Here is a 72,089-nt window from a genome sequence, read left to right as displayed (position 1 = left end):
CTTCTGGATTTTTCCGACTACGGGTTCGTGAGAAAACCGGAAAATACTGAAATAGGGCGTTGCCCTCGCTACCATTAAACGAAGCCGCCCCACAACGTGCTATACACTTAAACAAAAAAAACACTTTTAAGTGCTTCAAACGTTAGGTCTCACCGAGATCTATCTATTGATACCCTAACTGGATTTTTCCCATCACCTGCGGCGAAGTTATTCCCGAAAAACACCAAACCGTGTGGCACGAGGTCGGGGATCCAGCAGGAATAGCTCAACGTGCGATACGTCGGTGGATAGGCCTCAAGACGCCAAACAAGCTGCCGTTTCGAGCATTCAAATCGGACGCCGCCACGTGAAGCTAGGCCGTCGGGAATATCTGCTACGGCCAGTCTAGTAAAAGACTATCTTGGTAAAGACCGGTATTCCAGGACCCCTGCAGCTGCACAAGTGAGAAGGCGGAAAAAGGAACATACCATATCACCCTACATAGAGTAATTTTTTGAAAATTTTCTTATAGCTATTATAAACTTTGTATCAGTTACCAAGTTAACCTTTACCGTTAGTAACAGCAAAATTAAGTTGGTAACTTCTTCCAACCCCTAATTCTGCCTGTTTTTCAAAAAATTAAAATAAGTCCCTTCTGGACAATACTCTTATTATATATAATCGCTTTTTAAAATTTCAAAATCCTTAGTCAATTGCTCAAAATTTAACTTCTCAATTCAAAATTTTATAAATTAGGAAGGGTTAACTTGGTACACCCTCGGGCCCGAACCCCAATAAATTATTAAACTATTATTACAAAAAAACAATATTTAAGCTTTCATCTTTTATAAGACACTAATTTCATAATTTTAAGTTAACCGCAGTTACTATAAATAAGGCTCCAAACATAAGTAAAATGTTTTCGGAATGTTACCAATAATTTGTGAAACTTTGTGAATTTAGAAGATTCCCCTCAAAAGCGGCTAAGGGTGACACGATTTAGTAAATAAAATAATATTAAATTTTAAATAATTTTAGACATTACCTTCACACATACAGACTGACAAAAAATAGAAAAATCAGGATAACTTTGGAGTCCCTACAGTTAGACCCCCCGAGCTTGGGCTTGAACTGTTTCACTCCTCAAGGGGAACAGATCGGCATCGGCAGAATCAACCTCCAACCCCCCCCCCCCCCCTCCCCTAAAATCCCAATAAACCCTTAAAACACTTCCATAGGCCGCCTCCCGAAACCTTCCCCCCCCCACAAATTTTCGACCTCACCCCCTCAGGGCCTAACTTTTGTCCCCTTCATCCTATACCCCCCGAGTTTGGGCTCAAACTGTCTGTCCTTTCAAAAGGAACAGTTTGGCCCCGACAAATTTCCCCTCAGACCTCCCCCTCCCCTAAAATCCCAAAAAAATCCTTAACTTTCGTCCCCCTTATCCTAGACCCCCCGAGTTTGGGCTCAAACTGTCTGTACTCTCACGAGGAACAGTTTGGCCGCAACAGACTTCCCCTCCCACCTCCCCCTCCCCCAAAAAAACTTCAAAAAATCCCTAAAACCACCTCCAAAGGTTACCTGATTAATTAGGAATAGATACATACTAAATAATTTAATATATATTCTCATATTTTTATTGCAAATCAACTCTAATTTTGCTGCCGTTTCACCAGCACAACTATGTCGTCAATGAGCAGACCAACACGAACGCTCCGAAACACTGATCGGGAAGCTATCTCCGCGGCGACAGCGAGGCGGCCATCCTCGGAGCCCGGAAGGGTCAAAGTAGTACCTTGTCGCCGAATTGAGGCGGAGGAGGGTTCTTCCATCTCCGGGAGCGAGTCTGGGGCGGGATCGGGTTCTCGGCTAACAGAAAGTAGCACCCTGGCGCAGGCGCTCCAAAGAGAAGCGGATGCGGCTTTCCGTACTCCGCCATCCGAGGTGCGTTGTGGTAGAATCGGGGGACCTGAGAGCCCGACCGCGACCCTGTTGAAGACTGCTAACGGAGTGTACCAGCGAGCGAAGGGGGAACTGGAGAGATCTGGTAATTTGAAAGGCTCCATAAGGGCGACAGTGTTGGATGGCCTCAATTATCTGTACGAGGCCACCCTCCAAGTAAATAGCGCGCGACGTGACGTCCTACTGCAGGTCGAGCACTTACAGCGACAACACGCAGAGGACGTCGCAAGAAGGGAGTCCAAACATTCGGAGCAAATTGTGCTTCTAACGCAGCGGCTGGAGAAAGCCGATGTTGGGGGACAGACGGCGGAGTTGCGTAAGGAGTTGGAGGCACTCCGCCGGGTAGTCGAATTTGATGTTATCGCGGAAATGGGTAAGATCAAGCTCCCCCCTCCACCCGCTGCAAAAATGGGCCCCCTTCTTGAAGAACTAAAAGGCATGCACAAGGAAGCTGTCAAGATGCTAGATGAGGTGCGCAACCTAGGAGCGAAAACGTCCAAGCTCCTAGAGGAGCCCGCACGGACTCAAGCGCCGCCTTCCTACGCAGCGATGGCTGCTAAGGCACCGGTCAAGTCCGGCCATTCCATTGTGGTGACCAGTGAGTCACCAGAAGACACGAGCGATAATGTGGTCACCAAAATCAGAAAGGCCGTTGACGCAACAAAGACCGGCGCCAAAGTAGACAGCGTACGCATGGTACGGAATAGGAAGGTGGTGCTAACATGCGGCACAAAGGGTGAGGTGGAGGCCGTGAAAAACGCGGCTCGGGGCTGCTTCGGGCCTCAAGTTCCAAGAGGCGAGAGGGAAAAACCCGATGATTATCATCAGGGACGTCCTCTCTTGCCTCAAGGATGAGGAGGTCATAGTGGCCCTAAGAGCTCAGAACAAGGAGCTCTTCACTGGCCTCCATAAAGACCACCAAACGGCGGAGGCATGCTTCCGTCGAAGGTGCCGCAACCCGCACCTCATGCATCTCGTCTTGCGGGTGGCCCCTCCGCTGTGGCGCCGCATGGTCGACGGGGGGTCCGTCCACCTCGATCTAAAACGGTCAACGGTGGAGGATTTCTCGCCGCTCATCCAGTGTTCGAAGTGTTTAGCCTTCGGACACGGGCGGCGCCACTGCAAAGAGTCTTCGGACCTTTGCAGCCACTGCGGGGGGCCACACGTGAGAGCAGAATGCCCCGATTATGTCACGGGAGAGCCGCCCAGCTGTGTCAACTGTCGACACGCTAAGCTGGAGGCTGGTCCGGTGAGGCGGAAATGGGATGCCATTGCCCGCCTCGGCGTGAGTTACTGCTGAGGGCACCGCGGTCATAAATTCAGGTGGTCGCGGGACCAGGGATGCTGCTTCGAGGCACATGATACAGGTAAACCTGCAGCGGAAGCGATTGGCAACCGATGAACTGATGGCGGAAGCTGTCAGTCAGAAGGTGAGCCTGGCACTGCTGCAGGAAGCCTACACAGGTAATCAAGGTGCCTTGAAGCGGTATCCGGGGGTCCGCGTCTTTCAGATGGACCAGGGGATTAGTAAGATCAATTCCGCAAAGGCCGCAATAGCGGTCTTTGATAAAGACCTCCAGGTTAGGTGTGACCCGAGCCTCCAGTCGGAGAACATAGTAGCAATTACCATAGAGTTCTCTGACTGGACACTTGGAATAGTGTCCGCCTACCTGGAAGGGGATAAGCCCCTGGATCCATACCTGGAACGTCTGTCCAGCGTCCGATCCAAGTTGGGAACTTTAAGTGTTGTGATCGGAGGTGAATTCAATGCGTGGAGCCCATGGTGGGGAAGCGCAGACGAGGACCACCGGGGAGCCGAATTGGCAGGATACTTCGACGACAACCAGCTGCACATCCTCAACACCGGTACCGAGCCAACATTCCAAGTGGTTCGGGGAGGTCGGCTCTGTACAAGCAGAGTCGACATCACGGTGTGCAGCCGAAGTATCTTGTCAAGGATGGAGTCCTGGAGGGTGGACCCCGACATGGTCAGTTCCGATCACAACGCTCTAAGAATAGGACTCCGCGCTGGCCGTGCAAAAGCACCCGGCCCAGCACCAACCACTCGGATATATAATACACGCAAGGCAGACTGGGATAAGTTCCGAAAGGAACTAATCTTACAGCTCCAAAAGCGCCAGATCCGAGTGGAAAGAGTGTCGGCCGTAACCGCCCCCGAGGACATCGAAAACGTTGTCCTCGAGTATCAGGAGGCGGTTCGCCAAGCGTGTGAGACCGCAATCCCAAAGCTGAAGCGAGTACTGAAATATGAACCTCCGTGGATGACCTCCGAACTTCGGGCCCTGAAGCGCGATGCGGTTACTAAGAAGAATCGCATCCGCTGCGCGGCCCCAATTAGGAGGGAATTCGTCGTCCGCCAGTATCTCGACGCCCGGGAAAAGTATGAGTCTGCCGCAGAAGCGGCACAGACCCATAGCTGGAAGGAGTACTGCACCGCGCAAACAGGCGAAAGCCTGTGGGACGGCATCTACAGAGTCCTCCGTCAAACCTCGAAAAAGCAATAAGATTAACTTCTTGTGAGGGACGGAGTGACTCTTGATCCCAAGCAAAGTGCAGAACTCCTTGCAGCTACGTTCTTCCCGGACGATAGAGTGGAGGACGACTCTCCCGTACATTCCGTAATAAGGAGAGAGGCGGACCGCCCTCTGTGCGAGATTTCCTGTACAGAGGACGATCCGCCCTTCACCCTTGCGGAACTCAGGGAGGCGGTTCACGATTTCAGCGCTCGTAAAGCGCCTGGATCGGACGCGTTCACAGCTGACATCAGTGCCAAGAGCATTGAGGCAGATGAGCGGCTCTTCCTAGAGATAGCCAACAGGTGCCTCGCTGTGGGATACTTCCCGAAGCCGTGGAAGCGTGCGGCAGTCGTGACACTTCCCAAACCGGGAAAATCCGACTACCATCATCCAAAGTCTTACCGTCCGATTGGACTTTTGTCAGTCCACGGTAAGACTTTGGAAAAGATGATGGTACGTCGGATTAAGTGGCACGTACTGCCGACGCTAAATCCGGCCCAATTCGGATTTGTGCCACAGCGAAGCACTGAAGATGCCCTCTTTGCCTTGGTCGAGCACATTAGAGCTGAGGTCAGGGCAAAGAGGGTAGTTTTGATGGTGTCTCTAGACATAGAGGGGGCATTCGACAGCGCCTGGTGGCCAGCTATTAAACACCAGCTGGCCGCCAGGAAGTGCCCGGGGAACCTATACTCCACCGTATGCAGCTACCTCAACGACCGGGTCATTATTCGATACGCGGGCGCCGAATGCGTAAGGCCCACGACCAAAGGGTGCGTTCAGGGATCGATTGGGGGGCCCATATTCTGGAACCTCCTGATTGATCCGTTGCTGGGCGCCCTCGAGGAAGAGGGCCTGCGCGTGCAAGCCTTCGCCGACGACGTAGTGCTCGTCTTCTCGGGCTCCTCTCCGGAGACTATCGCGCGGACCGCTAACTCCGTCCTCCGGCGGGTCTACGACTGGGGCTTGGACAACAAGCTGCGATTTGCTCCACACAAAACCAACGCCATGGTGATCACCAAAAAACTGAAACTAACACCAATTCAGATCACCATGGGCGGCGAAAGCATAAAGATGGTCACTGAAACCAAGATCCTGGGTCTTATAATTGACCACAGGTTGTCTTTTAAGCCGCACGTCATTGACGTTTGCCGAAAGGCAACGGCCATCTATGGCCAATTGTCAAGGGCGGCTAAGACAACCTGGGGTCTGAACCCAGAGGTGGTCAGGACCATCTACATCGCCGCTGTGGAGCCAATCGTACTATACGCTTCAAGCGTCTGGGTCCCAGCCGTAGATCAAGTCGGAGTGCGGAAGTTTTTGGCTTGCTTGGCCCTCCTCTCCACCGATGCCTCAGTCTCTGTAGCCGAGTCTTGGCCGGAATTGCTCGACCGTTTATAAAAGGACCGTTTGCGGCCAACACCATATTCCGAGCAGCTGGACTCGTTTAAACTATCCGTGTCCATTGTTGCAGGTTTACAAGCTACAGGCAACAATGGAAACAGATAAACACACGGGAAAAAAAATTAAGACATAACTTACTAACTATCAATATATACTAATTAATAAATAAACTATATCTAAACACTAAACCTACTATAGAGTATCTAAGCACACAGTTCTTATTAACTACTTATATCTAAGTGTTACCACTACGCTAGTGTCCTCTAATTCAGCACACTGTCAGCGTCGCTGCTCGGCGCCACAGAGAGAAACGCGAGCCGCGATCGCCGCGCTCGTCGCGGGTCTCGCGGGAATGCGACACTAGCGACACCGCGACGCTCTGCGGAGCGTCACCCACAACTCGGAACAAAGGAAATGACTATTTCCCTTTGTATGGGTCCGATATTAACAAACGATATATCGTTGGATTCGTCTTGAAACGGCGATCTCAACGATATATAGCACTTAACTGATTAATTTACACACAGTGAAGTAAAAACATATAATATTTACTTCAAATTAAAAATTCTCACGGCCGTATATGTGGTCCGATTTTGAATTTAAAAACACTCACGTGTCTACCAGAGCCTGGTGCACCTCACAAACACTAAAAACAGGGGGGTTACCGCGACTCCCAGCGAGTAAACCACACCCAAACAATGTGTCACTATCACTTCAGATGTCGAGGTCGATAAATAATTTACCGAACGCTCGATAGTAATTACATCGCTGTATTCGTCGTAAAAAGGCGCGTCTTTTGATATATAGCAAGTATATATACACAAGCTATATACACACCAAAAGCCGTCGTGAACGCGGAGCGAAGTGAAAACGATGTTGTCACTACGACCGCACAACGACTTCAACCTAACCTAACCTTTTTTTTTTTTTTTTTTTTTTAACGAGGAGGAAATACATTTACGTACTACCCCTGTGCACTATGTGGCACAGGGAGTGTGGGACTCAACCACTTAGACCATCTTCTACGTAGCTAGAAGTTGGCCAAGTTTGGTAATACCCACTAAAACCTCCTCGAAAGCAGAGAGTTCCCCTTTTTGAGAGGTTCTCCGGGATCTTTGCAGGGCATTTCACCGGAGAACCTCGGGGAAAACCTAACCTAACCTAACCTAACCCTGAAATGACAAAAATGAAACAAGATATGGAAAATATGGTTCAAGAAGATAGCCAGGCTGAAACCACCCCCAAAAATCTGGATCATCTACTAGAAGGTATTAAGGCCCTTAATGTCAAGAGCGACAAGCTGCAAGAAGATATTGAACGCATCTCCTCACAAACAACGCGGTTTCTCGAGACACCGCCGCAAATTGCTGTATCGCCGACCTATGCGGACGTTGTAGCACGAGCTCCGGCCACATCCGGTCACGCAATAATCATAGGGAGCACGTCTCAAGACGACTCGAGCGAGAGCGTGCTCAAAAAGATTAGGGTGGCCGTCGATCCAATTAAAACTGGGGCCCGAGACGATAGTGTCCGCAGGGTACGAAACCAGCGCGTCGTGATCACATGCGGATCGAGGGAAGAGGTGGAAGTTGTGACAGGCCGACTCAAAGAGAGCCCGACACTCACTTACCAGCAAGTAAAGGGGAAGAATCCTCTCATAATTATTAAGGATGTCCTGTCAGACCTTAAGGACGAAGACGTTCTTTTGGCCCTGACAGCACAAAACAAGTGGTTAATTTCTGGGCTCTCAGAAGAGGAGCAAACAATGGAGATCCGATTTCGAAGACGGTGCCGCAACCCTCACGTAAACCATATCGTTATGCGCGTAGCTCCAAAGCTGTGGCAGCGGGTGACGGCGGAAGGTTCAGTCCACATTGACCTCAAGCGGTCAACGGTGGAGGACTTCTCGCCGGTCATCCAATGTACCCGCTGTCTTGGATTTGGACACGGTCGACGAAACTGCAAAGAAGCTGCTAGCCTATGTAGTCACTGTGGTGGCCCTCACCTACGACACGATTGCCCTCATTATATTGTGGGAGAACAACCATGCTGCCTAAATTGCCGGAGCGCCGGTCTGGAGAAAGCAGACCATGGGGCTTTTAGTGTCGAGTGTCCGGTCAAGCGAAAGTGGGACTCCATAGCCCGCCTGAGCGTGACGTATTGCTGAGGGACCCGCAGTACTCGGTCTTAAACATGATATTTACAATCTGTTAAAAAATTATATTACGAGAATCCTTATTCAAAATTATTTTCTACATTATTGAACTTTTTGAGATATTACTACTAAAAAGAAAAAAAAAAATAGTTATCAAGTAAACTTTTATTCTTACACTACTAAACTAATTGAAATATAAATAATTGTCTATCGAATATCAGTTGTAATATAATAGTTTTTTTTTATGTGTAAGCTTTAAAGGTTTCTATAGCAGTATTCAGTTATGATTTGTTATTGACTTTTATAATATATAAAAATAAATTGAAAAGCTTTCAGGCTTATTATGCTCTTTATAACCGTTTAGGCTACAACATAAGTATCAACTTTGTTTTTAAAGATTTATAGAATATCTGTACATTTGTCATTAAAACTATATACTTAAATCATTAATGAATAAGGAACATAGCCTTCTATTATGAAAATTAATAAGAAAATGAAATAGTAATAACAATACATATAAATAATAGTATGCAAATTATTAAAAATGCAATGACAACATGTATATATTTTTATTTTTATTTTCAATATTAAGTCAATTATTACAACATTAATTATATTATTTTGATTTTTAGTTAATTTACACTTTTCTGGGTGACTATAACAATGTATATATATTTTTATATAGCACTGTAAAGTTATCATGCAGCTATGATTATTATTGAGTAAATATTAAAAACAATTTGGAATCCCTTTCATTTCATTATATCAGCTCTTTATGACTAAGCTAAAATACTCTTATTATTATCGATATGAAGATTATATGTTTAAAAAATTGTGCCTTAATTGTTAAAACTATGTATATAAGTAACTTTAAGTGTTTAGCTATTTGAAACAAATACAAGCAATATATTTAGTTGAATATTATAGCGTATGAGAACAAAGAATTTTGTAAAAGTGAAAGTTAGTTTAGTTTTTTTTTTATGTCTTGGCTTTTAAAAGTTTCTATAGCACTGTAAATTATGTAACCATTATTTGTGATAAATTTTTGAAAACTTGTCAGGCTTACTACTCACATAAGGTACAGGTAAAATACTCGTTTCTATATCGGTTAAGAATACTTAAATGTTAAAAATGTAATTAAAAGTCGGAAGAAATTTAAAACAATGTATTTTATGTTATATATATAGTAATTATTTTATCATAATTATTTTATGAAATAGAAAATACACAAAGTGTTGGTAAGAAGAGATTGTCTGATGTCTGTCTATATGGTAATAGATGGACCAGGCATCTCTAATTAGTAATATTTTTTATTGTATTGATTGCGAAGTAGCATTTTATGTTAACTTTTTTATTATTGTAAAGAGCTGCCAGAAAAAAAATATATATAAAAGAAAAAAAAAAATTATATATATATAACTAAAAAAATTAAAAAATATAAAAAAAAAATATTAAAAAAAAAAACAAAAACAAAAAAAAAACACAAAAAAAATATTAATAAAAAAAAAAACCGGCAGTCTATCTGAGAACTGAGAAATGTACTAATATACACAACAATGTTGAACTACGATACTACGAATAAGATCTAGCAAATATGATCAACTCACTTTCAGCAAATATTGTAAGATATGCCTGTAAAATAGGATCACAACCCCGACCGTTTGATGGTTGGGAATAACTTGGAGCGAAATAAATAAAAAAAAAAAAAAAAAAAAAACCTAACCTAACCTAACCTAACCTAACCTAACCCAGTCTTGACCAAACTACCGTGTCGACAACGTATTGCTCCTTGTTAAAAAATAAAATCAGTGGTAAAAAGTGATCGTATCGTTGTGAAAATTGCTACAGTGTCTCATTAGTGCTCAATACACCAGGATTAGTGTTGGTGAAAGTTTTGTGCAGCGCGCTCCGAAGATACGGGCCCTGGACTTTGTGTCAACTGCCCCGAGTTGTTGCTGCAGCAATCAAGAAACGCTACACTAATTCCTGTAGCGCTGATCGAGATCTGCCTACCGCTCCAAGTTTGGTAAAAATCGGACGTCGGATTGCGGAGATATTGAGGGATAAAGGTGCATTCCATAACCTCAACGACGTTGTATGGGAGAAGGAAGCACGCGACACCACGCGGTCTGGAAAATTTTAGACAGCCCGTGCAACATTGACATCTGACAGCCGTCACCCTGAAATACTCTGCACCACTGATACACCAACCAGTGAAAATATAGATCCGACAAACGGAACAAGGCAGTCGTCTAAATACACCGCGACAAACACCTGAGGCCTGAGGTATACCCTATAACGTATAATCCTGCACCCTTACTTACCATTAACGCCCTGGTTATCTCTATGTACGAACCCACTTAATCTCCCCCCCCCCACCCCTTTTTTTTTCTAACAGAACTAATTACACCTAAACATCACCCCATAAAACTTCCCCCCCCCACACTTCACCCCCCTTGGTCCTATCTTTGGAACCAAGGCAGATAGGATAGGCGAGTTTGGGTTCGCCTGAACCGCAAAATCAAGATCTATTGATTGGCCCCTCCAGAATTCTAAAATTAATAATATTTTGTAAGTTATATGGATTTTTATGTTTAGATTTTTATTTTGTTTGTAGATACGTTAAATATAGGTACAACGTAACAGTGTTTGGGCTCATTAGAATCCTTACATTACATTAAGCTCTATTTACCTTACTTTCAATTTAATTTCTAAATTTACCTTATTTAAAAAAAAAATGTAATTACTTTCTTATTCATTTTGTATATTCAGTTGTCATTCAATTAAGGCTGTTAGCGTGTTAGTTCCTATTTACTTGCTGCCGTTCCGGAAATGTCTTCTTCCGCAGCATCATCTCGCCCTACTACCAGAGCTGGCGATAAGGGGTTGGTAGCCACAGCTATGGCCACTAAACGACCATCATCTGACCCCGGGAGGCTTAAGCCATCGACAAGCCGAAAACTCGACGCGGGGGAGGGTTCCTTCACCGGAAGTGATTTCGGTGCGGGCTCGGGCAGTAAGCCCGGCAGCGCTGAACTGGCGCAAGCGCTCCAATGGGAGGCGGATTACCACACTCCGCCATCGGGAGGACGTCCCACCTGCGCTGGGGAGCCCGTGAGCCCAACCGCAACCCTCCTAAAAGATGCGAACCGCGTGTACCAGTGGGCGAAGGAAGAGCTGGAGAAATCCGGAAATCTTAAGGGCTCTATTAAAGCAACCGTAGTGGAGGGCCTCAATTTTTTATATGAGGCTACACTTCACGTTAATAGTGTACGGTGCGACCTCCAATTAAAGGTCGCTAACATGAAGAGACGCCACGCAGAGGACATCTCGAGGAGGGAGTCCAGCCACACGGAGCAGGTCATGCTCCTTACGCAGCGGCTGGAGAGGGCGGACGTGAGTGGACAGACTGCGGAGTTGCGAAAGGAGCTGGAGGCACTTCGCAAAATAGTCGAATTTGACCTTATCCAGCAGGTCAAACTGTTCCCCTCTCCACCCGCAGCGGACCTGGGCTCCCTGCTGGGAGAATTAAAATCAATGCGTGAGGAGGCAACTTACATGCTTGCTGAGGTGCGAGCTCTGGGGGCTAAAACAACGAAGCTCCGGGAGGAGCCTACACAGGCTCAAGTGCCACCTTCATATGCGGCAATGGCCGCCAAGGCACCGGCAAAGTCCGGCCACTCAATAGTGGTGACAAGTAAGTCGCCCGAGGATTCGAGCGACAACGTTGTCGCCAAAATAAGAGTGGCCGTTGACGCTACTAAAACTAGCGCCAAGGTGGATAGCGTCCGCAAAGTGCGCAATAAGAAGGTGGTGCTCACTTGCGGCACCAAAAGTGAGGTGGAGGCTGTAAAGACCCGGCTCGGGGCCAACTCTGGCCTCCAAGTCCAAGAGGCGAAGGGTAAGAACCCGATGGTAATCATCAGGAACGTACTCGCTTGCCTCAAGGATGAGGAGGTCATCGAAGCCCTAAGAGCACAGAATCGGGAGCTCTTTACAGGCCTCCAAAAAGACCACATAACGGTAGAAACATGTTTTCGCCGTAGGTGCCGCAATCCGCACCTCACTCATGTTGTCCTGCGTGTGGCCCCTCCGCTCTGGCGCCGCCTGACGGACGAGGGATCTGTCCACCTGGACCTTAAGCGGTCTAAAGTGGAAGACTTCTCGCCCGTCATACAGTGTTCGAAATGCTTAGCATTCGGACACGGTCGGCGTCACTGCAAGGAGTCTTCGGACCTTTGCAGTCACTGCGGGGGGCCACACGTAAGGTCCGAATGCCCCGATTATGTCACGGGGGAGCCGCCCAGCTGCGTAAACTGCAGACACGCAAAGCTGGATAAGACCGACCACGGTGCGCTTAGCAGTGACTGTCCGGTGAGGCGGAAATGGGATGCCATTGCCCGCCTTGGCGTGTGTTATTGCTAAGGGTACCGCGGTTGTGTTTCCAGGCGGTCGTAGGCTCGGGGATGCTGCTTCAAGGCACATGATACAGGTAAACCTGCAGCGGAAGCGATTGGCAACCGATGAGCTGATGGCTGAAGCTGTCAGCCAGAAGGTGAGCCTGGCAATGCTGCAGGAACCCTACACAAGTAATCAAGGTGCCTTGAAGCGGTATCCGGGGGTCCGCGTCTATCAGATGGACCAGGGGACAAGTAGAATCAATCCCGCAAAGGCCGCAATAGCGGTCTTTGATAAAGACCTCCAGGTTAGGTGTGACCCGAGCCTCCAGTCGGAGAACATAGTGGCAATCACCATTGAGTTCTCCGACTGGACACTTGGGATAGTATCCGCCTACCTGGAAGGGGATAAGCCCCTGGACCCATACCTGGAACGTCTATCCAGCGTCCGATCCAAATTGGGAACCTTGAGTGTTGTGATCGGAGGTGACTTTAATGCGTGGAGCCCCTGGTGGGGTAGCACGCTCGAGGACCACCGGGGAACCGAATTGGCAGGGTACTTTGATGACAACGAGCTGCACATCCTAAACACTGGGACCGAACCCACATTTCAGGTTGTTCGGGAAGGTCGGCTCTGCACAAGCAGAGTCGACAACACGGTGTGCAGCCAAAGTATCCTGTCAAGGATGGAGTCCTGGAGGTTGGACCCAGACATGTCAGTTCCGATCACAATGCCCTAAGGATAGGCCTTCGCACAGGTCGTGCGAAAGCATCTGGCCCAGCACCAACCACTCGGGCTTACAACACTAGAAAGGTAAACTGGGATAAGTTCCGAAAGGAACTAACAGCGGGTTAGCTTCCTGGATGCTCCCCATCCAGCCCTCGCTCCTGAGGTAGAATTCTGTTGCCTCGAGGAGACACAGGCCGAAACCGCCGTGGTAGAAGTGCAGGATGACCAAGGAGAAGGAGAGGGTTATCTGCAGGTCTACACCGACGGCAGCAAGATACAGGGCAGGGTTGGAGCCGGAATTTCATACAGGCGGCGAGGCCTGGAAATCAGAGCAAGGAAACTCAAATTAGAGGATTATTGCTCCGTCTTTCAGGCCAAAATGTGCGCAATTTCGAAGGCTATCGAGGACATCTTGAAGATGCCCGACATGAGGGTCGAGATTCTTAGTGACTCCAGGTCGTCGCTGGAGCTGCTAAGGGATCGATCCTCATTCAACCCGATAGCCTTCGAAATCAAAACCCTGATTCGGCGGGCCCGAGATATGGGTAAAACCATTCGGTTCCGCTGGGTCAGAGCGCATGTAGGTATTGAGGGGAACGAGAGGGCTGACCACTTGGCGAAGGATGCGGCGCTCCACTCGAAACAGAGGGCTGCGTACGACGGAGTGCCGGTTTCGACTCTTCGCCGTGGAATAAGAGCCAGGACCCTCGGCGTCTGGCAGGAGCGTTACACTGCGGGTCAAACCGCAAGTGTCACAAAGGCGTTCTTGCCAGACGTCGCGACGGCTTATAAGCTGGTGCGGGAGGCACCCTTCTCCGCTCTGATGGCCCAAGTCATCACGGGTCATGGTGGCTTCTCGGCGTATCTCCACCGGTTCGGACTGAAGGATAGCCCAGTGTGCATTTGTGACGGTCAAACGGACGAAAGCGCAATGCACCTGGTGCTCGAATGCCCTAGGTTCGGTCGGTGGAGATACGATCTTGAGGTCCAGAGTGGAGTGGCCGTACTGGAGGCCAACCTCCCCATATTTTTGTCTGGCCACAGAAGACTTTTTGAGGCATTTTGCCTCAAAATCTTGGTAGATGTGCTGCCAAAGAACGGCAGCAATATAAATTTTAAGAATGTAAAAATGTAATTGTGTTTGTAAGCAAAATAGATTTAATTGTATATATAGAATAAATAACACTAGGCTTAAATAATGTAATTTAAAATATAGCAAGGCATTTTTAAAGCCTGGTTCCCTATGATTCAGCATAGGGACCTTTTTACAAACCTTAGCCTCTAAGATTGATTGTGTGTGTGCCTAGAGTAAGATAGGATTAAGTCATTGTAATATAGTAAGACAAATAATAGTCAAATTGAATTGTAATATAAATACATAGTAGTAGCCTAAGAACTGAAAAAAAAATGTATTTAATTAAGTAGATAATAAGTTTGTAATAAATGTAGATGTAAATAAAATACTCCCACCTTCATCCCCTACAGCTCAATGGTAGGGAGAAAGCTGTTAACTAGTAGCTCCTCGGCCCTGGAGCGAAAGCTGCCAGGGAGGTAGGCCTAGTAGTCAAAAAAAAAAAAAAAACTAACCTAACCTAACCTAACCAGTTTCGCAACTCACGCCGTGCTGAGTGCATACAAATTTTTTGCTCAGTTAAATAAAAATCGTAGTGTTGGAAATAATAAGTTAAGTTAAGTAAATGTTCTTTATATGTGTGTTGTCAAGCAAATAAGTGCATTTCGACAAGAAAACAGCTTCAGAAAGCTTCTGAATAATTCAGTTTACGAAATTGTTTAATGTGTTGTGTTGTCGTAATCAACTGATGTTATTCCTAACTATTAAATTGGTAAATAAATTAACATTTATGTGTAAATATTACATTGACTGCTAGCTCAATCATACATTTCAAAACATTCTCCATTAGCTTATAAAATAACAAGAACTTTTAGTGACTTTTAATTAAATTTTCGTAGAAAGTGGAGGAATAAGGAATTTAAATTGAATGAAAAAATTAAATTAATATTATTTAATTGTAATTGTGAAAAACGAAGTCATAAGGCGTGTAAGTACTAAACTTAAAAAATAAAAAATCTATCAATTGACACTACCGCCGCCATTTCCTTGTTTGTCCGTCGTCAAACCACAGAGTAGTTAACCAAAGGGAGGTGCCATTGACACAGAGTATATACCAGAAAACAATTACTAGTACTGATGGCGTTATAGTTGATACGGGAAATAGAAAAAGATTTGGTATTACATCAATATATTACATACATATATCAGTTAGAAAATATTTGAATATTAAAATGTCGTCTGATAAAATGCCGCTTAGTTCGCCAAAAACGCCAACGGAAAAATTGGGAGAATCTTCGCGTCCTGTATGGAAATGGTCACCAAGTGATGCACGAAAGTCATAGAACGCCGTAATTGAAAAGTTAGATGTATCTTGGAATATTCCGTCCTCAACTAAAAAGATCATCAAAGATGCCTTGGACCTGTTTTATGACTTAATTAGAGATGTAAACAGCGAAAACTTAGCTTTAAAGAGGGAAATGACAAAAATGAAACAAGATATGGAAAATATGGTTCAAGATGATAGCCAGGCTGGAACCACCCCCAAAAATCTGGATCACCTACTAGAAGGTGTTAAGGCCCTTAATGTCAAGAGCGACAAGTTGCAACAAGATATTGAACGCATCGCCTCACAAACAACGCGGTTTCTCGAGACACCGCCGCAAATCGCTGTATCGCCGACCTATGCGGACGTTGTAGCACGAGCTCCGGCCACATCCGGTCACGCAATAATCGTAGGGAGCACGTCTCAAGACGACTCGAGCGAGAGCGTGCTCAAAAAGATTAGGGTGGCCGTCGATCCAATTAAAACTGGGGCCCGAGTCGATAGTGTCCGCAGGGTACGAAACCAGCGCGTTGTGATCACATGCGGATCGAGGGAAGAGGTGGAAGTTGTGACCGGCCGACTCAAAGAGAGCCCGACACTCACTTACCAGCAAGTAAAGGGGAAGAACCCTCTCATTATTATTAAGGATGTCCTGTCAGACCTTAAGGACGAAGATGTTATTTTGGCCCTGACAGCACAAAACAAATGGTTATTTTCTGGGCTCTCAGAAGAGGAGCAAGACGGTGCCGCAACCCTCACGTAAACCATATCGTTATGCGCGTAGCTCCAAAGCTGTGGCAGCGGGTGACGGCGGAAGGTTCAGTCCACATTGACCTCAAGCGGTCAACGGTGGAGGACTTCTCGCCGGTCATCCAATGTACCCGCTGTCTTGGATTTGGACACGGTCGACGAAACTGCAAAGAAGCTAATAGCCTATGTAGTCACTGTGGTGGCCCTCACCTACGACACGATTGCCCTCATTATATTGTGGGAGAACAACCATGCTGCCTCAATTGCCGGAGCGCTGGCCTGGAGAAAACAGACCATGGGGCTTTAAGTGCGAGTGTCCGGTCAGGCGAAAGTGGGACTCCATAGCCCGCCTGAGCGTGACATATTGTTGAGGAACCCGCGGTGCTTAGTTATAAATAATGATATATAACTATTTTCATTTTAAATTGTTTACATTGTATTGAAATTATTGAAATATTATTATTAAAAATAAATAGTTATTTAGTTTGTTACAGTACAACTTACATTACAGTTACAGTAAACTACTTGAAAAATAAAATGTTATCGTATTTCAGTTATATAATAGTTTTCCTATGTGAAAATGTATACATCATTATAGTTTGAAAGGTTTCTATAGCAATATTCTAATCTAATTTGTTAGTGGCTTTTGTAACTTTGTAATATTGTTGTGTCTATAAAAATAAATCGAAAACCTTTCAGGCTTATTACAATAATAGCTCATTATAACATAAGTACCAATATTGGTTTTCAAGATTTATAGGAACTTGTACTTTTAAAATTAATACTTTAAACTTAAAACATTAAAATATAAGTAATTGCTAAGGTAACGTAGTCTTATATTGTTTCGAATTAATAAGAAACAATAAATAATAATAACAATACTTATAAGTTATAGGCAAATTCTTAAAAGTGCAAAGATAACAAATATTTTTACTTTTCAATATTATGTTAGCTATAAAAACATTAATTATTATATTATTTGATTCTCAGATATGTTAAAGTGTTACAGGTGATTATAAAAATTAATGTGTTAATCTTTATTAATGTGTTAGCTTTAGAATGTTCATATAGCATTGTATACTTACTAAGCAGCTATGATTTGTGTAAGATTTTTATTTTTGTAAATTTAAAAACAAGTTGGAAAGCCCTTCAGGTTTATTATATTAGCTCTTTATGACTGAGTTAAGATACTCTTATTTTTGTCGATTTTGAAGATTTATATGTTAAAAAATTGTACTTTTATTATTAAAACTATAAAATATGTAATTTAAAGTGTTTAGGTATTTGAAGTAGTTTTAGTAATTTAACAGTTATCAGCATAATAACAAGTGACAATAACCGTGCAATTTAAGCCTACCCTCAACATTGATTCGGTAGCTAGTGTGAATCATCGCCGCGTACCTGTGATAACCGTGCTGCGTTTACAACGCCGTGCTGCGTTTACTACGCCGTGCTGCGTTTACCGCAACTGGCACGGTACTTGCCTGCCTACATTATAATATTATAATTATAATATTATAAATCAAGTAAGCCACACTGTTTATATATTTGACTTGACTTGGAATTTAAACTGAGAACGAAATGAATGATAACTTACTAATATTCTTTGAAAAAATGAAAACTGAGTTACGGGAACACACGGACCAAATTATGAAAAAAATTGATGACAAACTCGATCCACTTGTAAAGGAAATTTCAACTCTTAAATCAGAAAACCAGAAATTACGGGAAAGAATAGATATTTTAGAAAAAACATCAAGGAAAAATAATATAATAGCATTCGGGATAAAAGAGGAGGAGACCTCGCAAAATAACCTTATAGAATCAATATGTGAACTAGTAAGAAACAAAACTAGAGTTGCTATCAACCCGAGCGATATCAATAATATGTATCGTATAGGGAAACGTAGTGCCGATGAAACCAAATCTAGGCCAGTTGTTATATCCTTTCTGAACCAATGGAAGAAAGAGCACATTATGAAGAATAAGAAAAAGATGGAAACTATATATCTAACAGATGACTACCCAAAGAACGTCTTAGAAAAAAGGAAAATACTACAGGAGCAACTAATGGAAGAAAGAAAGAAGGGTAACTATGCAATTATTAAATATGACAGCCTCATAATCCGTGACAATACACATAAAAATGAAAAACGAAAACGAGAGAAATCGATTTCACCAAGGGAACAACAACTTCACAAACATCACGGTAATGCAAACAGATCCAAAGCAAATAGGACAAATGCCTTTGACTTACTAAGAGCAAGAAGTAACTCTCTCACTGCTCTCCCTTCAACTTCTAAAAATGAATAGGAGTACGACAGCCGGATAAAAAACAATACATTAAAAAAGGCACAAACAAAGTTCCCCACCCCGGCTAGTCACCGTGGGGACAACGACAACTACCCTCCAGAACTAAAAAACACTATTATAAAAAGTAAATTCAAATTCAATATTGCTACATTCAACGTGAGAACCCTAAAATCCGAAGAGCGACTTATAGAACTTGAACAAGCACTGGGACAAATAAATTGGAATATAATCGGAATTTGTGAAACTAGAAGAGACCAAGAATACATACAAGAAATAGAAAATAGATATATTTATTTTAATAAGGGTCTCATTAAAGGAAAGAATGGAGTTGGCTTTTTAGTGAAAATTGAAATGAAAGAAAGAATTAAGCAATTTATAGGTATTTCTAATAGAATAGCAATATTGGTCGTAGAATTGCCAGGCTACAAAAAAGAATGGACAATATTTCAAATATATGCGCCACACGAACTAGCAACAGAAGAAGATAAAAATTTGTTTTATAAAACACTCACCTCTACATTGGAGAAAATCAAATACGACAATCTTATAATAATGGGGGATTTAAATAGTCAAATTGCAGAATATACCGAACGAGAAAAAGGAATCATGGGCCCGTATAGCTATGGCAAGAGGAATGATAATGGTAACAGATTAATCAATTTTGCTTTCGAATTCAATCTTACTATTACAAATACACTTTTTAAGAAAAACAAAAACAGAAAATGGACATGGGTCTCCCCTGATGCAACTACTTATAACGAAATTGATTTTATTCTTACAAACAGACCGCGAACATTCGAGAATATGGATGTCGTCAATAGTTTTAATTTTAGCTCTGATCATAGAATTCTAAGAGGAACTATGAAATCTAAAGAAACAAGATCCAGGTATATTAAAAAACCAAACAGAGGAAGAATATCGCTACTGATTTCAGAGAACGTATTGGACGATTTTGAAAAGAAACTTAAACAAGAAATATACAACAATAAAGATGAAACTATACAAAACAAATATGATATTCTAGAGAAGAATTTAATTGAATTCAAGGATAAGTTAATTACACGTAAAGAAAAAAGGAATAACATTGGAAACGAAGCGTTGACACTATTGGATAAGAGAAAAGATTTGTTGGCTGATCGGAAAACTCATAAAAAAGAAATTCAAGACATAAGTAAAAAAATAAACGAAAGCATTAGAAAATATAAAAGGAAAGTGGCTACTGACACTATTATAGACCATATAGAAAAAACGGGTGGAGTGAAAAGGGCACAAAAATCTCTGGATCGTAACAAAAAGTGGATTCCTAGATTGTTGAATACAAAAACAGAAACGTGTCAAACATCGAGAGAACATATATTAGAAATCGCAACTAACTTCTGGAGCTTCTTGTACGAAGATCACGAAATAGAAACAACAGATTTTTATTACAGAACGGCACAGTTTGAAGAACAAGTACCACCTATACTACAGAGTGAAGTCGAAAAAGCTATAAGATCTCAAAAAGACGACAAATCACCTGGAGAGGATAACATATGTAATGAAGTGATAAAAGGAACTCTTTGTAAAACAATAACACTAATAACAAATCTAGATAATGAAATAATGAAGACAGAACAAATACCAAAACAGTGGACAGAAAATATAATTACATTACTTCATAAAAAAGGAGATACACAATTAATTGAAAACTATAGACCAATAAGCTTTATGCCCAACTTGTACAAAATATTTTCTAAAATTATTTTGAATAGAATAACCACAACATTAGATGAGTCGCAGCCAAGAGAACAAGCTGGTTTTAGAAACAAATTTTCAACGATAGACCATATACATGTAATTAAACAACTTGTACAGAAATGTAATGAATATAACCAACCATATTATTTAGGATTCGTTGATTACAGTAAAGCATTCGACTCTATAAAACACAACTCTCTCTGGAATGCACTAAAATACAAGGAATTAACGGCAAATATATAAATTTAATACAAGGAATTTATAAAAACAATAGAGCAAAAATTAAATTGGAAAGATTAGGACGAGAATTTATGATCAACAAAGGTGTGAGACAAGGAGATCCGCTATCACCCAAACTATTTTCGGCTGTTTTGGAACAAATCTTTCGAAAATTAGAATGGGAGGATCAGGGAATAAACATAGATGGTCAACGCCTACATCATTTAAGATTTGCGGACGACTTAATTATTATTGCCCAAGATCCTAGAACGCTCCAAAAAATGCTACAGGATTTGACCCAAGAAAGCAAAATAGTGGGTTTGGATATTAACACTGAAAAAACCAAGATAATGACTAACAGATCACATGAACTTATAACAGTGGACCAAAATACTATCGAATATGTTGAAGAATATACGTATTTGGGCCAAATCATATCCCCCACAAACCTCATGGACAAGGAAATAGAGCAAAGAGTGGCAAGTTCTTGGAGAAGATACTGGTCTTTAAAAAATATAATGAAAACTAATGAGATCTCGCAAAATCTTAAGAGCAAAGTTTTCAATATGTGCATTACACCTTGCATGACATATGGGTGCCAAACATGGTCCTTAACAAAGAAAAATATACAAAAATTGAAAGTGTGTCAACAAAGCATTGAAAGAAGCATGTTAAAGATCAAAAGGAAAGACAAGGTACGACTAACACAAATCAAGAAGAAAACGAAATTAGAAAGGATAGACAACACTATAAAAAGATTAAAATGGCGATGGGCAGGACACACCTTGAGAAGCAATATTGATAAATGGACAAAAAATATTATAGACTGGTATCCAAGACAAGGGAAAAGAAATCAAGGAAGACAACCCATTAGATGGGAAGATGATTTTAAAAAAGTGGCTGGACCAACGTGGAGACGATCTGCTCTGGACAGATCACAATGGAAATTTCTGGAGGAGGCCTATGTCGGAAGACAAGCGAACGATGTAGAAGATTAAGAATATCACTTATATTAGATTATTACTTAGATAAGAATATTACTTAGATTATTATTACTTAGCTTAGAATATTACTTAGATTAGAATATTACTTAGATTAGAATATTACTTAGTTTACAATATTATTTAGATTAGATTAGACTATATATATTGTATGAATCTTACATTGTTTGCAATAAAGGCTTATTCATTCATTCATTCATAAGCATTATATAGTTAGTTGAATATTAATGCGGTAAAGAATTGTAAAGGTGAAAGAGTGTACTATTTCTATTAATTTTTGGTTCTTAAAAGCTTCTATAGCACTGTATATTAAGCAGTTAGCATTTGTTATTATATTATATCGGTTACGAAGACTTAAATCTTAAAAAAGTAATTAAAATTAAAAGTGTGAAGCTAGTTTAAGCAAATATATTTTATATATAGTTAATTAAATAGTAATGCGTATGAGTACAACGAATTTTGCTTGTCCAAAAGGGTTGTACTCTTATTAGTTTATGGAATAGAAAATGCACATAGATTTTACTAAAAAGAGATTGTCTGATATGTCTGTCTATATGATAATAGATGGACCAGGCATTTCTATGCTGTTATATCTTTATTATCTAATTATATGTTATAAATGTATTGTATGCGAAGTAGCATTTATGTTAACCTTTTGATTACATGTAAAGGGCTGCCGGGAAAAAAAAAAAAAAAAAACAAACAAAAAACAAAAAAAAAAAAAAAATCCGGCAGTCTCTCTAGATAATAAATGAGAAGTGTACTTATTTACACAATAATTTAAAACTCTACGATATATATTACGATTCTAACAAATACGGTCAATTCACTTTCAGCAAATATTGTAAGTAATGACTGTAATGTAGGATCAAAACCCCGACCGCTTGATGGTTGGGAAAAAATAGGGCGAAACTATAAAAAAAAAAATATACCTCTTACGCAAGGATCGGTGTGGATTAAGTGACAAAAAGTGCCGAAAAACCGTGTTTTTTGTCAAGTCTGTGTAATAAAGTGAGTGCGCTGGAAAAACTAAAGCGATACCCCAACATTTTTTGGATGTCATCGGCTGCACCTTAGCGTGCTGCACATTTTAAGGTGACGCATTGATAAACAATTATTTGAAATCGGGTGCCACGCCCCCATGAGCTCCCCGCAATCAGTTCATATCCCGGTAATTTAGCAGCAGCTATCGTGGACTCGGGCCACGCGAGCGGCCCGTCTCGCGTCATAACTCGCGCGCTACTCTGTCGTGCGCTGCCGCGCTGGGACATAGACGTCGTGGAGTCGCCTTACCTCTATTTAGTTTTTTATAATGATTTGAATATTTTAAATTTTTGTAGACAAGCTGATATTTTTTGTGGTACTATGTCGATAAAAATAATTTGACGGCATGATAAACATTAAGTGATGAACAAATACCCACATACTAAACATACCTACCTACCTACAAACTTATATACATACAAACGCCGGATGTCATATTCACTGCTATATTGTTATATAAGTATATATATTTATATATATAAATATATATATAGATATTTATGTATTATATGTATTTTAGTAAGTATAATTATTTTCCATTTAATCCTTTGTATTCATACCTTATGTATGTACACGAACCTGCCACTAAAGGCACCTCTCTCTAGCCTCAAAAGGTTTGCTGGAAGAAAACTCTTGTTAGGGTTGTTTGCTCGCCTTTGTACATGTCCTCTATTTCTGTCTTTTTCCTATGTATTGTATTGTGTGCAATAAAGAATTAAGGACTGCTTCCGCTCTTATTAGATTTTAGTATAATTATAAAATTCTGACATAGGTAAGTATAATAATATATAAGTAAAAACCAAAATTAAGAGGTAGGTAAGAAAAATTTCGTTGTCATTTAATTTTTGTTACTTATTATAATGTAACGATTACCTAAATAAGTTATCAAATTATTGAGGACATAGTAGGTAGTTTGCGGTCAATATTCAGAAAAAGCCATAATATATTCTGAACTATCTACGACAGAAACATCGTCTGCGTCAGCAACATCTTCGTCAACAAAAGCAAAATTATCGACATCAGCAGTTTTATCCGTGTCAGCAACAGTATCATCAGAATTTTCTTTTGTTTTTGGTTCTTCTGAAATATTTACAATATTTGACGCAGCATTTTCCTTGCTTTGTGCTACCATGCATATCAATAGATTGCTTGAACCCTTCGGTTATAATAGTTGACTCCATAGCAGTAGAAGCTCCATCGAAATTCTTATAGCACTCGTGTTCTTTTGGGCTTTCTTGTTTCTTTTGAGCTCTGGCGCAAATACAACAATATTTGTTTTTTACACACATGTACAGGACTTGGCCGAAACGTCTGCCAATAATGGCTGCAGCTCCTGATAACGCTGCGTAATTTGTTCTGTACGAACGTTTACTCCAGCACCCATCTACAATTACATCAATCATTGGTATTCCGTCTTTCGTGACTTTTCCTTCTTTAATTGCTTCTTCTCTTTCTCTTTCACCAGCTAATTTCATTTCGTCCCAAGCAGTGTCCTCCCAATCCCTACATATATCATTTTGAGTTTTATTATAGGTATATTCTGACATAATAGGTAAACCTACTGCTGCTGAAAATTGTTTTAATTGCGCATGACCACAACCTGCGGCCATTATACCCGCAACAGCATCTTTGTTCACATCATCCAATGACGATTTTATTTTATTTTTATAATTACACATCATACATACATATGTGTATTCAGATTGTAATCCTATTCGATGTTCAGAAATTAATTTCATTGTAGATAATCCGCATTTAAACAGAGATTTGTGTTGAGAAATTTTTACAAGTTCTGATGTGAAATGATTAAAATCTATTATTCGGTGCCCCAAGTTTTGTATTTCAGGCTGCATCTGAAAGATACAGAAATATTTATTTGTTTATTGTGGGTCTTGTATGATCTTCCTACTTTTGTAAGGACATGCAATGTAAATCTTACAAAAGCAGAATGCTTACCGTTACTTCAGATGTGCCTTCAACTATATATGGAAGTGCATTACTTTCTTCACATTGATTTTCAGGTAATACGTTTGAAGCCTGGTCCTTTTCCTTATATTGATTTTCTTCTGTCTAAAAATTAAAAATGTATGATTGATTATTTGCATTCTAGCCCATGACCAAAATAATCACTCTAGTAAAAATACTTTGTTCGAATAAAGCTACGATATAAAACGAATAATAAAATTTTGTTTACCATTGCTTCTGATTCGCATTGCGATATATTTGGAGGCGCATCATTATCATCTAATTCCATCTCAAACTGAAAGATAAATTAAACACTTATGATATGATGTTATAATTAATTTATGACCTTTCAGGTCATGTTATAAAATGTCGTAAAAATAAACTTACTGTTGTTTTAGGCGTTTTTTCTTCAAAATAACATGGAAGTGAGTTCTGATCCTTTTCGGCCGCCCTAAAAAAACATTAGTAAACTTGACAAGGCCTGTGATGGGTGGAAGGATTTGATGAAGAAATTTGTCCAGCAGCGGGACAACATTAAAAGAGAAACAACCGGCCAAATGCGAGTTGGACTCGCGCATGAAGGGTCCCTTACCATTACCTATCTATAAAAACGGCAAAAACGGCACATTTGTTGTATGGGAGCCCCCGTAAATATTTATTTTATTCTATTTTTTAGTATTTTTTGTTAAAGCGGCAACAGAAATACATCATCTGTGAAAATGTCAACTGGCTAACTATCACGGTTCATGAGATACAGCCTGATGACAGACGGTCAGACAGACAGATGGACGGACAGCGGAGTTTTAGTAATAGGGTCCCGATTTACCCTTTGGGTACGGAACTCTAAAAACAAACAACACTTTACTTTTATAAATTGACACTTATATCTATGTAGGTAATCATGAAACTTACGTGAGCGTCACATTTTGTAAATCTGCATACGACGATGACATTTCTTGTCTTCTACAAAATAAAATTCTAGTCATGTCTAGTTCATTGGAATATTATTTTCACACACGTTCAAAACTATTATTATGCAGTCACAGTGTGATAAATATGTAGTAGATAATTACATATATACCCTTCTAAAGAATCGATTGTATTCGTTTCAGTTTCGCCTAAATCCAGAGACGACTCCATAGTTTTTCTTTGTTCGGACAATTGTTTCCTAGAATTTTCATATTAGGTTTTTACTTTTAGGTACCCATGTAGGAATAATATACAAAATAAACATTATAATTATTATGAATGGTAGAACAGGGTTTTTCTGAAGGTAGATAGGCAAATACCTACCTTATTATGATGAAAAATATAAATATATTACCTACGTACATACTTCAAAAATATTCTGTGAGTGATTGTCTTTGTCGCTGAGTAGGTAAGGTAGCTACTAGGTACCAAAATACTGTTTTTTATGATACCAAATACACATCTTATAAAGAAACTTTATATAATTTTTAACCTACACACGCAGTGTAGGTAGGTACCTGCACACACATTACTTTGCCATGTACTTTACTGTTCATGTACCTGTTCCTTCCTATCCTAGGTATCTACCTTCTTTCTAACTAGGTTAGCAAGTACATAAGTAGGTATGTGGATTATGAATAGGAATTAGTAGGTACCTGCCTATATACTATTCATAATTCAAATAAAAGAAATATGTATCTCACGTTTACTTACCTTTTCTTGACCATATCCTTACATTTTTCAATGTACAGAGCTTTCATCTTCATTTTAGAAACTTTTAACTTTTTTTTTCCCTTTTTTAATAATTTGTAATATTTTATTCAGAATAAGATACGGTTATCGATGCTCGGGAGCTCGATTGGCACAAGTCCGACGCTGACAATGGTCAGAAACGGACTGAGGGGGGCCGCCTGCATACAAACAAACGCGATAGCTAGCTTGAAATTAAAAGTCGTAAGCGCCAAAACAGTATATCTCGTATAAAATAAAAACTATTGGTAATTATGTAAATTCCAATTACCATTTTGAAAAGGGTGTTTATACTTATATGTATATAAAATTAAGAGCCATAAATCGGTTCCGTTCAGTTGTAAAGTGAAAATCTATGTTTTTATTTAGCAGATTTTGAGTATTTTTTTTGTGCTGTAATAGTTGACCAATCGTGTAAAACCAATTACCAATTTGAAGTTAAGCTCATGAACAACACAAAACATAAAATATTAATTCCGAGTGTTTTGTAATTGCTGAAAAAAGTTGAAATCCCTGATGCAATACCGTCAATGCGTCGTCTTAACACCTTTTCTGGATTTTTACGACCAGGGATTCCGCTGTTATACAAGAAACAGTGCAGCACCACGTGGCACGTGGTGCCTCGAAACGCAGTCACACCAAGCAGATATATATATCACTGGATGCGTCAAGCCGAGACAAAGAAAAGGACATATCGCTTATAAAAATCGGACGATTGGAAAAATTTTTATGACCAAAAAACAAAAAATAACCTTTAAAAATAACATTTATTGAAAATTTTTCAAAAAGTAAAGCGACGACCTATATATTAAAATACGTCAAACGATTGTTCTCATTAAGACAAACGTTTTGACACCTAGAACAGATTTTTTGAGCCACCTGCAGCGACTTTAACACTTTACTACCGGAAACCACGTGGCACGTGGTCAGTGTTCCCGTGGGATTTGAACATCAAACGATACCACGTTGGGAACCCCTTATTATTTGAAGATCGTTGCCGTTTACTAATTGAAAATCCGACCATCCTGTGGGAAGCTAGCTCACCGAAACTGTTTTTATATATGAACATTATATTTTGTATATTTGTGCTTAGGTATATAGATATTTACATTTTTTGACTTTGGAATCGTATTCCTTGAATTTATTCGAGTCTAATGAGCCCAAACTCGATATATTTTGGAAACTCCTTATATTTTTAATTTATTTTTTTTTTTTTCAAAATTCACAAAAATTAAAAGAATTAAGAATTTTAAACGCCCAGGGATGTAGAAAATAACACTGTTACCGCTAAAAATACTCATATTACCGGCATTTCATTTTCAACATAGTTTTGGCCATTTTTGAGTCTTTTTGCGGTTTTTGTATTCAACCCCCAATTTTCAAAAAAATGTATTCCTTATAATTTAAGTAGTAAATCCAAAGTGCAATACTATTTGTGAAACTCCGTCTATTTATAAAGTTAAAGCTAATTTTTCTAAATTTTAATATATCAAAATTACTTCATAATAAATTTTTCAAAAATATCTGTTTCGAAAACCAACCGCACAAAAATTTGTTTTGCAGATAACTCGAAAACTAGGGGTGCTAGAGCAAAAATAACAAAATTTTACCCCTCCCCCCCCTATCAACCCCCGCCACGGCTTCACTTAGGTGAACCCCTTTGGACCCTCCCCGATCATTTCGGCATAGTCTCAGCCCCCTACCCCCAAAATTGGACTTAGAAAAATTTCTAGTGCCTTGGAAACACAAAATTACCTGTAACTCCGGAGTTTCTCAACCGATTTTGAAGAGGGTTTCAATTTTGAATTTAGCTTCAGATAGAGTTTTTTTTTTTTTGTGGGTGTCTCACTCAGGAATACGATTCCATATATTGATGATTATATTTGTTATATAATTTAGATATATCTAGATTGTAAGTTAGTTTTAATTTCGTTGTGTTGTATATTTTAATACCTCACTTAGACCCTTTTTATACGTGCCCAAGCTTGTTGGGCAAGCTAGTATAGTTTTATCTTGACGTGTTAAGCATCACTAATATAAATTTTTTTTCAAAATTTTTTGCTTAGTAGTTTAGTTAATATTAATTTTTTAGTCTCAAAATAAGTGTTTTTGTAAATTTTAAAAATCGGGGACAAGCTGAAATAGAAAAATCTGTACATATTTGTATTGGTCTTCAAAGGACCTTTAAAACAAGTCCAAACACGGGTGAATAAACGCAACGGGGAGCAAAGTTAAGAAAAAATATAGACGAGGTCGGCCATATTGGCCGCCATTTTGAAAATTTTAAAATAGCTATAATTTCGTTACTAGAGGTCGTACAGACCCGGGATTTTTTGGGGTAACTTTCCCCCGACTCGCTCTACATATTCTAGGCGCTAATTAGCCAAAAAAATTGACAGCTCTACCGATAGAGCTAGCATCATAGGACTGTAGAGCTAGTCGAGCCGAGCTCAGGGAGCTATCACACGACCTTGTACGACGTCTGGAAAAGGAACCCTAAATCCTGTAGTTGTACCCAACCCCGAAGTTCCCCCCAAGGCCCCATGTCATCGTTCCCGTGAAGAGACTGTGATAAACTAGCAATAAGACTCAGGACGACCACCCCTTTTGGGTATAGTCCATAGTAATAAGATAGATAAATAAATTTATAGGATTAAGTCAAGGTTTCGACACATTTATGTATATAAATAATATAAATACGATATTATTCTCTTGAGAAGCTAGAGGAAGCCAGGGGATCTATCCTGCAAAAAATCGCGTCTCAATAACTATAAAAAATTGAAGGAAATAGAAAACTTTCAAAATTTTGGCAGCCATATTGGCCGCCATCTTGAAAATTTTCGAAATTAAATATCTCCTGAACTAACTACTGGACTTGAACGCGGCTGTCTGTGTTGATACAAGCGCAATCAGCGCAATCTTACTAATAACAGACTGACTCAACATCGACTCTACATAGAGGTGCACCCCTTCCTCGCTTCATCAAATTTAGATTGTACCTGACAGCTCACATCCTATTGGGTGTAGAGTGTTTAGCTATTAGATAAGACCCAGGCTTATTGGCCACTTTTATTATTGATTATTGACACATATTACCCTATTGGGAATATACTCTAGCTTTAAGTATATTTTTTTTTTTTATATACTTTTATATTCACTTTGACTTATTATTGACACGGCTATTACCCTATTGGAATAGACCCTTTATTTTAACCTACAAATTAATTTGTAACCGAACCGTAATTAACTATTGACGATACTCGACCTACCTACGTATATAAATCTGACAAATCTCAAAAACAATAATGTTTGGCATAAGAACACCAGTCAAAGGCTCTAAAACAGACACAGAGAACCTGAAAATTATCGCGGGTGTCAGGCGTAGTATAAACGAGTGGGAACTCGCCGTAAACCAAGACCCCCAACAGTCTCAAGCAATGACAAAAGATTCGCCATCAACAGGGAAAACAACCGAGCTGAAGGAGCCAAGGGAAAAAGAAGCAAAAAATTGCCTCCTCAAAGCTATGGCACACCTTGGCGAATCAAGAAACATGAAGGCGGAGATAAAAACCGGAGTTACAACTGCTGTCAAGCGCTTATACCGACTTGTGAAAGAAAGCGAGGAAGAACTCAAAAATGCAAAAGGGTTAGATATAACACCAAAAGACGAAGGAAAAGTGGATGATAAAATATTAATTCCCCCACCCCTCCTGAACAAGATAGATCAGCAGACTGCCCTCCTAGAAGAAAATTCTAAGAGGCTGAAAGAAATCAGCACAAAGCTTGAAGACCTTCAAAAGGAAACAAGAAACAGTACAGCGGGCATCAAAAGAATGGAAGATGGAATGGAGAAAATGACCTACGCCAAGGTTCTGGCAGGAGAGACGAACACAAAAACCATATTAACACACCAAGAGGATACTAGAGAAAGAAAGACAATGCATTCAATAATCATCTCCTCGTCAAAGAGCGAGACAAGCGGTGAAATCTTGGAGAGAGTACGAACAGCACTAGACGCAAAAAAGACAGGCATGAACATAGACAGAATAAGAAAAGCTAGTAACCAAAAAGTTATAATGGGCAGCACGTCAAAGGAACAGATTGAACAAATAGCTGAAAGACTTAGAAGAGAAGATGGACTGACGATAAGTAGCGCAAATAACAAGGATCCCCTTATCAAATTAAAAGACGTCTTAACAGCGAACACAGACGCAGACATAATAGAGGCCATAAAAACTCAGAATAAACAGTTGCTCAAAGACCTAAAATTAGAAGAAATAACAGCTAAGATAAGATACAGGAAAAAAGCGCGGAATCCTCACCTAAACCACATAGTGCTCCAAACTACCCCAAAACTGTGGCAGGTGCTTACTAGAGCCGGCAGGATCCACATTGATTTACAGAGGGTGGTGGTGCAGGATCAGTCGCCGTTAATACAGTGCACGAAATGCCTAGGTTACGGCCACGGACGGAAGCATTGTAAAGAAAGCGAAGATCTGCCCAGCGCATGCGCCCACTGCGGGGAAAGGCACATGCGGGAGGACTGCCCCAAATACAAAGCGGCAGAAAAACCCTCCTGCATAAATTGTAAAAAATCAAACATCGAACGACAAGACCAAGGAGCGTTTGATGAAGACTGCCCTATACGAAAAAGGTGGGACGCTCTGGCGAGGAGCAAGATAGCGTACTGCTGAGGTTTCACAAGCGGATGTAACAGCAACAAATGTGGTTCGACAAAGCAAATCCTATAAAATAATTCAAATTAACCTGCAAAAGAAGGAATTGGCAACAACAGAGCTAATAATAGAGGCTCGTGCAAAAAATATTGCAGCAGCAATAGTGCAGGAGCCCTACATAGGGGCAATAGGAAAAATGAAAGATTACAGAGGAGTGAAAATAATACAGTGTGTCAATCCACCGGCAGAGGATGTCGTCAGAGCGGCCATAATGGTTTTTGATGAGAGCATTGTTATCACTCAATACCCCGCACAAACCACGACAGATGTAGTGCCGGTACGACTCAAGACGACAAAATGGGACATCTCTCTGGTTTCATTCTATATAGAACCAAACCAGAGAGACATAAGCACCTTGGCCGGATGGAAGATATTCTTGAGACTTCACGAAACAGAGTAATCTTCGGAGGGGACGCTAATGCTAAAAGCCCATGGTGGGGAGGCTCTATTGTAGACGAAAGAGGGGAGATTCTCGAAGCTAAAATCAATCAGCTTGGCCTGCACATTATGAATAATGGACAGGAGCCAACATTCGACACAGTCAGAAGTGGAAAGAGAATCACTAGCCATATTGACGTCACACTTTGTACAGAGGACCTCCTTGCACATGTAAAGGATTGGAATGTCAATCCAGCTCTGATCTCCTCTGACCATAGTGCTATTGAGTTTAAAATAAAATTAGCTAAACCTGACAGCAAAAAAGTATTAGGAATAACAAGAAAATACAATACGAAGAAAGCAAATTGGCAAATATTTAAGGAAAAGATCATAGAACAATTAACTGAGAAAGAAATTACATTAGAAAACATTGAGAATATCACAGACACAGAAAAACTAGAACAAACAGTAGCAAAATTCACAGACGCTGTCACACGAGCTTGCGACACATCAATACCAAAGATCGGAAATAACTCAAAAACAAAAATAGCATGGTGGACAGAGGAGTTAGACAAGCTAAAAAGACAAGTTGCCACATGGAAACGCAGAATACGGTGTGCAGCAGACAGCAGGAAACCAAAGGTCATAGGAGAATACTTGAAATTAAAAGAAAAGTATGAAAAAGAAGCTAGAGATGCACAGACTGCAAGTTGGAAGGAGTTTTGCACCCAGCAGGAAAAAGAAACGATGTGGGACAAACTAAATAGAATCATCAGAAAAACGGAAAAAAGGAAGGAAGACCTACCACTACGGGTAGATGGAAAGTTCAGAGACGAAAGAGAGTCCGCCGAAATACTGGCTAGAACATTCTTCCCAGATGACGACGAAAAAGGTGAAACTGAAGAGCACAGAACAGTGAGGAAAATGGCCGAAGAGGTAAATAGTGAGGATTACAATATAGATTGCGACCCCCCTATAACCATGTCAGAAGTCCAAAATGCAGCTCTCAGTTTTCACCCGAAAAAGCCCCCGGAGAAGACGGCTTCACAGCCGATATATGTGTGAAAGCAATAAAAGCGGCTCTACACATATACCTGGCGATAGTGAATAAATGCCTGGATCTAGGATATTTCCCGGAAAGATGGAAGACGGCCTCAGTCGTGGTAATAAGAAAACCAGGAAAGCCCGACTACACCGACCCCAAGGCATACAGGCCGATTGGGCTATTATCCTTGTTGGGGAAGGTGTATGAAAAGATTGTAGTAGGTCGACTGAAGTGGCACCTCGTGCCACGAACCAGTAAGCAACAATACGGTTTCATGCCACAGCGCAGTACAGAGGACGCCCTCTATGCCGCAGTTGAACACATACGCCGAAAGCTGAAAGAGAAAAAGATAATTACGATCGTATCACTCGACATAGAGGGCGCCTTCGATAACGCCTGGTGGCCTAAAATCAAAACCCGTTTGGCAGAGGAGAAATGTCCGCTAAACCTAAGAAAAGTCATAGATAGCTACCTAGACAAAAGGAAGATCAAATTAAATTATGCGGGGCAAACAATAGAAAAAGCAACCACAAAAGGCTGTGTGCAAGGATCCGTAGGCGGACCAATGATGTGGAATTTGATATTAGACCCACTACTAAAAGATTTAAAAAGTACCGGAGAATACGTGCAAGCCTTTGCGGATGATGTCATGCTGATCTTCAATGGGGAGACGGGACAGAAGGTCCAGAAAAAAGCTAATGACATCCTAGCTCGCGTTCATCGATGGGGAGTGTCAAATAAATTGAAATTTGCACCACACAAAACAAAAGCCATGGTTGTTACACGAAAGCTTAAATTTGACACTCCACATTTATTAATGGACAAGACTCCCATAACTATGGAAGACCACATCAAAATACTTGGAGTGGACATTGATGCGGGACTTACTTTTAACAGACATATAAAAGCTCAATGTCAAAAAGCTATTAATATATATAAGCAGGTATCCAAGGCCGCGAAAATAAACTGGGGATTAAACTCGGAGATAATCGCCACAATCTACACCGCTGTAATCGAGCCAATTATATTGTACGCTGCAGCTGTATGGGCTCCAGCTGCGAAAAAGGTCTGCATGCAAACACATCTCAGCAGAATACAGCGAAGTTTTGCGCAGAAGATCTCCAGAACGTATCGGACGGTTTCCTTGAACGCCGCCTCTCTATTAGCGGGTATTCTGCCCCTCGATTTACGCGTCAAGGAAGCCGCGGAAATGTACGAGGCAAGGAGAGGGATATCCCCCATAGTACCGGAGGACACGGATATAGAGCTGAAAACTCCATTCACTGATCTCCCACACCCAGCAAAACAACTAACATTAAGTTACTCGATTGTAAATGATCCCGGGGAAATAGACGATCACGGAGGGGTACAAATATTTACAGACGGTAGCAAAACAGAAACAGGGGTGGGGACAGCCTGGTCAGAATGGAAAGGCGGAACAGAGGTCACACGCAAGAAACTGAAGCTAGCATTGTACTGCACCGTCTTCCAAGCTGAACTGATGGCTATTCGAAGCGCAGTAGCGTATGTCACAAATAAAAAGCGGAACACGCGGATATACAGCGATTCCATGTCATCATTAGAAGCCATAGCGGGTGGAAGATCGCTCAATCCTCAAGTAGCAAAGATTCGCCGTAACCTAGAAGAATGCCGAAGAAGCGGAATTGAAGTAGAACTATTCTGGGTGAAGGCACATATTGGCACTCCGGGGAACGAGAGAGTGGACACGCTCGCAAAGGAGGCAGCAGAAAAAATGAAGACTCGCATGGAATACGACGCGTACCCGTTGTCATACCTAAAAAGACAGGCAAGAACAAACTCCTTGCAAAAATGGAACGAACGTTATCTGGAAAGTGAAACAGCACAAGTAACCAAGATGTTTATTAGAGACATAAAGACTGCATATAAATTAATTAAGGACAGGCGCTTCACACCCCAGATGACGCAAATTCTGACAGGACATGGGGCATTTGCACAATACTTAAACAGATTCAAAATTAAAACGGACCCAACCTGCAACTGTGACAATGACAGCGACCAAACGGTGGAACACCTAATAATTGACTGCCCGATCTTCGCATCTTCCAGGTGCGATCTGGAATTCGAGGTAGGCAAAAAGATAACCCGCATAAATCTGCCTATAATATTGTTCAATTCCAGGTCGCATCTGGAGAAATACTGCGAAAAGATAGTAAAATATGTAAAAGAAAGAAACAAAAGTGAGGGTGGGGCGGGTCCCGCGAGACTTCGGGATCCCACTCGCCCATAAATATTAATGAAGAATATTGCCGGTGAAGTGGGAAAAATTTACCTCGCGGGGCACGCAACAAACTTCAAAATGCAAAATGAATTATAAATTAGTCGCATAATAGAACTGATGTATCTTAGCCATGTAAGTAATTGTAATGTATGTAACATCATCATACCATACCTACAAATAAATAAAACTGTATTTATTTGAGACGAATGCCAGAAATATGTATGCGTAGCTAGATCAACGACCCGCACCACGAGTGTCGGGGGGTAGGCCGAGTAGGAAAAAAAAAAAAAAACCTAACCTAACCTAACCTAACCTAACCTAACCTAACCTGCCAAACGAGGATTGAAGACCCGCTTATTAGGGACGGTAAAGCGTTAACAAGCGCTGAATCTGCCGAATTTCTGGCGGAGACACTCTTCCCTGAAGACACGTATACAGGTGAAAATGAAGTACACGCCGATATCAGAAGAAAATCCCAAAATGTTAACTTAATGGACCAAGATGAACTTCATGACCCGCCTTTTACGCATACGGAGTAATTTGAATGCGTAGCAAGCTTTAACCCAAAGAAAGCTCCGGGAGGAGACGCGCTCACTGCTGACATTTGCGGAAATGCTATCGCTGCCAACCCCGATGTCTTTTTGGCTCTTGTGAATCAATGTCTTGCACTGAGTTACTTCCCCGTGCAGTGGAAGAAGGCAGCCGTAATCATTCTGCGGAAACCGGGTAGGGATAATTATACACAGCCAAAATCGTTCCGACCAATCGGACTGCTGCCTATCTTCGGTAAAATCTTAGAAAAAATGCTCGTAAGACGTCTTAACTTTTACCTCGTCCCCAGGCTCTCGGTGAATCAATATGGATTTGTACCACAGCGTGGAACTGAGGATGCACTGTACAAACTCACAAACCACATAAGGGAAGGTGTTAAAAACAAAAAGATTGTCACCCTCATATCCCTGGACATAGAAGGCGCTTTTGATAACGCATGGTGGCCCGCCATCAGGATAAGGTTGGCAGAAGAAGGCTGTCCCGTCAACTTAAGACGCCTAATCGATAGCTATCTACACCAGAGAGAAATAAGGTTGCTCTATGGAGGTGCCGCTATTACCAGGACAACAAGTAAGGGCTGCGTCCAAGGTTCTATCGGAGGACCTATACTCTGGGACCTCCTACTAGACTCACTCCTAAAGCAGTTGGACGCCATGAACATTTATTCCCAGGCCTTCGCCGACGATATAGCCCTCGTTTTTACAACCAGCAGCTCTCTTGAAACGGAACTGAAAGCTAATAAAGCTCTGGAACATGTCCGAAGCTGGGGGGTGCAAAACAAACTAAATTTCGCTCCAAACAAAACAAAAGCAATGATAATCACAAATCGGATAAAATATGAAACACCTAGACTAGTAATGGGAGGCTCACTCATCGAAATCACAGATAGCATAAAGATATTAGGATTAATAATTGATAACAAATTAACGTTTAATAAACACACCATCTCAGTAAGTAAAAAAGCCATAGAAATTTATAAACGCGTTGCAAAAACAGCCAGGGTGAGTTGGGGACTGGACTCAAAAATTATTAGAACCATTTATACTGCTGTAATTGAGCCAATTATGCTATACGCTGCAAGTTCATGGTTTCCAGCTGCGAATAAAACATATATTAAGCAGAGACTCGATACTGTACAGAGAGGATTCGCAGCTAAGATCAGCAGATCGTACCGCACCACCTCCCTCAACTCATTGAGAATTATCGCGGGTTTACTCCCGCTCGATCTGCGCGTTCAGGAGGAAGCACTATTATACCAGCTGAGAAAGGGTCACATAGAATGGAATGATCTGAAAGGCGCGGAGGTTGAACGCAAGACTGCATTCGAAGATATCCCGCACCCAGCAGACGCACCAAAAATTTCATTTCGAATCCTGGGCAACGAAGAGCTGGAAGCAGACAGCGAAACTCCCGAAACTGTCCATATATATACAGACGGCAGTAAGACTCTGGACGGTGTGGGGGCGGCGGTGACGCTCTGGAGAAATCAATGCGAGTTAGGAGCTCGTAAATTACCACTTGCCCATTTCTGCAGTGTTTATCAAGCAGAGCTGGTCGCTCTACACAAGGCAGTGCAGTTGGCAACAAAGCGAAATGGGACCGGCTTTAACATTTACAGTGACTCTAGGTCTGCGCTTGACGCGGTAGCGGGAACCCGCTCCCTCAATCCCCTCGCCACAGAGATCCGTGACATGTTGAGGTCCAATCCTCACAAAGAGATTAAGCTTTTCTGGGTCAAAGCACATGCGGGAAGGGAGGGAAATGAGCGAGCGGACGAGTTGGCAAAGAAAGCTGCCAGCAATGTTAAGTTAAGGCCGGTCTATGATCGCTGCCCACTGTCGCACCTCAAACGCATCATAAGAGCAGGAACACTGCATAAGTGGCACACCAGATATAATAACACATCTACAGGTAAAATCACTAAAATATTCCTTCCGGATGCAATTGCAGCATATAGAATCCTAAGTACCGTTGAACCTAACTACGTTCTGACGCAGGTCCTCACTGGTCATGGGGGCTTCTCAGAATATTTGTATAGGTTTAAATGCAAAAGCACTCCTACATGCCCATGCGGGCATCATGAAGAGTCCGTGCCTCACATACTAATCGATTGTCCGATATATGGTTATGAGAGGCATGAGCTAACGCAAAAACTAAAAGACAAACAATTAGAAATACATACCATAGCCGATATCATGGCGGACAAAAAAGCTAGGCCCATATTTCAAGAATTCTGTTTAAGAATAGCCAAAAAAGTAATTAATAAAAACAAAACAAGATAATTCACTAACACCCTAACGGCTGAAAAAATCGGAACGAAACCGTGTATTAAAATAAGTTAGAATAAGTATAAATAATTAATGTAGTATAAAGTAATCAATATACTTGTTATCCACTTATTTAAAATTAGTATATTAAATATTGTAATTAGAATTAGAATAAAAACTTCGTATAAGAAGTTAGTCGAAACAATTGTATAAAATAAGACTCTTTAATATTGTTATAAGATAAGAATCAAACGTGTGTTAGAAGAAGTTAAGTATTATGTTGTAATAAATAAGACTCTTAAATATTGTTATTTTGATTAAAACTAAACATGTATTAGAAGTAAGTTAGAATAAGTAACATTGTGATGATCAATAAAACCCCACAAGTTGTTTCACTTTAGCTCGAAATCCACGGCCCGGGGATAACCTCGCCCGGGGGGTAGGCTATTAGGAAAAAAAAAAAAAAAAACCTAACCTAACCTAACCTGCCTAAAGCCTACTTCTGGATTTTTCCGACTACGGGTTCGTGAGAAAACCGGAAAATACTGAAATAGGGCGTTGCCCTCGCTACCATTAAACGAAGCCGCCCCACAACGTGCTATACACTTAAACAAAAAAAACACTTTTAAGTGCTTCAAACGTTAGGTCTCACCGAGATCTATCTATTGATACCCTAACTGGATTTTTCCCATCACCTGCGGCGAAGTTATTCCCGAAAAACACCAAACCGTGTGGCACGAGGTCGGGGATCCAGCAGGAATAGCTCAACGTGCGATACGTCGGTGGATAGGCCTCAAGACGCCAAACAAGCTGCCGTTTCGAGCATTCAAATCGGACGCCGCCACGTGAAGCTAGGCCGTCGGGAATATCTGCTACGGCCAGTCTAGTAAAAGACTATCTTGGTAAAGACCGGTATTCCAGGACCCCTGCAGCTGCACAAGTGAGAAGGCGGAAAAAGGAACATACCATATCACCCTACATAGAGTAATTTTTTGAAAATTTTCTTATAGCTATTATAAACTTTGTATCAGTTACCAAGTTAACCTTTACCGTTAGTAACAGCAAAATTAAGTTGGTAACTTCTTCCAACCCCTAATTCTGCCTGTTTTTCAAAAAATTAAAATAAGTCCCTTCTGGACAATACTCTTATTATATATAATCGCTTTTTAAAATTTCAAAATCCTTAGTCAATTGCTCAAAATTTAACTTCTCAATTCAAAATTTTATAAATTAGGAAGGGTTAACTTGGTACACCCTCGGGCCCGAACCCCAATAAATTATTAAACTATTATTACAAAAAAACAATATTTAAGCTTTCATCTTTTATAAGACACTAATTTCATAATTTTAAGTTAACCGCAGTTACTATAAATAAGGCTCCAAACATAAGTAAAATGTTTTCGGAATGTTACCAATAATTTGTGAAACTTTGTGAATTTAGAAGATTCCCCTCAAAAGCGGCTAAGGGTGACACGATTTAGTAAATAAAATAATATTAAATTTTAAATAATTTTAGACATTACCTTCACACATACAGACTGACAAAAAATAGAAAAATCAGGATAACTTTGGAGTCCCTACAGTTAGACCCCCCGAGCTTGGGCTTGAACTGTTTCACTCCTCAAGGGGAACAGATCGGCATCGGCAGAATCAACCTCCAACCCCCCCCCCCCCCCTCCCCTAAAATCCCAATAAACCCTTAAAACACTTCCATAGGCCGCCTCCCGAAACCTTCCCCCCCCCACAAATTTTCGACCTCACCCCCTCAGGGCCTAACTTTTGTCCCCTTCATCCTATACCCCCCGAGTTTGGGCTCAAACTGTCTGTCCTTTCAAAAGGAACAGTTTGGCCCCGACAAATTTCCCCTCAGACCTCCCCCTCCCCTAAAATCCCAAAAAAATCCTTAACTTTCGTCCCCCTTATCCTAGACCCCCCGAGTTTGGGCTCAAACTGTCTGTACTCTCACGAGGAACAGTTTGGCCGCAACAGACTTCCCCTCCCACCTCCCCCTCCCCCAAAAAAACTTCAAAAAATCCCTAAAACCACCTCCAAAGGTTACCTGATTAATTAGGAATAGATACATACTAAATAATTTAATATATATTCTCATATTTTTATTGCAAATCAACTCTAATTTTGCTGCCGTTTCACCAGCACAACTATGTCGTCAATGAGCAGACCAACACGAACGCTCCGAAACACTGATCGGGAAGCTATCTCCGCGGCGACAGCGAGGCGGCCATCCTCGGAGCCCGGAAGGGTCAAAGTAGTACCTTGTCGCCGAATTGAGGCGGAGGAGGGTTCTTCCATCTCCGGGAGCGAGTCTGGGGCGGGATCGGGTTCTCGGCTAACAGAAAGTAGCACCCTGGCGCAGGCGCTCCAAAGAGAAGCGGATGCGGCTTTCCGTACTCCGCCATCCGAGGTGCGTTGTGGTAGAATCGGGGGACCTGAGAGCCCGACCGCGACCCTGTTGAAGACTGCTAACGGAGTGTACCAGCGAGCGAAGGGGGAACTGGAGAGATCTGGTAATTTGAAAGGCTCCATAAGGGCGACAGTGTTGGATGGCCTCAATTATCTGTACGAGGCCACCCTCCAAGTAAATAGCGCGCGACGTGACGTCCTACTGCAGGTCGAGCACTTACAGCGACAACACGCAGAGGACGTCGCAAGAAGGGAGTCCAAACATTCGGAGCAAATTGTGCTTCTAACGCAGCGGCTGGAGAAAGCCGATGTTGGGGGACAGACGGCGGAGTTGCGTAAGGAGTTGGAGGCACTCCGCCGGGTAGTCGAATTTGATGTTATCGCGGAAATGGGTAAGATCAAGCTCCCCCCTCCACCCGCTGCAAAAATGGGCCCCCTTCTTGAAGAACTAAAAGGCATGCACAAGGAAGCTGTCAAGATGCTAGATGAGGTGCGCAACCTAGGAGCGAAAACGTCCAAGCTCCTAGAGGAGCCCGCACGGACTCAAGCGCCGCCTTCCTACGCAGCGATGGCTGCTAAGGCACCGGTCAAGTCCGGCCATTCCATTGTGGTGACCAGTGAGTCACCAGAAGACACGAGCGATAATGTGGTCACCAAAATCAGAAAGGCCGTTGACGCAACAAAGACCGGCGCCAAAGTAGACAGCGTACGCATGGTACGGAATAGGAAGGTGGTGCTAACATGCGGCACAAAGGGTGAGGTGGAGGCCGTGAAAAACGCGGCTCGGGGCTGCTTCGGGCCTCAAGTTCCAAGAGGCGAGAGGGAAAAACCCGATGATTATCATCAGGGACGTCCTCTCTTGCCTCAAGGATGAGGAGGTCATAGTGGCCCTAAGAGCTCAGAACAAGGAGCTCTTCACTGGCCTCCATAAAGACCACCAAACGGCGGAGGCATGCTTCCGTCGAAGGTGCCGCAACCCGCACCTCATGCATCTCGTCTTGCGGGTGGCCCCTCCGCTGTGGCGCCGCATGGTCGACGGGGGGTCCGTCCACCTCGATCTAAAACGGTCAACGGTGGAGGATTTCTCGCCGCTCATCCAGTGTTCGAAGTGTTTAGCCTTCGGACACGGGCGGCGCCACTGCAAAGAGTCTTCGGACCTTTGCAGCCACTGCGGGGGGCCACACGTGAGAGCAGAATGCCCCGATTATGTCACGGGAGAGCCGCCCAGCTGTGTCAACTGTCGACACGCTAAGCTGGAGGCTGGTCCGGTGAGGCGGAAATGGGATGCCATTGCCCGCCTCGGCGTGAGTTACTGCTGAGGGCACCGCGGTCATAAATTCAGGTGGTCGCGGGACCAGGGATGCTGCTTCGAGGCACATGATACAGGTAAACCTGCAGCGGAAGCGATTGGCAACCGATGAACTGATGGCGGAAGCTGTCAGTCAGAAGGTGAGCCTGGCACTGCTGCAGGAAGCCTACACAGGTAATCAAGGTGCCTTGAAGCGGTATCCGGGGGTCCGCGTCTTTCAGATGGACCAGGGGATTAGTAAGATCAATTCCGCAAAGGCCGCAATAGCGGTCTTTGATAAAGACCTCCAGGTTAGGTGTGACCCGAGCCTCCAGTCGGAGAACATAGTAGCAATTACCATAGAGTTCTCTGACTGGACACTTGGAATAGTGTCCGCCTACCTGGAAGGGGATAAGCCCCTGGATCCATACCTGGAACGTCTGTCCAGCGTCCGATCCAAGTTGGGAACTTTAAGTGTTGTGATCGGAGGTGAATTCAATGCGTGGAGCCCATGGTGGGGAAGCGCAGACGAGGACCACCGGGGAGCCGAATTGGCAGGATACTTCGACGACAACCAGCTGCACATCCTCAACACCGGTACCGAGCCAACATTCCAAGTGGTTCGGGGAGGTCGGCTCTGTACAAGCAGAGTCGACATCACGGTGTGCAGCCGAAGTATCTTGTCAAGGATGGAGTCCTGGAGGGTGGACCCCGACATGGTCAGTTCCGATCACAACGCTCTAAGAATAGGACTCCGCGCTGGCCGTGCAAAAGCACCCGGCCCAGCACCAACCACTCGGATATATAATACACGCAAGGCAGACTGGGATAAGTTCCGAAAGGAACTAATCTTACAGCTCCAAAAGCGCCAGATCCGAGTGGAAAGAGTGTCGGCCGTAACCGCCCCCGAGGACATCGAAAACGTTGTCCTCGAGTATCAGGAGGCGGTTCGCCAAGCGTGTGAGACCGCAATCCCAAAGCTGAAGCGAGTACTGAAATATGAACCTCCGTGGATGACCTCCGAACTTCGGGCCCTGAAGCGCGATGCGGTTACTAAGAAGAATCGCATCCGCTGCGCGGCCCCAATTAGGAGGGAATTCGTCGTCCGCCAGTATCTCGACGCCCGGGAAAAGTATGAGTCTGCCGCAGAAGCGGCACAGACCCATAGCTGGAAGGAGTACTGCACCGCGCAAACAGGCGAAAGCCTGTGGGACGGCATCTACAGAGTCCTCCGTCAAACCTCGAAAAAGCAATAAGATTAACTTCTTGTGAGGGACGGAGTGACTCTTGATCCCAAGCAAAGTGCAGAACTCCTTGCAGCTACGTTCTTCCCGGACGATAGAGTGGAGGACGACTCTCCCGTACATTCCGTAATAAGGAGAGAGGCGGACCGCCCTCTGTGCGAGATTTCCTGTACAGAGGACGATCCGCCCTTCACCCTTGCGGAACTCAGGGAGGCGGTTCACGATTTCAGCGCTCGTAAAGCGCCTGGATCGGACGCGTTCACAGCTGACATCAGTGCCAAGAGCATTGAGGCAGATGAGCGGCTCTTCCTAGAGATAGCCAACAGGTGCCTCGCTGTGGGATACTTCCCGAAGCCGTGGAAGCGTGCGGCAGTCGTGACACTTCCCAAACCGGGAAAATCCGACTACCATCATCCAAAGTCTTACCGTCCGATTGGACTTTTGTCAGTCCACGGTAAGACTTTGGAAAAGATGATGGTACGTCGGATTAAGTGGCACGTACTGCCGACGCTAAATCCGGCCCAATTCGGATTTGTGCCACAGCGAAGCACTGAAGATGCCCTCTTTGCCTTGGTCGAGCACATTAGAGCTGAGGTCAGGGCAAAGAGGGTAGTTTTGATGGTGTCTCTAGACATAGAGGGGGCATTCGACAGCGCCTGGTGGCCAGCTATTAAACACCAGCTGGCCGCCAGGAAGTGCCCGGGGAACCTATACTCCACCGTATGCAGCTACCTCAACGACCGGGTCATTATTCGATACGCGGGCGCCGAATGCGTAAGGCCCACGACCAAAGGGTGCGTTCAGGGATCGATTGGGGGGCCCATATTCTGGAACCTCCTGATTGATCCGTTGCTGGGCGCCCTCGAGGAAGAGGGCCTGCGCGTGCAAGCCTTCGCCGACGACGTAGTGCTCGTCTTCTCGGGCTCCTCTCCGGAGACTATCGCGCGGACCGCTAACTCCGTCCTCCGGCGGGTCTACGACTGGGGCTTGGACAACAAGCTGCGATTTGCTCCACACAAAACCAACGCCATGGTGATCACCAAAAAACTGAAACTAACACCAATTCAGATCACCATGGGCGGCGAAAGCATAAAGATGGTCACTGAAACCAAGATCCTGGGTCTTATAATTGACCACAGGTTGTCTTTTAAGCCGCACGTCATTGACGTTTGCCGAAAGGCAACGGCCATCTATGGCCAATTGTCAAGGGCGGCTAAGACAACCTGGGGTCTGAACCCAGAGGTGGTCAGGACCATCTACATCGCCGCTGTGGAGCCAATCGTACTATACGCTTCAAGCGTCTGGGTCCCAGCCGTAGATCAAGTCGGAGTGCGGAAGTTTTTGGCTTGCTTGGCCCTCCTCTCCACCGATGCCTCAGTCTCTGTAGCCGAGTCTTGGCCGGAATTGCTCGACCGTTTATAAAAGGACCGTTTGCGGCCAACACCATATTCCGAGCAGCTGGACTCGTTTAAACTATCCGTGTCCATTGTTGCAGGTTTACAAGCTACAGGCAACAATGGAAACAGATAAACACACGGGAAAAAAAATTAAGACATAACTTACTAACTATCAATATATACTAATTAATAAATAAACTATATCTAAACACTAAACCTACTATAGAGTATCTAAGCACACAGTTCTTATTAACTACTTATATCTAAGTGTTACCACTACGCTAGTGTCCTCTAATTCAGCACACTGTCAGCGTCGCTGCTCGGCGCCACAGAGAGAAACGCGAGCCGCGATCGCCGCGCTCGTCGCGGGTCTCGCGGGAATGCGACACTAGCGACACCGCGACGCTCTGCGGAGCGTCACCCACAACTCGGAACAAAGGAAATGACTATTTCCCTTTGTATGGGTCCGATATTAACAAACGATATATCGTTGGATTCGTCTTGAAACGGCGATCTCAACGATATATAGCACTTAACTGATTAATTTACACACAGTGAAGTAAAAACATATAATATTTACTTCAAATTAAAAATTCTCACGGCCGTATATGTGGTCCGATTTTGAATTTAAAAACACTCACGTGTCTACCAGAGCCTGGTGCACCTCACAAACACTAAAAACAGGGGGGTTACCGCGACTCCCAGCGAGTAAACCACACCCAAACAATGTGTCACTATCACTTCAGATGTCGAGGTCGATAAATAATTTACCGAACGCTCGATAGTAATTACATCGCTGTATTCGTCGTAAAAAGGCGCGTCTTTTGATATATAGCAAGTATATATACACAAGCTATATACACACCAAAAGCCGTCGTGAACGCGGAGCGAAGTGAAAACGATGTTGTCACTACGACCGCACAACGACTTCAACCTAACCTAACCTTTTTTTTTTTTTTTTTTTTTTAACGAGGAGGAAATACATTTACGTACTACCCCTGTGCACTATGTGGCACAGGGAGTGTGGGACTCAACCACTTAGACCATCTTCTACGTAGCTAGAAGTTGGCCAAGTTTGGTAATACCCACTAAAACCTCCTCGAAAGCAGAGAGTTCCCCTTTTTGAGAGGTTCTCCGGGATCTTTGCAGGGCATTTCACCGGAGAACCTCGGGGAAAACCTAACCTAACCTAACCTAACCCTGAAATGACAAAAATGAAACAAGATATGGAAAATATGGTTCAAGAAGATAGCCAGGCTGAAACCACCCCCAAAAATCTGGATCATCTACTAGAAGGTATTAAGGCCCTTAATGTCAAGAGCGACAAGCTGCAAGAAGATATTGAACGCATCTCCTCACAAACAACGCGGTTTCTCGAGACACCGCCGCAAATTGCTGTATCGCCGACCTATGCGGACGTTGTAGCACGAGCTCCGGCCACATCCGGTCACGCAATAATCATAGGGAGCACGTCTCAAGACGACTCGAGCGAGAGCGTGCTCAAAAAGATTAGGGTGGCCGTCGATCCAATTAAAACTGGGGCCCGAGACGATAGTGTCCGCAGGGTACGAAACCAGCGCGTCGTGATCACATGCGGATCGAGGGAAGAGGTGGAAGTTGTGACAGGCCGACTCAAAGAGAGCCCGACACTCACTTACCAGCAAGTAAAGGGGAAGAATCCTCTCATAATTATTAAGGATGTCCTGTCAGACCTTAAGGACGAAGACGTTCTTTTGGCCCTGACAGCACAAAACAAGTGGTTAATTTCTGGGCTCTCAGAAGAGGAGCAAACAATGGAGATCCGATTTCGAAGACGGTGCCGCAACCCTCACGTAAACCATATCGTTATGCGCGTAGCTCCAAAGCTGTGGCAGCGGGTGACGGCGGAAGGTTCAGTCCACATTGACCTCAAGCGGTCAACGGTGGAGGACTTCTCGCCGGTCATCCAATGTACCCGCTGTCTTGGATTTGGACACGGTCGACGAAACTGCAAAGAAGCTGCTAGCCTATGTAGTCACTGTGGTGGCCCTCACCTACGACACGATTGCCCTCATTATATTGTGGGAGAACAACCATGCTGCCTAAATTGCCGGAGCGCCGGTCTGGAGAAAGCAGACCATGGGGCTTTTAGTGTCGAGTGTCCGGTCAAGCGAAAGTGGGACTCCATAGCCCGCCTGAGCGTGACGTATTGCTGAGGGACCCGCAGTACTCGGTCTTAAACATGATATTTACAATCTGTTAAAAAATTATATTACGAGAATCCTTATTCAAAATTATTTTCTACATTATTGAACTTTTTGAGATATTACTACTAAAAAGAAAAAAAAAAATAGTTATCAAGTAAACTTTTATTCTTACACTACTAAACTAATTGAAATATAAATAATTGTCTATCGAATATCAGTTGTAATATAATAGTTTTTTTTTATGTGTAAGCTTTAAAGGTTTCTATAGCAGTATTCAGTTATGATTTGTTATTGACTTTTATAATATATAAAAATAAATTGAAAAGCTTTCAGGCTTATTATGCTCTTTATAACCGTTTAGGCTACAACATAAGTATCAACTTTGTTTTTAAAGATTTATAGAATATCTGTACATTTGTCATTAAAACTATATACTTAAATCATTAATGAATAAGGAACATAGCCTTCTATTATGAAAATTAATAAGAAAATGAAATAGTAATAACAATACATATAAATAATAGTATGCAAATTATTAAAAATGCAATGACAACATGTATATATTTTTATTTTTATTTTCAATATTAAGTCAATTATTACAACATTAATTATATTATTTTGATTTTTAGTTAATTTACACTTTTCTGGGTGACTATAACAATGTATATATATTTTTATATAGCACTGTAAAGTTATCATGCAGCTATGATTATTATTGAGTAAATATTAAAAACAATTTGGAATCCCTTTCATTTCATTATATCAGCTCTTTATGACTAAGCTAAAATACTCTTATTATTATCGATATGAAGATTATATGTTTAAAAAATTGTGCCTTAATTGTTAAAACTATGTATATAAGTAACTTTAAGTGTTTAGCTATTTGAAACAAATACAAGCAATATATTTAGTTGAATATTATAGCGTATGAGAACAAAGAATTTTGTAAAAGTGAAAGTTAGTTTAGTTTTTTTTTTATGTCTTGGCTTTTAAAAGTTTCTATAGCACTGTAAATTATGTAACCATTATTTGTGATAAATTTTTGAAAACTTGTCAGGCTTACTACTCACATAAGGTACAGGTAAAATACTCGTTTCTATATCGGTTAAGAATACTTAAATGTTAAAAATGTAATTAAAAGTCGGAAGAAATTTAAAACAATGTATTTTATGTTATATATATAGTAATTATTTTATCATAATTATTTTATGAAATAGAAAATACACAAAGTGTTGGTAAGAAGAGATTGTCTGATGTCTGTCTATATGGTAATAGATGGACCAGGCATCTCTAATTAGTAATATTTTTTATTGTATTGATTGCGAAGTAGCATTTTATGTTAACTTTTTTATTATTGTAAAGAGCTGCCAGAAAAAAAATATATATAAAAGAAAAAAAAAAATTATATATATATAACTAAAAAAATTAAAAAAAAAAAAAAAAAAATATTAAAAAAAAAAACAAAAACAAAAAAAAAACACAAAAAAAATATTAATAAAAAAAAAAACCGGCAGTCTATCTGAGAACTGAGAAATGTACTAATATACACAACAATGTTGAACTACGATACTACGAATAAGATCTAGCAAATATGATCAACTCACTTTCAGCAAATATTGTAAGATATGCCTGTAAAATAGGATCACAACCCCGACCGTTTGATGGTTGGGAATAACTTGGAGCGAAATAAATAAAAAAAAAAAAAAAAAAAAAACCTAACCTAACCTAACCTAACCTAACCTAACCCAGTCTTGACCAAACTACCGTGTCGACAACGTATTGCTCCTTGTTAAAAAATAAAATCAGTGGTAAAAAGTGATCGTATCGTTGTGAAAATTGCTACAGTGTCTCATTAGTGCTCAATACACCAGGATTAGTGTTGGTGAAAGTTTTGTGCAGCGCGCTCCGAAGATACGGGCCCTGGACTTTGTGTCAACTGCCCCGAGTTGTTGCTGCAGCAATCAAGAAACGCTACACTAATTCCTGTAGCGCTGATCGAGATCTGCCTACCGCTCCAAGTTTGGTAAAAATCGGACGTCGGATTGCGGAGATATTGAGGGATAAAGGTGCATTCCATAACCTCAACGACGTTGTATGGGAGAAGGAAGCACGCGACACCACGCGGTCTGGAAAATTTTAGACAGCCCGTGCAACATTGACATCTGACAGCCGTCACCCTGAAATACTCTGCACCACTGATACACCAACCAGTGAAAATATAGATCCGACAAACGGAACAAGGCAGTCGTCTAAATACACCGCGACAAACACCTGAGGCCTGAGGTATACCCTATAACGTATAATCCTGCACCCTTACTTACCATTAACGCCCTGGTTATCTCTATGTACGAACCCACTTAATCTCCCCCCCCCCACCCCTTTTTTTTTCTAACAGAACTAATTACACCTAAACATCACCCCATAAAACTTCCCCCCCCCACACTTCACCCCCCTTGGTCCTATCTTTGGAACCAAGGCAGATAGGATAGGCGAGTTTGGGTTCGCCTGAACCGCAAAATCAAGATCTATTGATTGGCCCCTCCAGAATTCTAAAATTAATAATATTTTGTAAGTTATATGGATTTTTATGTTTAGATTTTTATTTTGTTTGTAGATACGTTAAATATAGGTACAACGTAACAGTGTTTGGGCTCATTAGAATCCTTACATTACATTAAGCTCTATTTACCTTACTTTCAATTTAATTTCTAAATTTACCTTATTTAAAAAAAAAATGTAATTACTTTCTTATTCATTTTGTATATTCAGTTGTCATTCAATTAAGGCTGTTAGCGTGTTAGTTCCTATTTACTTGCTGCCGTTCCGGAAATGTCTTCTTCCGCAGCATCATCTCGCCCTACTACCAGAGCTGGCGATAAGGGGTTGGTAGCCACAGCTATGGCCACTAAACGACCATCATCTGACCCCGGGAGGCTTAAGCCATCGACAAGCCGAAAACTCGACGCGGGGGAGGGTTCCTTCACCGGAAGTGATTTCGGTGCGGGCTCGGGCAGTAAGCCCGGCAGCGCTGAACTGGCGCAAGCGCTCCAATGGGAGGCGGATTACCACACTCCGCCATCGGGAGGACGTCCCACCTGCGCTGGGGAGCCCGTGAGCCCAACCGCAACCCTCCTAAAAGATGCGAACCGCGTGTACCAGTGGGCGAAGGAAGAGCTGGAGAAATCCGGAAATCTTAAGGGCTCTATTAAAGCAACCGTAGTGGAGGGCCTCAATTTTTTATATGAGGCTACACTTCACGTTAATAGTGTACGGTGCGACCTCCAATTAAAGGTCGCTAACATGAAGAGACGCCACGCAGAGGACATCTCGAGGAGGGAGTCCAGCCACACGGAGCAGGTCATGCTCCTTACGCAGCGGCTGGAGAGGGCGGACGTGAGTGGACAGACTGCGGAGTTGCGAAAGGAGCTGGAGGCACTTCGCAAAATAGTCGAATTTGACCTTATCCAGCAGGTCAAACTGTTCCCCTCTCCACCCGCAGCGGACCTGGGCTCCCTGCTGGGAGAATTAAAATCAATGCGTGAGGAGGCAACTTACATGCTTGCTGAGGTGCGAGCTCTGGGGGCTAAAACAACGAAGCTCCGGGAGGAGCCTACACAGGCTCAAGTGCCACCTTCATATGCGGCAATGGCCGCCAAGGCACCGGCAAAGTCCGGCCACTCAATAGTGGTGACAAGTAAGTCGCCCGAGGATTCGAGCGACAACGTTGTCGCCAAAATAAGAGTGGCCGTTGACGCTACTAAAACTAGCGCCAAGGTGGATAGCGTCCGCAAAGTGCGCAATAAGAAGGTGGTGCTCACTTGCGGCACCAAAAGTGAGGTGGAGGCTGTAAAGACCCGGCTCGGGGCCAACTCTGGCCTCCAAGTCCAAGAGGCGAAGGGTAAGAACCCGATGGTAATCATCAGGAACGTACTCGCTTGCCTCAAGGATGAGGAGGTCATCGAAGCCCTAAGAGCACAGAATCGGGAGCTCTTTACAGGCCTCCAAAAAGACCACATAACGGTAGAAACATGTTTTCGCCGTAGGTGCCGCAATCCGCACCTCACTCATGTTGTCCTGCGTGTGGCCCCTCCGCTCTGGCGCCGCCTGACGGACGAGGGATCTGTCCACCTGGACCTTAAGCGGTCTAAAGTGGAAGACTTCTCGCCCGTCATACAGTGTTCGAAATGCTTAGCATTCGGACACGGTCGGCGTCACTGCAAGGAGTCTTCGGACCTTTGCAGTCACTGCGGGGGGCCACACGTAAGGTCCGAATGCCCCGATTATGTCACGGGGGAGCCGCCCAGCTGCGTAAACTGCAGACACGCAAAGCTGGATAAGACCGACCACGGTGCGCTTAGCAGTGACTGTCCGGTGAGGCGGAAATGGGATGCCATTGCCCGCCTTGGCGTGTGTTATTGCTAAGGGCACCGCGGTTGTGTTTCCAGGCGGTCGTAGGCTCGGGGATGCTGCTTCAAGGCACATGATACAGGTAAACCTGCAGCGGAAGCGATTGGCAACCGATGAGCTGATGGCTGAAGCTGTCAGCCAGAAGGTGAGCCTGGCAATGCTGCAGGAACCCTACACAAGTAATCAAGGTGCCTTGAAGCGGTATCCGGGGGTCCGCGTCTATCAGATGGACCAGGGGACAAGTAGAATCAATCCCGCAAAGGCCGCAATAGCGGTCTTTGATAAAGACCTCCAGGTTAGGTGTGACCCGAGCCTCCAGTCGGAGAACATAGTGGCAATCACCATTGAGTTCTCCGACTGGACACTTGGGATAGTATCCGCCTACCTGGAAGGGGATAAGCCCCTGGACCCATACCTGGAACGTCTATCCAGCGTCCGATCCAAATTGGGAACCTTGAGTGTTGTGATCGGAGGTGACTTTAATGCGTGGAGCCCCTGGTGGGGTAGCACGCTCGAGGACCACCGGGGAACCGAATTGGCAGGGTACTTTGATGACAACGAGCTGCACATCCTAAACACTGGGACCGAACCCACATTTCAGGTTGTTCGGGAAGGTCGGCTCTGCACAAGCAGAGTCGACAACACGGTGTGCAGCCAAAGTATCCTGTCAAGGATGGAGTCCTGGAGGTTGGACCCAGACATGTCAGTTCCGATCACAATGCCCTAAGGATAGGCCTTCGCACAGGTCGTGCGAAAGCATCTGGCCCAGCACCAACCACTCGGGCTTACAACACTAGAAAGGTAAACTGGGATAAGTTCCGAAAGGAACTAACAGCGGGTTAGCTTCCTGGATGCTCCCCATCCAGCCCTCGCTCCTGAGGTAGAATTCTGTTGCCTCGAGGAGACACAGGCCGAAACCGCCGTGGTAGAAGTGCAGGATGACCAAGGAGAAGGAGAGGGTTATCTGCAGGTCTACACCGACGGCAGCAAGATACAGGGCAGGGTTGGAGCCGGAATTTCATACAGGCGGCGAGGCCTGGAAATCAGAGCAAGGAAACTCAAATTAGAGGATTATTGCTCCGTCTTTCAGGCCAAAATGTGCGCAATTTCGAAGGCTATCGAGGACATCTTGAAGATGCCCGACATGAGGGTCGAGATTCTTAGTGACTCCAGGTCGTCGCTGGAGCTGCTAAGGGATCGATCCTCATTCAACCCGATAGCCTTCGAAATCAAAACCCTGATTCGGCGGGCCCGAGATATGGGTAAAACCATTCGGTTCCGCTGGGTCAGAGCGCATGTAGGTATTGAGGGGAACGAGAGGGCTGACCACTTGGCGAAGGATGCGGCGCTCCACTCGAAACAGAGGGCTGCGTACGACGGAGTGCCGGTTTCGACTCTTCGCCGTGGAATAAGAGCCAGGACCCTCGGCGTCTGGCAGGAGCGTTACACTGCGGGCCAAACCGCAAGTGTCACAAAGGCGTTCTTGCCAGACGTCGCGACGGCTTATAAGCTGGTGCGGGAGGCACCCTTCTCCGCTCTGATGGCCCAAGTCATCACGGGTCATGGTGGCTTCTCGGCGTATCTCCACCGGTTCGGACTGAAGGATAGCCCAGTGTGCATTTGTGACGGTCAAACGGACGAAAGCGCAATGCACCTGGTGCTCGAATGCCCTAGGTTCGGTCGGTGGAGATACGATCTTGAGGTCCAGAGTGGAGTGGCCGTACTGGAGGCCAACCTCCCCATATTTTTGTCTGGCCACAGAAGACTTTTTGAGGCATTTTGCCTCAAAATCTTGGTAGATGTGCTGCCAAAGAACGGCAGCAATATAAATTTTAAGAATGTAAAAATGTAATTGTGTTTGTAAGCAAAATAGATTTAATTGTATATATAGAATAAATAACACTAGGCTTAAATAATGTAATTTAAAATATAGCAAGGCATTTTTAAAGCCTGGTTCCCTATGATTCAGCATAGGGACCTTTTTACAAACCTTAGCCTCTAAGATTGATTGTGTGTGTGCCTAGAGTAAGATAGGATTAAGTCATTGTAATATAGTAAGACAAATAATAGTCAAATTGAATTGTAATATAAATACATAGTAGTAGCCTAAGAACTGAAAAAAAAATGTATTTAATTAAGTAGATAATAAGTTTGTAATAAATGTAGATGTAAATAAAATACTCCCACCTTCATCCCCTACAGCTCAATGGTAGGGAGAAAGCTGTTAACTAGTAGCTCCTCGGCCCTGGAGCGAAAGCTGCCAGGGAGGTAGGCCTAGTAGTCAAAAAAAAAAAAAAAACTAACCTAACCTAACCTAACCAGTTTCGCAACTCACGCCGTGCTGAGTGCATACAAATTTTTTGCTCAGTTAAATAAAAATCGTAGTGTTGGAAATAATAAGTTAAGTTAAGTAAATGTTCTTTATATGTGTGTTGTCAAGCAAATAAGTGCATTTCGACAAGAAAACAGCTTCAGAAAGCTTCTGAATAATTCAGTTTACGAAATTGTTTAATGTGTTGTGTTGTCGTAATCAACTGATGTTATTCCTAACTATTAAATTGGTAAATAAATTAACATTTATGTGTAAATATTACATTGACTGCTAGCTCAATCATACATTTCAAAACATTCTCCATTAGCTTATAAAATAACAAGAACTTTTAGTGACTTTTAATTAAATTTTCGTAGAAAGTGGAGGAATAAGGAATTTAAATTGAATGAAAAAATTAAATTAATATTATTTAATTGTAATTGTGAAAAACGAAGTCATAAGGCGTGTAAGTACTAAACTTAAAAAATAAAAAATCTATCAATTGACACTACCGCCGCCATTTCCTTGTTTGTCCGTCGTCAAACCACAGAGTAGTTAACCAAAGGGAGGTGCCATTGACACAGAGTATATACCAGAAAACAATTACTAGTACTGATGGCGTTATAGTTGATACGGGAAATAGAAAAAGATTTGGTATTACATCAATATATTACATACATATATCAGTTAGAAAATATTTGAATATTAAAATGTCGTCTGATAAAATGCCGCTTAGTTCGCCAAAAACGCCAACGGAAAAATTGGGAGAATCTTCGCGTCCTGTATGGAAATGGTCACCAAGTGATGCACGAAAGTCATAGAACGCCGTAATTGAAAAGTTAGATGTATCTTGGAATATTCCGTCCTCAACTAAAAAGATCATCAAAGATGCCTTGGACCTGTTTTATGACTTAATTAGAGATGTAAACAGCGAAAACTTAGCTTTAAAGAGGGAAATGACAAAAATGAAACAAGATATGGAAAATATGGTTCAAGATGATAGCCAGGCTGGAACCACCCCCAAAAATCTGGATCACCTACTAGAAGGTGTTAAGGCCCTTAATGTCAAGAGCGACAAGTTGCAACAAGATATTGAACGCATCGCCTCACAAACAACGCGGTTTCTCGAGACACCGCCGCAAATCGCTGTATCGCCGACCTATGCGGACGTTGTAGCACGAGCTCCGGCCACATCCGGTCACGCAATAATCGTAGGGAGCACGTCTCAAGACGACTCGAGCGAGAGCGTGCTCAAAAAGATTAGGGTGGCCGTCGATCCAATTAAAACTGGGGCCCGAGTCGATAGTGTCCGCAGGGTACGAAACCAGCGCGTTGTGATCACATGCGGATCGAGGGAAGAGGTGGAAGTTGTGACCGGCCGACTCAAAGAGAGCCCGACACTCACTTACCAGCAAGTAAAGGGGAAGAACCCTCTCATTATTATTAAGGATGTCCTGTCAGACCTTAAGGACGAAGATGTTATTTTGGCCCTGACAGCACAAAACAAATGGTTATTTTCTGGGCTCTCAGAAGAGGAGCAAGACGGTGCCGCAACCCTCACGTAAACCATATCGTTATGCGCGTAGCTCCAAAGCTGTGGCAGCGGGTGACGGCGGAAGGTTCAGTCCACATTGACCTCAAGCGGTCAACGGTGGAGGACTTCTCGCCGGTCATCCAATGTACCCGCTGTCTTGGATTTGGACACGGTCGACGAAACTGCAAAGAAGCTAATAGCCTATGTAGTCACTGTGGTGGCCCTCACCTACGACACGATTGCCCTCATTATATTGTGGGAGAACAACCATGCTGCCTCAATTGCCGGAGCGCTGGCCTGGAGAAAACAGACCATGGGGCTTTAAGTGCGAGTGTCCGGTCAGGCGAAAGTGGGACTCCATAGCCCGCCTGAGCGTGACATATTGTTGAGGAACCCGCGGTGCTTAGTTATAAATAATGATATATAACTATTTTCATTTTAAATTGTTTACATTGTATTGAAATTATTGAAATATTATTATTAAAAATAAATAGTTATTTAGTTTGTTACAGTACAACTTACATTACAGTTACAGTAAACTACTTGAAAAATAAAATGTTATCGTATTTCAGTTATATAATAGTTTTCCTATGTGAAAATGTATACATCATTATAGTTTGAAAGGTTTCTATAGCAATATTCTAATCTAATTTGTTAGTGGCTTTTGTAACTTTGTAATATTGTTGTGTCTATAAAAATAAATCGAAAACCTTTCAGGCTTATTACAATAATAGCTCATTATAACATAAGTACCAATATTGGTTTTCAAGATTTATAGGAACTTGTACTTTTAAAATTAATACTTTAAACTTAAAACATTAAAATATAAGTAATTGCTAAGGTAACGTAGTCTTATATTGTTTCGAATTAATAAGAAACAATAAATAATAATAACAATACTTATAAGTTATAGGCAAATTCTTAAAAGTGCAAAGATAACAAATATTTTTACTTTTCAATATTATGTTAGCTATAAAAACATTAATTATTATATTATTTGATTCTCAGATATGTTAAAGTGTTACAGGTGATTATAAAAATTAATGTGTTAATCTTTATTAATGTGTTAGCTTTAGAATGTTCATATAGCATTGTATACTTACTAAGCAGCTATGATTTGTGTAAGATTTTTATTTTTGTAAATTTAAAAACAAGTTGGAAAGCCCTTCAGGTTTATTATATTAGCTCTTTATGACTGAGTTAAGATACTCTTATTTTTGTCGATTTTGAAGATTTATATGTTAAAAAATTGTACTTTTATTATTAAAACTATAAAATATGTAATTTAAAGTGTTTAGGTATTTGAAGTAGTTTTAGTAATTTAACAGTTATCAGCATAATAACAAGTGACAATAACCGTGCAATTTAAGCCTACCCTCAACATTGATTCGGTAGCTAGTGTGAATCATCGCCGCGTACCTGTGATAACCGTGCTGCGTTTACAACGCCGTGCTGCGTTTACTACGCCGTGCTGCGTTTACCGCAACTGGCACGGTACTTGCCTGCCTACATTATAATATTATAATTATAATATTATAAATCAAGTAAGCCACACTGTTTATATATTTGACTTGACTTGGAATTTAAACTGAGAACGAAATGAATGATAACTTACTAATATTCTTTGAAAAAATGAAAACTGAGTTACGGGAACACACGGACCAAATTATGAAAAAAATTGATGACAAACTCGATCCACTTGTAAAGGAAATTTCAACTCTTAAATCAGAAAACCAGAAATTACGGGAAAGAATAGATATTTTAGAAAAAACATCAAGGAAAAATAATATAATAGCATTCGGGATAAAAGAGGAGGAGACCTCGCAAAATAACCTTATAGAATCAATATGTGAACTAGTAAGAAACAAAACTAGAGTTGCTATCAACCCGAGCGATATCAATAATATGTATCGTATAGGGAAACGTAGTGCCGATGAAACCAAATCTAGGCCAGTTGTTATATCCTTTCTGAACCAATGGAAGAAAGAGCACATTATGAAGAATAAGAAAAAGATGGAAACTATATATCTAACAGATGACTACCCAAAGAACGTCTTAGAAAAAAGGAAAATACTACAGGAGCAACTAATGGAAGAAAGAAAGAAGGGTAACTATGCAATTATTAAATATGACAGCCTCATAATCCGTGACAATACACATAAAAATGAAAAACGAAAACGAGAGAAATCGATTTCACCAAGGGAACAACAACTTCACAAACATCACGGTAATGCAAACAGATCCAAAGCAAATAGGACAAATGCCTTTGACTTACTAAGAGCAAGAAGTAACTCTCTCACTGCTCTCCCTTCAACTTCTAAAAATGAATAGGAGTACGACAGCCGGATAAAAAACAATACATTAAAAAAGGCACAAACAAAGTTCCCCACCCCGGCTAGTCACCGTGGGGACAACGACAACTACCCTCCAGAACTAAAAAACACTATTATAAAAAGTAAATTCAAATTCAATATTGCTACATTCAACGTGAGAACCCTAAAATCCGAAGAGCGACTTATAGAACTTGAACAAGCACTGGGACAAATAAATTGGAATATAATCGGAATTTGTGAAACTAGAAGAGACCAAGAATACATACAAGAAATAGAAAATAGATATATTTATTTTAATAAGGGTCTCATTAAAGGAAAGAATGGAGTTGGCTTTTTAGTGAAAATTGAAATGAAAGAAAGAATTAAGCAATTTATAGGTATTTCTAATAGAATAGCAATATTGGTCGTAGAATTGCCAGGCTACAAAAAAGAATGGACAATATTTCAAATATATGCGCCACACGAACTAGCAACAGAAGAAGATAAAAATTTGTTTTATAAAACACTCACCTCTACATTGGAGAAAATCAAATACGACAATCTTATAATAATGGGGGATTTAAATAGTCAAATTGCAGAATATACCGAACGAGAAAAAGGAATCATGGGCCCGTATAGCTATGGCAAGAGGAATGATAATGGTAACAGATTAATCAATTTTGCTTTCGAATTCAATCTTACTATTACAAATACACTTTTTAAGAAAAACAAAAACAGAAAATGGACATGGGTCTCCCCTGATGCAACTACTTATAACGAAATTGATTTTATTCTTACAAACAGACCGCGAACATTCGAGAATATGGATGTCGTCAATAGTTTTAATTTTAGCTCTGATCATAGAATTCTAAGAGGAACTATGAAATCTAAAGAAACAAGATCCAGGTATATTAAAAAACCAAACAGAGGAAGAATATCGCTACTGATTTCAGAGAACGTATTGGACGATTTTGAAAAGAAACTTAAACAAGAAATATACAACAATAAAGATGAAACTATACAAAACAAATATGATATTCTAGAGAAGAATTTAATTGAATTCAAGGATAAGTTAATTACACGTAAAGAAAAAAGGAATAACATTGGAAACGAAGCGTTGACACTATTGGATAAGAGAAAAGATTTGTTGGCTGATCGGAAAACTCATAAAAAAGAAATTCAAGACATAAGTAAAAAAATAAACGAAAGCATTAGAAAATATAAAAGGAAAGTGGCTACTGACACTATTATAGACCATATAGAAAAAACGGGTGGAGTGAAAAGGGCACAAAAATCTCTGGATCGTAACAAAAAGTGGATTCCTAGATTGTTGAATACAAAAACAGAAACGTGTCAAACATCGAGAGAACATATATTAGAAATCGCAACTAACTTCTGGAGCTTCTTGTACGAAGATCACGAAATAGAAACAACAGATTTTTATTACAGAACGGCACAGTTTGAAGAACAAGTACCACCTATACTACAGAGTGAAGTCGAAAAAGCTATAAGATCTCAAAAAGACGACAAATCACCTGGAGAGGATAACATATGTAATGAAGTGATAAAAGGAACTCTTTGTAAAACAATAACACTAATAACAAATCTAGATAATGAAATAATGAAGACAGAACAAATACCAAAACAGTGGACAGAAAATATAATTACATTACTTCATAAAAAAGGAGATACACAATTAATTGAAAACTATAGACCAATAAGCTTTATGCCCAACTTGTACAAAATATTTTCTAAAATTATTTTGAATAGAATAACCACAACATTAGATGAGTCGCAGCCAAGAGAACAAGCTGGTTTTAGAAACAAATTTTCAACGATAGACCATATACATGTAATTAAACAACTTGTACAGAAATGTAATGAATATAACCAACCATATTATTTAGGATTCGTTGATTACAGTAAAGCATTCGACTCTATAAAACACAACTCTCTCTGGAATGCACTAAAATACAAGGAATTAACGGCAAATATATAAATTTAATACAAGGAATTTATAAAAACAATAGAGCAAAAATTAAATTGGAAAGATTAGGACGAGAATTTATGATCAACAAAGGTGTGAGACAAGGAGATCCGCTATCACCCAAACTATTTTCGGCTGTTTTGGAACAAATCTTTCGAAAATTAGAATGGGAGGATCAGGGAATAAACATAGATGGTCAACGCCTACATCATTTAAGATTTGCGGACGACTTAATTATTATTGCCCAAGATCCTAGAACGCTCCAAAAAATGCTACAGGATTTGACCCAAGAAAGCAAAATAGTGGGTTTGGATATTAACACTGAAAAAACCAAGATAATGACTAACAGATCACATGAACTTATAACAGTGGACCAAAATACTATCGAATATGTTGAAGAATATACGTATTTGGGCCAAATCATATCCCCCACAAACCTCATGGACAAGGAAATAGAGCAAAGAGTGGCAAGTTCTTGGAGAAGATACTGGTCTTTAAAAAATATAATGAAAACTAATGAGATCTCGCAAAATCTTAAGAGCAAAGTTTTCAATATGTGCATTACACCTTGCATGACATATGGGTGCCAAACATGGTCCTTAACAAAGAAAAATATACAAAAATTGAAAGTGTGTCAACAAAGCATTGAAAGAAGCATGTTAAAGATCAAAAGGAAAGACAAGGTACGACTAACACAAATCAAGAAGAAAACGAAATTAGAAAGGATAGACAACACTATAAAAAGATTAAAATGGCGATGGGCAGGACACACCTTGAGAAGCAATATTGATAAATGGACAAAAAATATTATAGACTGGTATCCAAGACAAGGGAAAAGAAATCAAGGAAGACAACCCATTAGATGGGAAGATGATTTTAAAAAAGTGGCTGGACCAACGTGGAGACGATCTGCTCTGGACAGATCACAATGGAAATTTCTGGAGGAGGCCTATGTCGGAAGACAAGCGAACGATGTAGAAGATTAAGAATATCACTTATATTAGATTATTACTTAGATAAGAATATTACTTAGATTATTATTACTTAGCTTAGAATATTACTTAGATTAGAATATTACTTAGATTAGAATATTACTTAGTTTACAATATTATTTAGATTAGATTAGACTATATATATTGTATGAATCTTACATTGTTTGCAATAAAGGCTTATTCATTCATTCATTCATAAGCATTATATAGTTAGTTGAATATTAATGCGGTAAAGAATTGTAAAGGTGAAAGAGTGTACTATTTCTATTAATTTTTGGTTCTTAAAAGCTTCTATAGCACTGTATATTAAGCAGTTAGCATTTGTTATTATATTATATCGGTTACGAAGACTTAAATCTTAAAAAAGTAATTAAAATTAAAAGTGTGAAGCTAGTTTAAGCAAATATATTTTATATATAGTTAATTAAATAGTAATGCGTATGAGTACAACGAATTTTGCTTGTCCAAAAGGGTTGTACTCTTATTAGTTTATGGAATAGAAAATGCACATAGATTTTACTAAAAAGAGATTGTCTGATATGTCTGTCTATATGATAATAGATGGACCAGGCATTTCTATGCTGTTATATCTTTATTATCTAATTATATGTTATAAATGTATTGTATGCGAAGTAGCATTTATGTTAACCTTTTGATTACATGTAAAGGGCTGCCGGGAAAAAAAAAAAAAAAAAAAAAAAAACAAAAAAAAAAAAAAAAAAAAAAAACCGGCAGTCTCTCTAGATAATAAATGAGAAGTGTACTTATTTACACAATAATTTAAAACTCTACGATATATATTACGATTCTAACAAATACGGTCAATTCACTTTCAGCAAATATTGTAAGTAATGACTGTAATGTAGGATCAAAACCCCGACCGCTTGATGGTTGGGAAAAAATAGGGCGAAACTATAAAAAAAAAAATATACCTCTTACGCAAGGATCGGTGTGGATTAAGTGACAAAAAGTGCCGAAAAACCGTGTTTTTTGTCAAGTCTGTGTAATAAAGTGAGTGCGCTGGAAAAACTAAAGCGATACCCCAACATTTTTTGGATGTCATCGGCTGCACCTTAGCGTGCTGCACATTTTAAGGTGACGCATTGATAAACAATTATTTGAAATCGGGTGCCACGCCCCCATGAGCTCCCCGCAATCAGTTCATATCCCGGTAATTTAGCAGCAGCTATCGTGGACTCGGGCCACGCGAGCGGCCCGTCTCGCGTCATAACTCGCGCGCTACTCTGTCGTGCGCTGCCGCGCTGGGACATAGACGTCGTGGAGTCGCCTTACCTCTATTTAGTTTTTTATAATGATTTGAATATTTTAAATTTTTGTAGACAAGCTGATATTTTTTGTGGTACTATGTCGATAAAAATAATTTGACGGCATGATAAACATTAAGTGATGAACAAATACCCACATACTAAACATACCTACCTACCTACAAACTTATATACATACAAACGCCGGATGTCATATTCACTGCTATATTGTTATATAAGTATATATATTTATATATATAAATATATATATAGATATTTATGTATTATATGTATTTTAGTAAGTATAATTATTTTCCATTTAATCCTTTGTATTCATACCTTATGTATGTACACGAACCTGCCACTAAAGGCACCTCTCTCTAGCCTCAAAAGGTTTGCTGGAAGAAAACTCTTGTTAGGGTTGTTTGCTCGCCTTTGTACATGTCCTCTATTTCTGTCTTTTTCCTATGTATTGTATTGTGTGCAATAAAGAATTAAGGACTGCTTCCGCTCTTATTAGATTTTAGTATAATTATAAAATTCTGACATAGGTAAGTATAATAATATATAAGTAAAAACCAAAATTAAGAGGTAGGTAAGAAAAATTTCGTTGTCATTTAATTTTTGTTACTTATTATAATGTAACGATTACCTAAATAAGTTATCAAATTATTGAGGACATAGTAGGTAGTTTGCGGTCAATATTCAGAAAAAGCCATAATATATTCTGAACTATCTACGACAGAAACATCGTCTGCGTCAGCAACATCTTCGTCAACAAAAGCAAAATTATCGACATCAGCAGTTTTATCCGTGTCAGCAACAGTATCATCAGAATTTTCTTTTGTTTTTGGTTCTTCTGAAATATTTACAATATTTGACGCAGCATTTTCCTTGCTTTGTGCTACCATGCATATCAATAGATTGCTTGAACCCTTCGGTTATAATAGTTGACTCCATAGCAGTAGAAGCTCCATCGAAATTCTTATAGCACTCGTGTTCTTTTGGGCTTTCTTGTTTCTTTTGAGCTCTGGCGCAAATACAACAATATTTGTTTTTTACACACATGTACAGGACTTGGCCGAAACGTCTGCCAATAATGGCTGCAGCTCCTGATAACGCTGCGTAATTTGTTCTGTACGAACGTTTACTCCAGCACCCATCTACAATTACATCAATCATTGGTATTCCGTCTTTCGTGACTTTTCCTTCTTTAATTGCTTCTTCTCTTTCTCTTTCACCAGCTAATTTCATTTCGTCCCAAGCAGTGTCCTCCCAATCCCTACATATATCATTTTGAGTTTTATTATAGGTATATTCTGACATAATAGGTAAACCTACTGCTGCTGAAAATTGTTTTAATTGCGCATGACCACAACCTGCGGCCATTATACCCGCAACAGCATCTTTGTTCACATCATCCAATGACGATTTTATTTTATTTTTATAATTACACATCATACATACATATGTGTATTCAGATTGTAATCCTATTCGATGTTCAGAAATTAATTTCATTGTAGATAATCCGCATTTAAACAGAGATTTGTGTTGAGAAATTTTTACAAGTTCTGATGTGAAATGATTAAAATCTATTATTCGGTGCCCCAAGTTTTGTATTTCAGGCTGCATCTGAAAGATACAGAAATATTTATTTGTTTATTGTGGGTCTTGTATGATCTTCCTACTTTTGTAAGGACATGCAATGTAAATCTTACAAAAGCAGAATGCTTACCGTTACTTCAGATGTGCCTTCAACTATATATGGAAGTGCATTACTTTCTTCACATTGATTTTCAGGTAATACGTTTGAAGCCTGGTCCTTTTCCTTATATTGATTTTCTTCTGTCTAAAAATTAAAAATGTATGATTGATTATTTGCATTCTAGCCCATGACCAAAATAATCACTCTAGTAAAAATACTTTGTTCGAATAAAGCTACGATATAAAACGAATAATAAAATTTTGTTTACCATTGCTTCTGATTCGCATTGCGATATATTTGGAGGCGCATCATTATCATCTAATTCCATCTCAAACTGAAAGATAAATTAAACACTTATGATATGATGTTATAATTAATTTATGACCTTTCAGGTCATGTTATAAAATGTCGTAAAAATAAACTTACTGTTGTTTTAGGCGTTTTTTCTTCAAAATAACATGGAAGTGAGTTCTGATCCTTTTCGGCCGCCCTAAAAAAACATTAGTAAACTTGACAAGGCCTGTGATGGGTGGAAGGATTTGATGAAGAAATTTGTCCAGCAGCGGGACAACATTAAAAGAGAAACAACCGGCCAAATGCGAGTTGGACTCGCGCATGAAGGGTCCCTTACCATTACCTATCTATAAAAACGGCAAAAACGGCACATTTGTTGTATGGGAGCCCCCGTAAATATTTATTTTATTCTATTTTTTAGTATTTTTTGTTAAAGCGGCAACAGAAATACATCATCTGTGAAAATGTCAACTGGCTAACTATCACGGTTCATGAGATACAGCCTGATGACAGACGGTCAGACAGACAGATGGACGGACAGCGGAGTTTTAGTAATAGGGTCCCGATTTACCCTTTGGGTACGGAACTCTAAAAACAAACAACACTTTACTTTTATAAATTGACACTTATATCTATGTAGGTAATCATGAAACTTACGTGAGCGTCACATTTTGTAAATCTGCATACGACGATGACATTTCTTGTCTTCTACAAAATAAAATTCTAGTCATGTCTAGTTCATTGGAATATTATTTTCACACACGTTCAAAACTATTATTATGCAGTCACAGTGTGATAAATATGTAGTAGATAATTACATATATACCCTTCTAAAGAATCGATTGTATTCGTTTCAGTTTCGCCTAAATCCAGAGACGACTCCATAGTTTTTCTTTGTTCGGACAATTGTTTCCTAGAATTTTCATATTAGGTTTTTACTTTTAGGTACCCATGTAGGAATAATATACAAAATAAACATTATAATTATTATGAATGGTAGAACAGGGTTTTTCTGAAGGTAGATAGGCAAATACCTACCTTATTATGATGAAAAATATAAATATATTACCTACGTACATACTTCAAAAATATTCTGTGAGTGATTGTCTTTGTCGCTGAGTAGGTAAGGTAGCTACTAGGTACCAAAATACTGTTTTTTATGATACCAAATACACATCTTATAAAGAAACTTTATATAATTTTTAACCTACACACGCAGTGTAGGTAGGTACCTGCACACACATTACTTTGCCATGTACTTTACTGTTCATGTACCTGTTCCTTCCTATCCTAGGTATCTACCTTCTTTCTAACTAGGTTAGCAAGTACATAAGTAGGTATGTGGATTATGAATAGGAATTAGTAGGTACCTGCCTATATACTATTCATAATTCAAATAAAAGAAATATGTATCTCACGTTTACTTACCTTTTCTTGACCATATCCTTACATTTTTCAATGTACAGAGCTTTCATCTTCATTTTAGAAACTTTTAACTTTTTTTTTCCCTTTTTTAATAATTTGTAATATTTTATTCAGAATAAGATACGGTTATCGATGCTCGGGAGCTCGATTGGCACAAGTCCGACGCTGACAATGGTCAGAAACGGACTGAGGGGGGCCGCCTGCATACAAACAAACGCGATAGCTAGCTTGAAATTAAAAGTCGTAAGCGCCAAAACAGTATATCTCGTATAAAATAAAAACTATTGGTAATTATGTAAATTCCAATTACCATTTTGAAAAGGGTGTTTATACTTATATGTATATAAAATTAAGAGCCATAAATCGGTTCCGTTCAGTTGTAAAGTGAAAATCTATGTTTTTATTTAGCAGATTTTGAGTATTTTTTTTGTGCTGTAATAGTTGACCAATCGTGTAAAACCAATTACCAATTTGAAGTTAAGCTCATGAACAACACAAAACATAAAATATTAATTCCGAGTGTTTTGTAATTGCTGAAAAAAGTTGAAATCCCTGATGCAATACCGTCAATGCGTCGTCTTAACACCTTTTCTGGATTTTTACGACCAGGGATTCCGCTGTTATACAAGAAACAGTGCAGCACCACGTGGCACGTGGTGCCTCGAAACGCAGTCACACCAAGCAGATATATATATCACTGGATGCGTCAAGCCGAGACAAAGAAAAGGACATATCGCTTATAAAAATCGGACGATTGGAAAAATTTTTATGACCAAAAAACAAAAAATAACCTTTAAAAATAACATTTATTGAAAATTTTTCAAAAAGTAAAGCGACGACCTATATATTAAAATACGTCAAACGATTGTTCTCATTAAGACAAACGTTTTGACACCTAGAACAGATTTTTTGAGCCACCTGCAGCGACTTTAACACTTTACTACCGGAAACCACGTGGCACGTGGTCAGTGTTCCCGTGGGATTTGAACATCAAACGATACCACGTTGGGAACCCCTTATTATTTGAAGATCGTTGCCGTTTACTAATTGAAAATCCGACCATCCTGTGGGAAGCTAGCTCACCGAAACTGTTTTTATATATGAACATTATATTTTGTATATTTGTGCTTAGGTATATAGATATTTACATTTTTTGACTTTGGAATCGTATTCCTTGAATTTATTCGAGTCTAATGAGCCCAAACTCGATATATTTTGGAAACTCCTTATATTTTTAATTTATTTTTTTTTTTTTCAAAATTCACAAAAATTAAAAGAATTAAGAATTTTAAACGCCCAGGGATGTAGAAAATAACACTGTTACCGCTAAAAATACTCATATTACCGGCATTTCATTTTCAACATAGTTTTGGCCATTTTTGAGTCTTTTTGCGGTTTTTGTATTCAACCCCCAATTTTCAAAAAAATGTATTCCTTATAATTTAAGTAGTAAATCCAAAGTGCAATACTATTTGTGAAACTCCGTCTATTTATAAAGTTAAAGCTAATTTTTCTAAATTTTAATATATCAAAATTACTTCATAATAAATTTTTCAAAAATATCTGTTTCGAAAACCAACCGCACAAAAATTTGTTTTGCAGATAACTCGAAAACTAGGGGTGCTAGAGCAAAAATAACAAAATTTTACCCCTCCCCCCCCTATCAACCCCCGCCACGGCTTCACTTAGGTGAACCCCTTTGGACCCTCCCCGATCATTTCGGCATAGTCTCAGCCCCCTACCCCCAAAATTGGACTTAGAAAAATTTCTAGTGCCTTGGAAACACAAAATTACCTGTAACTCCGGAGTTTCTCAACCGATTTTGAAGAGGGTTTCAATTTTGAATTTAGCTTCAGATAGAGTTTTTTTTTTTTTGTGGGTGTCTCACTCAGGAATACGATTCCATATATTGATGATTATATTTGTTATATAATTTAGATATATCTAGATTGTAAGTTAGTTTTAATTTCGTTGTGTTGTATATTTTAATACCTCACTTAGACCCTTTTTATACGTGCCCAAGCTTGTTGGGCAAGCTAGTATAGTTTTATCTTGACGTGTTAAGCATCACTAATATAAATTTTTTTTCAAAATTTTTTGCTTAGTAGTTTAGTTAATATTAATTTTTTAGTCTCAAAATAAGTGTTTTTGTAAATTTTAAAAATCGGGGACAAGCTGAAATAGAAAAATCTGTACATATTTGTATTGGTCTTCAAAGGACCTTTAAAACAAGTCCAAACACGGGTGAATAAACGCAACGGGGAGCAAAGTTAAGAAAAAATATAGACGAGGTCGGCCATATTGGCCGCCATTTTGAAAATTTTAAAATAGCTATAATTTCGTTACTAGAGGTCGTACAGACCCGGGATTTTTTGGGGTAACTTTCCCCCGACTCGCTCTACATATTCTAGGCGCTAATTAGCCAAAAAAATTGACAGCTCTACCGATAGAGCTAGCATCATAGGACTGTAGAGCTAGTCGAGCCGAGCTCAGGGAGCTATCACACGACCTTGTACGACGTCTGGAAAAGGAACCCTAAATCCTGTAGTTGTACCCAACCCCGAAGTTCCCCCCAAGGCCCCATGTCATCGTTCCCGTGAAGAGACTGTGATAAACTAGCAATAAGACTCAGGACGACCACCCCTTTTGGGTATAGTCCATAGTAATAAGATAGATAAATAAATTTATAGGATTAAGTCAAGGTTTCGACACATTTATGTATATAAATAATATAAATACGATATTATTCTCTTGAGAAGCTAGAGGAAGCCAGGGGATCTATCCTGCAAAAAATCGCGTCTCAATAACTATAAAAAATTGAAGGAAATAGAAAACTTTCAAAATTTTGGCAGCCATATTGGCCGCCATCTTGAAAATTTTCGAAATTAAATATCTCCTGAACTAACTACTGGACTTGAACGCGGCTGTCTGTGTTGATACAAGCGCAATCAGCGCAATCTTACTAATAACAGACTGACTCAACATCGACTCTACATAGAGGTGCACCCCTTCCTCGCTTCATCAAATTTAGATTGTACCTGACAGCTCACATCCTATTGGGTGTAGAGTGTTTAGCTATTAGATAAGACCCAGGCTTATTGGCCACTTTTATTATTGATTATTGACACATATTACCCTATTGGGAATATACTCTAGCTTTAAGTATATTTTTTTTTTTTATATACTTTTATATTCACTTTGACTTATTATTGACACGGCTATTACCCTATTGGAATAGACCCTTTATTTTAACCTACAAATTAATTTGTAACCGAACCGTAATTAACTATTGACGATACTCGACCTACCTACGTATATAAATCTGACAAATCTCAAAAACAATAATGTTTGGCATAAGAACACCAGTCAAAGGCTCTAAAACAGACACAGAGAACCTGAAAATTATCGCGGGTGTCAGGCGTAGTATAAACGAGTGGGAACTCGCCGTAAACCAAGACCCCCAACAGTCTCAAGCAATGACAAAAGATTCGCCATCAACAGGGAAAACAACCGAGCTGAAGGAGCCAAGGGAAAAAGAAGCAAAAAATTGCCTCCTCAAAGCTATGGCACACCTTGGCGAATCAAGAAACATGAAGGCGGAGATAAAAACCGGAGTTACAACTGCTGTCAAGCGCTTATACCGACTTGTGAAAGAAAGCGAGGAAGAACTCAAAAATGCAAAAGGGTTAGATATAACACCAAAAGACGAAGGAAAAGTGGATGATAAAATATTAATTCCCCCACCCCTCCTGAACAAGATAGATCAGCAGACTGCCCTCCTAGAAGAAAATTCTAAGAGGCTGAAAGAAATCAGCACAAAGCTTGAAGACCTTCAAAAGGAAACAAGAAACAGTACAGCGGGCATCAAAAGAATGGAAGATGGAATGGAGAAAATGACCTACGCCAAGGTTCTGGCAGGAGAGACGAACACAAAAACCATATTAACACACCAAGAGGATACTAGAGAAAGAAAGACAATGCATTCAATAATCATCTCCTCGTCAAAGAGCGAGACAAGCGGTGAAATCTTGGAGAGAGTACGAACAGCACTAGACGCAAAAAAGACAGGCATGAACATAGACAGAATAAGAAAAGCTAGTAACCAAAAAGTTATAATGGGCAGCACGTCAAAGGAACAGATTGAACAAATAGCTGAAAGACTTAGAAGAGAAGATGGACTGACGATAAGTAGCGCAAATAACAAGGATCCCCTTATCAAATTAAAAGACGTCTTAACAGCGAACACAGACGCAGACATAATAGAGGCCATAAAAACTCAGAATAAACAGTTGCTCAAAGACCTAAAATTAGAAGAAATAACAGCTAAGATAAGATACAGGAAAAAAGCGCGGAATCCTCACCTAAACCACATAGTGCTCCAAACTACCCCAAAACTGTGGCAGGTGCTTACTAGAGCCGGCAGGATCCACATTGATTTACAGAGGGTGGTGGTGCAGGATCAGTCGCCGTTAATACAGTGCACGAAATGCCTAGGTTACGGCCACGGACGGAAGCATTGTAAAGAAAGCGAAGATCTGCCCAGCGCATGCGCCCACTGCGGGGAAAGGCACATGCGGGAGGACTGCCCCAAATACAAAGCGGCAGAAAAACCCTCCTGCATAAATTGTAAAAAATCAAACATCGAACGACAAGACCAAGGAGCGTTTGATGAAGACTGCCCTATACGAAAAAGGTGGGACGCTCTGGCGAGGAGCAAGATAGCGTACTGCTGAGGTTTCACAAGCGGATGTAACAGCAACAAATGTGGTTCGACAAAGCAAATCCTATAAAATAATTCAAATTAACCTGCAAAAGAAGGAATTGGCAACAACAGAGCTAATAATAGAGGCTCGTGCAAAAAATATTGCAGCAGCAATAGTGCAGGAGCCCTACATAGGGGCAATAGGAAAAATGAAAGATTACAGAGGAGTGAAAATAATACAGTGTGTCAATCCACCGGCAGAGGATGTCGTCAGAGCGGCCATAATGGTTTTTGATGAGAGCATTGTTATCACTCAATACCCCGCACAAACCACGACAGATGTAGTGCCGGTACGACTCAAGACGACAAAATGGGACATCTCTCTGGTTTCATTCTATATAGAACCAAACCAGAGAGACATAAGCACCTTGGCCGGATGGAAGATATTCTTGAGACTTCACGAAACAGAGTAATCTTCGGAGGGGACGCTAATGCTAAAAGCCCATGGTGGGGAGGCTCTATTGTAGACGAAAGAGGGGAGATTCTCGAAGCTAAAATCAATCAGCTTGGCCTGCACATTATGAATAATGGACAGGAGCCAACATTCGACACAGTCAGAAGTGGAAAGAGAATCACTAGCCATATTGACGTCACACTTTGTACAGAGGACCTCCTTGCACATGTAAAGGATTGGAATGTCAATCCAGCTCTGATCTCCTCTGACCATAGTGCTATTGAGTTTAAAATAAAATTAGCTAAACCTGACAGCAAAAAAGTATTAGGAATAACAAGAAAATACAATACGAAGAAAGCAAATTGGCAAATATTTAAGGAAAAGATCATAGAACAATTAACTGAGAAAGAAATTACATTAGAAAACATTGAGAATATCACAGACACAGAAAAACTAGAACAAACAGTAGCAAAATTCACAGACGCTGTCACACGAGCTTGCGACACATCAATACCAAAGATCGGAAATAACTCAAAAACAAAAATAGCATGGTGGACAGAGGAGTTAGACAAGCTAAAAAGACAAGTTGCCACATGGAAACGCAGAATACGGTGTGCAGCAGACAGCAGGAAACCAAAGGTCATAGGAGAATACTTGAAATTAAAAGAAAAGTATGAAAAAGAAGCTAGAGATGCACAGACTGCAAGTTGGAAGGAGTTTTGCACCCAGCAGGAAAAAGAAACGATGTGGGACAAACTAAATAGAATCATCAGAAAAACGGAAAAAAGGAAGGAAGACCTACCACTACGGGTAGATGGAAAGTTCAGAGACGAAAGAGAGTCCGCCGAAATACTGGCTAGAACATTCTTCCCAGATGACGACGAAAAAGGTGAAACTGAAGAGCACAGAACAGTGAGGAAAATGGCCGAAGAGGTAAATAGTGAGGATTACAATATAGATTGCGACCCCCCTATAACCATGTCAGAAGTCCAAAATGCAGCTCTCAGTTTTCACCCGAAAAAGCCCCCGGAGAAGACGGCTTCACAGCCGATATATGTGTGAAAGCAATAAAAGCGGCTCTACACATATACCTGGCGATAGTGAATAAATGCCTGGATCTAGGATATTTCCCGGAAAGATGGAAGACGGCCTCAGTCGTGGTAATAAGAAAACCAGGAAAGCCCGACTACACCGACCCCAAGGCATACAGGCCGATTGGGCTATTATCCTTGTTGGGGAAGGTGTATGAAAAGATTGTAGTAGGTCGACTGAAGTGGCACCTCGTGCCACGAACCAGTAAGCAACAATACGGTTTCATGCCACAGCGCAGTACAGAGGACGCCCTCTATGCCGCAGTTGAACACATACGCCGAAAGCTGAAAGAGAAAAAGATAATTACGATCGTATCACTCGACATAGAGGGCGCCTTCGATAACGCCTGGTGGCCTAAAATCAAAACCCGTTTGGCAGAGGAGAAATGTCCGCTAAACCTAAGAAAAGTCATAGATAGCTACCTAGACAAAAGGAAGATCAAATTAAATTATGCGGGGCAAACAATAGAAAAAGCAACCACAAAAGGCTGTGTGCAAGGATCCGTAGGCGGACCAATGATGTGGAATTTGATATTAGACCCACTACTAAAAGATTTAAAAAGTACCGGAGAATACGTGCAAGCCTTTGCGGATGATGTCATGCTGATCTTCAATGGGGAGACGGGACAGAAGGTCCAGAAAAAAGCTAATGACATCCTAGCTCGCGTTCATCGATGGGGAGTGTCAAATAAATTGAAATTTGCACCACACAAAACAAAAGCCATGGTTGTTACACGAAAGCTTAAATTTGACACTCCACATTTATTAATGGACAAGACTCCCATAACTATGGAAGACCACATCAAAATACTTGGAGTGGACATTGATGCGGGACTTACTTTTAACAGACATATAAAAGCTCAATGTCAAAAAGCTATTAATATATATAAGCAGGTATCCAAGGCCGCGAAAATAAACTGGGGATTAAACTCGGAGATAATCGCCACAATCTACACCGCTGTAATCGAGCCAATTATATTGTACGCTGCAGCTGTATGGGCTCCAGCTGCGAAAAAGGTCTGCATGCAAACACATCTCAGCAGAATACAGCGAAGTTTTGCGCAGAAGATCTCCAGAACGTATCGGACGGTTTCCTTGAACGCCGCCTCTCTATTAGCGGGTATTCTGCCCCTCGATTTACGCGTCAAGGAAGCCGCGGAAATGTACGAGGCAAGGAGAGGGATATCCCCCATAGTACCGGAGGACACGGATATAGAGCTGAAAACTCCATTCACTGATCTCCCACACCCAGCAAAACAACTAACATTAAGTTACTCGATTGTAAATGATCCCGGGGAAATAGACGATCACGGAGGGGTACAAATATTTACAGACGGTAGCAAAACAGAAACAGGGGTGGGGACAGCCTGGTCAGAATGGAAAGGCGGAACAGAGGTCACACGCAAGAAACTGAAGCTAGCATTGTACTGCACCGTCTTCCAAGCTGAACTGATGGCTATTCGAAGCGCAGTAGCGTATGTCACAAATAAAAAGCGGAACACGCGGATATACAGCGATTCCATGTCATCAT

At 41.1% G+C, this 72,089-nt stretch overlaps 2 protein-coding genes across 2 annotated transcripts; both read right to left on the bottom strand.

Moving 5' to 3' along the window:
• Positions 1-23,540: 23,540 nt before the first annotated feature.
• On the bottom strand, positions 23,541-26,339 carry LOC126970357 (uncharacterized). Its single transcript, XM_050816211.1, has 8 exons — positions 26,270-26,339; positions 25,668-25,754; positions 25,499-25,549; positions 24,974-25,037; positions 24,816-24,881; positions 24,578-24,691; positions 24,310-24,474; positions 23,541-23,777 (listed from the first exon to the last, which is right to left on the bottom strand). Exons 1-8 carry the CDS (start codon positions 26,320-26,322, stop codon positions 23,541-23,543), a joined length of 837 nt encoding a protein of 278 aa, XP_050672168.1. The 5' UTR covers positions 26,323-26,339.
• A 35,246-nt stretch (positions 26,340-61,585) lies between these two features.
• LOC126970356 (uncharacterized) lies at positions 61,586-64,384 on the bottom strand. Its single transcript, XM_050816210.1, has 8 exons — positions 64,315-64,384; positions 63,713-63,799; positions 63,544-63,594; positions 63,019-63,082; positions 62,861-62,926; positions 62,623-62,736; positions 62,355-62,519; positions 61,586-61,822 (listed from the first exon to the last, which is right to left on the bottom strand). The coding sequence occupies exons 1-8, from the start codon at positions 64,365-64,367 to the stop codon at positions 61,586-61,588; spliced, it is 837 nt and encodes a 278-aa protein (XP_050672167.1). The 5' UTR covers positions 64,368-64,384.
• Between the last annotated feature and the right edge of the window lie 7,705 nt (positions 64,385-72,089).

The sequence above is a fragment of the Leptidea sinapis genome, chromosome 20 (assembly GCF_905404315.1).
Source record: "Leptidea sinapis chromosome 20, ilLepSina1.1, whole genome shotgun sequence".
NCBI classification, from domain to species: domain Eukaryota; kingdom Metazoa; phylum Arthropoda; class Insecta; order Lepidoptera; family Pieridae; genus Leptidea; species Leptidea sinapis.
Note: the sequence above shows the minus strand (reverse complement) of the source record. Positions and strands in the feature narration are given on the sequence as shown.

Coding starts and splice junctions, on each gene's coding strand:
- LOC126970357 (XM_050816211.1), bottom strand. CDS start 26,322: ATGAAGATGAAAGCTCTGTACATTGAAAAATGTAAGGATATGGTCAAG. Junction 24,882..24,973: donor AAAAAACGCCTAAAACAACA/GTAAGTTTATTT, acceptor TTTATCTTTCAG/TTTGAGATGGAATTAGATGA. Junction 24,475..24,577: donor AAGGCACATCTGAAGTAACG/GTAAGCATTCTG, acceptor TGTATCTTTCAG/ATGCAGCCTGAAATACAAAA.
- LOC126970356 (XM_050816210.1), bottom strand. CDS start 64,367: ATGAAGATGAAAGCTCTGTACATTGAAAAATGTAAGGATATGGTCAAG. Junction 62,927..63,018: donor AAAAAACGCCTAAAACAACA/GTAAGTTTATTT, acceptor TTTATCTTTCAG/TTTGAGATGGAATTAGATGA. Junction 62,737..62,860: donor AATGCGAATCAGAAGCAATG/GTAAACAAAATT, acceptor TTTAATTTTTAG/ACAGAAGAAAATCAATATAA.